The 72,089-nt window shown below is 34.5% G+C and overlaps 6 protein-coding genes across 14 annotated transcripts in view; 4 read left to right on the plus strand and 2 right to left on the minus strand.

Moving 5' to 3' along the window:
* Positions 1-4,100: 4,100 nt before the first annotated feature.
* LOC122318756 (polyubiquitin-like) lies at positions 4,101-7,370 on the plus strand. 2 transcript variants are annotated; one of them, XM_043136357.1, is made up of 3 exons: positions 4,101-4,259; positions 5,850-6,262; positions 6,491-7,370. In XM_043136357.1, exons 2-3 carry the CDS (start codon positions 5,850-5,852, stop codon positions 7,224-7,226), a joined length of 1,149 nt encoding a protein of 382 aa, XP_042992291.1. In that variant the 5' UTR covers positions 4,101-4,259; the 3' UTR covers positions 7,227-7,370. The 2 variants fall into 2 exon arrangements, with proteins under 2 accessions (XP_042992291.1, XP_042992290.1); XM_043136356.1 differs by having other exon boundaries at positions 5,850-7,370.
* A 1,027-nt stretch (positions 7,371-8,397) lies between these two features.
* LOC122319348 (RNA polymerase II-associated protein 3) lies at positions 8,398-14,741 on the plus strand. 5 transcript variants are annotated; one of them, XM_043137377.1, is made up of 12 exons: positions 8,398-8,605; positions 8,956-9,054; positions 9,900-10,025; positions 10,127-10,251; positions 10,539-10,660; positions 10,773-10,855; positions 11,079-11,234; positions 11,988-12,098; positions 13,020-13,202; positions 13,603-13,697; positions 13,796-13,893; positions 14,211-14,741. In XM_043137377.1, exons 1-12 carry the CDS (start codon positions 8,564-8,566, stop codon positions 14,312-14,314), a joined length of 1,344 nt encoding a protein of 447 aa, XP_042993311.1. In that variant the 5' UTR covers positions 8,398-8,563; the 3' UTR covers positions 14,315-14,741. The 5 variants fall into 5 exon arrangements, with proteins under 5 accessions (XP_042993311.1, XP_042993309.1, XP_042993310.1 ...); XM_043137375.1 differs by having other exon boundaries at positions 8,407-8,605; positions 8,965-9,054; positions 11,988-12,137; XM_043137376.1 differs by having other exon boundaries at positions 8,408-8,605; positions 8,986-9,054; positions 11,988-12,137.
* An 8,228-nt stretch (positions 14,742-22,969) lies between these two features.
* Positions 22,970-36,682, plus strand: LOC122318905 (protein SEMI-ROLLED LEAF 2-like). 4 transcript variants are annotated; one of them, XM_043136650.1, is made up of 20 exons: positions 22,970-23,340; positions 23,960-24,097; positions 24,853-24,927; positions 25,034-25,149; positions 25,534-25,648; positions 26,493-26,621; positions 26,816-26,863; positions 27,751-27,953; positions 28,082-28,278; positions 28,545-28,828; positions 28,911-29,057; positions 32,844-33,248; positions 33,354-33,503; positions 33,691-33,769; positions 33,852-33,976; positions 34,101-34,292; positions 34,379-34,519; positions 34,834-34,971; positions 35,459-35,665; positions 36,347-36,682. In XM_043136650.1, exons 2-20 carry the CDS (start codon positions 23,963-23,965, stop codon positions 36,473-36,475), a joined length of 3,015 nt encoding a protein of 1,004 aa, XP_042992584.1. In that variant the 5' UTR covers positions 22,970-23,340; positions 23,960-23,962; the 3' UTR covers positions 36,476-36,682. The 4 variants fall into 4 exon arrangements, with proteins under 4 accessions (XP_042992584.1, XP_042992583.1, XP_042992585.1 ...); XM_043136649.1 differs by having other exon boundaries at positions 22,970-23,337; XM_043136651.1 differs by having other exon boundaries at positions 22,970-23,298.
* Positions 36,683-38,084: 1,402 nt separating this feature from the next.
* Positions 38,085-39,532, minus strand: LOC122318255 (nicotianamine synthase-like). Its single transcript, XM_043135467.1, has one exon. It carries the CDS (start codon positions 39,462-39,464, stop codon positions 38,502-38,504), a length of 963 nt encoding a protein of 320 aa, XP_042991401.1. The 5' UTR covers positions 39,465-39,532; the 3' UTR covers positions 38,085-38,501.
* A 4,729-nt stretch (positions 39,533-44,261) lies between these two features.
* LOC122274281 lies at positions 44,262-47,272 on the minus strand. Its single transcript, XM_043083324.1, has 2 exons — positions 47,048-47,272; positions 44,262-45,281 (listed from the first exon to the last, which is right to left on the minus strand). The coding sequence occupies exons 1-2, from the start codon at positions 47,115-47,117 to the stop codon at positions 44,563-44,565; spliced, it is 789 nt and encodes a 262-aa protein (XP_042939258.1). The 5' UTR covers positions 47,118-47,272; the 3' UTR covers positions 44,262-44,562.
* Positions 47,273-71,806: 24,534 nt separating this feature from the next.
* The window catches only part of LOC122274264, a 2,176-nt gene continuing 1,893 nt past the window's right edge, over positions 71,807-72,089 (plus strand). The window contains exon 1 of the mRNA XM_043083285.1: positions 71,807-72,089. This exon is cut by the window's right edge and continues 19 nt beyond it. Within this exon, the coding sequence (XP_042939219.1) occupies positions 71,914-72,089 (176 nt within the window). The 5' untranslated portion in view covers positions 71,807-71,913.

Consider the following 72,089-nt stretch of genomic DNA (forward strand, 5'->3'; position numbering starts at 1 on the left):
TTAATAATATTTTATTCAACTTTTATATAAATTTATCTCATTTTATCTCACTATCTAAATCCCATTTTAGCGTAGCAAATATCGCCCATGTAAGTCTAGCACTTTGTGTGACGCCCCCAAATTCCGTTTGGGATCGGACGGACATTTGAAGCGTCGAGACATGCAACACAAGGTTACCTGCCCCCGTTCATGACATATAAGATGCAATATTCCTAACATGCATCTAACAATATGCAATATTCGCAGCGGATAAATTTTTTTCTTTAGCAATACTATGCACCAAATTGAAAATATCCCAAATGCTTAAAACATACTTCATACATAAAAATCCATTGAACAACTAAGATCACAACACTAGTCCAAAATGGTTATGATCCAAAAAGTAGTAGAGATGCAACTCAATCGTACAAGTAGTAATTTACGTTAATTACTATATCAACATTTATGTCGCACTGTCACTTAGTCAACTGTGTCTAGTTGATCAGCTCCTGATTCTCCTTCAGGTCCTGTAACAAGATCTACCATTCGGGGGGAATGGTAGTTGGGACTACCAAAGTGAGATTTGATTACAAATCTCAGTAAGTTAACAAAAAACTTCCACACAAGCTAATGATGCATGGATGACAGTAAAAGCATAAATGCATAATCAAATTCATAAGTAATTAAAGCATAACTTGGAGTACAACATAGCATAATTGACATAACTTAAATTGAAACATGAATTGAACTTGACTTGACATGAACTTGATCTGAAACTTGACTTAGCATGAACTTGCTTTGAAACTTGAATTAACATGAAAAATACATACTCCACAGTTGTTGTGGCCCCATGTATTTTACGTGTAAATACATACTCCACAATTGTTGTGGCCCCATGTATTCTACGCAAACTTGACTTAACATGAAAAATACATACTCCACAGTTGTTGTGGCCCCATGTATTCTACACAAACTTGACTTAACATGAAAAATACATACTCCACAGTTGTTGTGGCCCCATGTATTCTACGTGTAAATACATACTCCACAGTTGTTGTGGCCCCATGTATTCTACGCAAACTTGACTTAACATGAAAAATACATACTCCACAGTTGTTGTGGCCCCATGTATTATACGTATAAATACATACTCCACAGTTGTTGTGGCCCCATGTATTCTACACAAACTTATTCTTTAACTGCTTAAATACATACTCCACAGTTATTGTGGCCCCATGTATTCTACGTGACACAATTGCTGTGTCTCACGTAGTGTATGCGTCACAATTGCTGTGACCCCATACATAAGTAATCAAGATGAAACGTGACTGGAATACGAAAGGACTGGAGCCCTGACGTAACATAATGTGACTTAAATATAACTTGAAATACATGACCAACTTGAGATAGAAATATTTTGTAACATTGCATAACATATAATAGACAACATATTTAACATGACATACTTGCAACAGTGAATATTACATGACTTGACATACATGTAATAGATGACATACTTAGCATGACGTACTTGTAAGGTACATTAATACATAACAGAATATATTATGTAACAGATAAAAATTTATGACAGAATAAATTCTGTATAATAGACAATTACATGATAACTTGGCATTGCATGACATATATGATAACATACATACATACACTGTAGTTCCTTTACTTAGCACACATACACAGTAGACTGCTAGTAAGTTAAAAGCTAACTTACCTCGATCTCTGCGTTTCTTATAAAACTTCAAGTGCGATCACGAGGAACTGTAATTAGTGATTCTAAAAGTTAGAACTAAATCACTAAAAATTTGAAATATGAAAAAATACTAACTTAAAGAGTAAAATTTTTATTTTACTCTCTACATGTGGGAAAATGACCGTTTTACCCATAACTTAAGGATTTTGCATACTAACTCCAAAAGTTTCCAAAATTTACATTTCTCATGTAAATTTTGTCCTAAATTTAAATATCAACTCAGAAAAATTTAAAACAAAACACAACTATGAAGAACACACTATGGTCGAAACATCCATAGGCCATTTCCCTTTATTTTTGTTGCAATTCCTTCCAATTTCAAAACTCATGCTTAAACCAAAATTTTGCAACAAACATCTTCCAATCCTAAGTTCAAAACCATACTTAAAACATCCATTTAGAAAAAGCTAATAATCAACACCAAACTTTTTTGTAAAAAGATCCAAGCACTTGAATCACAAGTTTTGACCTTAAATCAAAACATCTCCAAGAATTTCAAAAATCAAATCTTACTTCTAACATATTCATAATATCATCCTAACATCAACCATGCTTTAAATCATCAAACTAAAGTCACCAAAATCACAAAATAACATTTGGAGTTTTTGGTTTTACACTTAGTCCAAAAACAGAAACTTTTTCCTCAACTAGTTTTGATAAATCTCTTGATCTATGACTTATAAATATATGATCTTCAAACCAAACCATTACATGGTTTAAAAAGATGTCCTAAAACATATACAAGCTTCTAATTCAAGATCACATGGTTAGAAATTAACCAAAACATAAATTTAGCCAAGAATATCCACACTTTAGCTTATCTGAATATCTCTTTGCATAAAATTTCATATCTTTGAAACTAACATCAAATATCTTTAAAATAATAATATAACATGTATATAAGATGTTTAGGATCCTCCAATAAAATTATCAAAGTCATTAGAATAGGTTTAGACCACCAAAGAGTTAAACTTTCTCAAAACAGAAACTGTTTTTCCTCTTCCAGTTTCTAAGTTTCTAAATCTAAGAAAATCTTTCATCAAAACCTTTAATCATGCAAAAATCCTCAACCAATAGTCATATATACATGTTAACAATACTCCATAAAAATTTCGGACCAATATCTATCCATTAGCTTGGTCAAAAACTCCAAACTATAACATATTCTCCAGTTTATCTCCCAGAATGACCTTTCTATAGTTTACACAATATTTGACTGACCAAATGATCTTCAAATGGGGCAAATAAGATATCCATGTAAACTAGACTCAAAAAGGAACAACTTATATGAAGGAGACTTTATGATAAAACACTTACAAAAGCTTCGAAATGGGTGTACAAAAGACCTCCTAAAAGCTGTCCGAGAGAGAGTGTTTGATATTCTTTTAATGGAAAGTGTAAATGAAGATAATTTCGTGGGGAGAGATGGCTGGAGATACTTATGGATGAGATATGGAAGAGATGAGGCTGGACTTGAGAGTTGAGTGTAGTTTTCTCCTACCCAAAAAAAATCTATAAATGATTATCTTATAATATTCTATCCAATAATATCTAAAAAAAAAATCAACTTAAGATATTTTTATCTAATAATATCTATCAACTCAAAATATTTTTACCCAATAATATTCACGAAATTTACCTCAAGATATTTCTTTTTATCCAATAATATCTACGGTTTTGAACAGACGTTTTGTCCGAAAATATGAAAAAATGTTATTGCGCCATAAGACTTTAAATAATCCTCCGAGTCTAATGGCACAAACCATAATACATTTTGACACTTCTAACTATCTCCAATAATCAAAAATACACTTATGATACCATAGTAAATAATAACACTAACTATATAGTTAGACAAAAACCTATACGATTAATGGATTCGTGAAAACTTATGAGGTTTTCACGAGATTCCTAAAGTTAATAGAAATTTCACAATTGAATTTCTAACGGGCTGTTACACTTTGTATATTGTAGATGGCTTTTGCTGGTAGGAATATCATTTCCTTTTTATAAAAAAAAAAATATTCTAACCATAAATATATTATATAGAAATAATCTTATAAATTAATGTAATTTATTATATTATAAATTTTTTTATTATATAATAAATTAAATAAAATTACATCAATTTATAAAAAATTATTTATATATAATTTCTTTGTGTATATATATGGCAGTACTCTTTTATAAATCATTTCCCAAATATAAAACATTCTTTGCCTCCTGCAAGCTTTTCCCATTTCGGGGCAAATTCCCAAATTCCACACATTTCTTGCCGTTTTGAAAAAGTCAGAATTCAGCGTGCACGCCAAGTTGGGCTCTCTATGTTATTCCTTCAAATTTATCTCACCTATAAAATTATAAATACCACCCCCCACAAACTCGCTTTCCGCATTCTCATTTTCCCCAAAGCCACCCTCACCCTGACCTTCCTCTCTTCTCGAAACTTCTTCTAGGTTCTCCAATTTTGTTTTCTGACTTCTCGTTGTCTCGTTGTTTTCGGATCTTCAGGGTAAGCCTTTCTTTCTCAAATATTTATACTAATCTAACGTTTCATTGATCTGATTATCGATTGGAGTTGTTAGGGTTTACTTTACCCTTTTACGGGTCGATGATGTTTTCGTTTGGTTTGTGTGGTTTATTTTGTACGAATTTGCTCATTGTTTGCTTGATTGATCTGATTTTCGATTTGGAATCGCTTTCCGGATTTAGATCTAACGCTTTTACGTTTCGATCATCTTTTTGTTTGTATCCGTGTCATACGTATGGATTTCATGTTTTACCGTTTAATTTCTCTTATTTTCATCGGAGTTCGAAATAACGTTTTGTTTGAGGGTGTGGATCACACTTTTACGGTTGGATAATCTTTCGCTTTGGTCTTATCATTTTTACCTATCAAAAAAATAATCTTTTGCTTTGGTTTCTTCTGCTTTTCGGGAATTCTGTATCTGTTTTGATTGCTCTGATTTTCTTTCCGAAACAGGATTTTAGTAACTTTATGTGATTATCATGGATTTTTCATCGCACTGATTTAGTTTTGGGATTATATAATTTGTATTTTTGGGAATATACTTTTCCTTTCAAATTGTGGTGGCTTTTAATTTTTCTTATAATTGTTGTTAGATGTTTTGTATCTGTGCATCTGTTCATTTTGTTGAATCTTGATCTTGCGCAAGTTTGTGTTCATTTTTTGTCATAATTCCAATAGTCTGACAAGCTAACCAAAGAAAGTTTTTTTTTTTTTTCCCAATAAAGAACAATTAAACCAAGAAAAGGAAAAAAAAAAAAATTAAACTTGCAAGGAAAATGGGTTTTTTCCTCTGCCCATGATGCTTTTAGCATGGGTTAAATAATTCTTATGCCCAAGTACGGGCCAAGTCTTGATTAAATAACGTAAGTAATTATCTTTTGTTTAATATGTCACTGTTAATTATGGAGAAGTTTTAATTATAAAAAAATTATGGACAATTGTGGATTCCTTGGTTTTGTGGGTATATTTTAGTTGATTTTGTTTAACCATATAAAAAAATTAGTTGATTTTGTGTAGTTTAGTTTTTTACGTTATTCATACAGTTTGTGAATTGATGGGTCGTTTTGTTTTGATTGATCTTGTCTATAACCAATTGCTAGTGGGCATAAATCTCTTTCAGAATTTTGTTTAGAAGGAAAGCTAGGGGGTGTGATTGTGAAAGAGGGCGGCTATCCAACCAAAACTTCTTGGAAGCCCTCTCTTTTTATACATTGAAATCAAAAGAAATAGAGGAGCTCATCTAATGCTGAACCCACAACCAGCATACAAATAACTCTTGATTGATTGGATTATGTTAAATTCTTTATTCATAATATTAAGCTTGGCATTAGCTTTAGGAAGTGTCAGTATCTTGTGCGATTTCTTGTGTTAAAGAATTTTACGGGTGCCTGGCATTATATTCTTCAAGTCATGCTACAGTTACGGATGGAGGTTCCATGCATGGCAGTTACAAAATTTCTGCCGTTATTTTTGTGCATTTCCTCCATCTTTCTATCATTTTTGTTTTCTTTAGGTTATGTTTTCTTTTTGCTTGCTGATTCTGATTATGTTTGCATATTTATCCATTTACAGATGCAGATCTTTGTCAAGACTCTTACTGGAAAGACCATAACTCTCGAGGTGGAGAGCTCTGATACTATTGATAATGTCAAAACAAAAATACAGGACAAGGAGGGAATTCCCCCAGACCAGCAGAGGCTTATCTTTGCTGGAAAGCAACTCGAGGATGGCCGTACCTTGGCTGATTATAACATCCAGAAAGAGTCCACCCTCCACTTGGTTCTTCGTTTGAGAGGTGGGATGCAGATTTTTGTCAAAACGCTCACCGGAAAGACTATTACTCTCGAAGTTGAGAGTTCCGACACCATTGATAATGTGAAGGCAAAAATTCAGGACAAAGAAGGAATTCCCCCAGATCAGCAGAGGCTGATTTTTGCTGGAAAGCAGCTCGAGGATGGCCGGACTTTGGCTGATTACAACATTCAGAAGGAGTCTACACTCCACCTGGTTCTCCGCCTCAGGGGTGGTATGCAGATCTTTGTTAAAACTCTTACAGGAAAGACAATCACCTTGGAAGTTGAAAGTTCAGACACAATCGATAATGTGAAAGCAAAGATACAAGACAAGGAAGGTATTCCTCCAGATCAGCAGAGATTGATATTTGCAGGAAAGCAGCTCGAGGATGGACGGACATTGGCTGACTACAACATTCAGAAAGAATCCACTTTGCACTTGGTCCTCCGCCTCCGTGGTGGAATGCAAATCTTTGTCAAGACCCTTACTGGAAAGACTATTACTCTGGAGGTTGAGAGCTCCGATACAATTGACAATGTGAAGGCAAAAATTCAGGATAAGGAAGGTATTCCTCCCGACCAGCAGAGGTTGATATTCGCTGGAAAACAACTTGAGGATGGTAGGACATTGGCTGATTACAACATCCAAAAAGAGTCTACTCTCCATTTGGTTCTCAGGCTTCGTGGTGGGATGCAGATTTTTGTAAAGACCCTCACTGGAAAGACCATCACCCTTGAGGTGGAGAGCTCTGATACGATTGATAATGTGAAAGCCAAAATACAGGACAAGGAGGGGATTCCACCGGATCAGCAGAGGCTCATCTTTGCTGGGAAGCAGCTTGAAGATGGCCGCACTCTGGCAGATTACAACATTCAGAAAGAGAGCACTCTGCATCTTGTCCTTCGACTTCGAGGTGGTATGCAAATTTTTGTGAAGACGCTGACAGGTAAGACAATCACGCTCGAGGTGGAGAGTTCTGATACCATAGACAATGTGAAAGCGAAGATTCAAGACAAGGAGGGGATCCCGCCTGATCAGCAGAGGCTCATCTTTGCAGGAAAGCAGCTTGAGGATGGTCGCACACTGGCAGACTACAATATCCAGAAGGAGAGCACCCTGCATCTTGTTCTTCGCCTTCGTGGGGGTCATGTTTAGTGCTTCATTGGGGATAGTAGGTTCAAGATGGGTCTTTTATCTTTCATGTGTTTAAGGTTTGGTTTGTTGAACAGTATTATAATCGTTTCTGTTTTTGTTATACTTTTACTCGAAATATGTTAGTAGTTATGTTTGATACGGTTATGTTTGTTTGTGGTTTCTCATGTTTAAAAATATTGAAACTAGTACCAATAAAGTTAAAAACTCATTCAAAATGTCCATAAAAATTTTCAAAGAAGGCAAAAAATAAAATAAAATAATTTTAAAAAAAAAAACTCAAGCAAAAAATGAAAAACATGAAAAGATAAAAACATTAATAGAAAACCCTAAATTTGAACGAAATTTGAACGAAAATTTCATAAAATTAGAAGAAAACAGAATTATATTAAGAACAAGAAAAATAATAAAAAGAGGTAGATCTGGGGTTGTGTATATGACATGCGTCGAACTGTTGTTGATCTTGAGCTTTTAAAGGTTTACGTAACGAATCAGTTCTACGAAAGGACCAATTTGCAAGAAATAAAAGGTACAATTAACGTAAAATTATAGAGTATTAGAAATAACATTATAATCGTATATCATGGTTCTTTTATCCCATCATCAAAACCTCTTAGAATAGCCTATATTCTAGTGCCAAGATAACTAGAGATGACACGAAAATGACAATCAACCATAAACGAGAGAGCGTAGAGAGCAGCAGCTCCCTTTTGGCATCTCGACCGCTATAGACCTTGATCAATGAAGATATCTTGTGCGCACGACATTTCACTCATAAAAGCAAGAAACTTTTTATTTTTAAGCCGATCACAAGTATAGATCTTCTACATCATTAATATAACATAATTTAATTTATTAAAAAAAATTTAACATTTAATATCTTATAAATTAAATCTTGTCATAAACAATATAAAATATTTATGTGTGGTTTAAATAGTAAATTGAGATGAGATGGATTAATATGAAAGTTGAATAAAATATTATTAGAATATTATTATCGTTTAAAAATTTTAAAAATTAAATTATTTATTATATTTTATATAAAAATTTTAAAAAATTATAATAATGAGATAAGGTAAAATAAAATATTTTCAATTTTCCAACGGGACTTTATTCTCATGCAGGGGTGATTTGGGCTTGTCCACTGGAAAAGCCCAATGCTTAGAGACCAGAAAATGCAGACCCAAAATCCCAAAAGGCCATCGTCCTCCTCCGTCTACACTCTAGTCTACAGTATTCGTAAAACCGAAGTCCTCTTCCAGAAGTTTCAGAAATAAAATTACAAAACCCAGGCGCTCACGTCCCATAGTTACCAACACAGCTGCTTCGTCTAAACGCCCATGGCTAGGGTTCCCAGCAAGCACGGTCGCGATCAAGCTCTGGTACGTTCATCTTCTTCCTCGCTCATACCTGTACGTACGTATTTTTGAACAACAACTTTACAATCTTGCTTTTCCCTCCTTGTCTCACCAGCTGAACAGTGCATTATCGAGGGCACTGACTTTAGTCTATTTTCTGTTTTCTAATTTTCGATTTGTGGAAATTGTTTCGGTTCATGTAAACTAGTTCGGGTTTTGAAGATGTTTTTTTTTAGATGGAAACAATCTGATCAATGCTTAAAATATTGCATGCTTTTTTTTTTTTTTTTTTTTTTTTATCATATCTTTTATGCAAATGGGTTTTGAATGGTTATATCTAATGCGTGTTCTTATATAGTGATGGTTGTATATAGGATTTCCAGGGATTTTTGAATGACTTGCAGGATTGGGAGCTTTCTCACAAGGACAGAGACAAGAAAATGAAACCTCAAGCTCTTCAAAAAGATAAATCGGTAAGGGTTTTAACCCATGAAAGATTTACAATGTTTCCTTGAATAAAGTTTGTACAAGTACCAATTAATGGATATGGATTGACACACGTGTTCACTAAATACACAATTATACATATTTGTCTGGGTGTCTGAAGATATTCTCTTTACTTTTATAGAAGTAATGACTATATACAGATCATCTATGCTAAATATGTTATCTTTATCGGTTGATTAGGATAAAATTGTATCCTTGGGAACCGTATAAGTACGTTCTGAGGCATACGGTTGACCAAAATCATGAAAAAAATATGTATAATAAGAGAGGGCATTTATAAAAAAAAAATAAAAAAGGGTATAAAGAACTATAATCTAACTAAATATGGTCATTTGCGACTAAAAGTGTGATTTTTTTTAATTTGTTTTAAGAATTGGTGTAGAATGGACATGTTAATTTTGTGATTGTGATGTCTTAAGGAACTGAATATGTGTTCCACATTCATTTTTATAAACATCATGTACCTGGAGAAGTTAATCGTCTCTGGTTAGAGAGGAGTTGCTAGTTTCAACATCGCATCCTCTGTATCTTTGGAAAAAATGAGTTTGCAGAAATGAAGCTTTGGCATGGAATGTTGATTTTTTTCCGTGAAGTTAAGTATGAAGAGGAAATGTGGAGAAAGTCAACTCTCTGGTGCTTCTAGATTCTGTGGTAGATGTGTTGAGTTTAAAGAATAAGGCAAAGTGTAGTTGAAATGTTTTGTTTGGACTTTAATTCCCCCATGATATAATGACATCATGTGTGTGTATCATTATATGTATAGCTTTATAGCAAAAATATGATGTGTGATATTCCTTGGGCCCTTTCATAGGTTTCTTCTTCTCGGAATACTGGAAACATTCCCAAATTTGATTACGCTAATTATGGAGTAAATCCAATATCAAGCAGTCTCACAACTGAGGAGAGTTTTCCTGATGCTACTTCAGAGAAAGAACTGGTAGGAGTTGCTCTCTTCAGTAAGTTCTGATGATTTAGGCTGTTTGTGCAACTATCTTATTGCCAATGATGCTAATCATGAAATCTGTCACAATCATAAAGGGTAATGAGCTTTTTAAGCAGAAGAAATTTAAGGAAGCTATCGAATGCTATTCAAGAAGCATTGCCTTGTCACCAACAGCAGTGGCTTACGCAAATCGGGCAATGGCCTATCTCAAAATCAGAAGGCAAGTTTTGTACAGAATACTCTATTTTGTTCTGTTTAGACATCAGATAAACGTGTTTTTTTTTTTTTTTTTTAAATGTACATCAGGTAAACATGTTTTAGAGATGCAGAAAACCGTCTCTTTTTTTGGTGTGTGCTTATATTATATACACTTTTGAGTACCAGAAAGTTTCCACTTATCTATTAACGTGCACTTTAATTTATGTTTACCCGCCTTTGTAGTGGTTGTAAGTCACGAATCCTACAACCTTGTTTCCATCTTTTGGTTTTCATATTCTCATTCATTAGATTCCAAGAGGCTGAAAATGACTGCACAGAGGCCTTGAACTTAGATGATCGATATATAAAAGCATACTCACGTCGAGCAACAGCTAGAAAGGAACTTGGGAAATATAAAGAATGCTTCGAGGGTATGCTATATCCAAAACTATATCTTGATTCATTGAGATTATTAAATATATTTTTTGTTCTGATTTTTTGGGTATCTGATCTGTCTGATATAGTGAATATAGCTACTTGCAGATGCTGAGTTTGCCCTGAGGTTGGAGCCTCAGAACCAGGAAGTTAAGAAACAATATACTGAGGCCAGATCTTTGTATGACAAAGTAAGCATTTCATCCTATCGAGTTGTTTCTAGTGTGTTTAGACCTGACCCCGCTTCTCCCCAAAAAAAAGAAAAAAAAAAAAATTTCTAGTTTTTGTCATGAAACTCTTTTTTTTCTAGATTTTCAAAAAGTTTTCCTCTTGACGTAAATTATATTACAAAAAAAGTTGGTATACCTGTAAAGGCCATAATCTTTGTAACTTTTATGTACATTTTTATCCCAGGCCATTCTTCAGAAGGTGTCTGGACCATTGAGAGGCTCCATGCAAGGAATGCAGAAAGTAGGAAGTTCAGAGAGTAAGGTTAATGGCCACAGCATTCATCCTGTCTTAAATAATATTCAAGGGTCAGAAGTGGCTACTGTTCAAGATCATGCCAAGGTATTAGCAATTAGATTCCTCTTCCCATGGCATGTGAATGAAAATATTTATTTGGTAAGGCCAAACACCAAATCCAGCACGGCCTTATTGATTTTCGTGTCTATATCATGTTTGTGTTTCCGAGCAACACCATTGATCGCATGAAGTAAGTATTGCATGGTGTTTATCAGGTTTTGTTGCAATATATTTGACCTAGTCATATGGCTTTTTGTCAAACGAATTTCTGTTCTGGTTTTTCTTGCCTTGATGTTGTCCCCCCCCCCCCTCCTCAAAAGAAAAAAAAAAAAGAAAGAAAAAAGAGAAAAAGGGTTTTTGTTGCCAGTTTATAAAAGAAACATAACACATTCAGGTGGATTAATCTCTGCTTCTTGCCAACCATTGTATAGATAGGTTGCACACAAGGTGATAAATTTAAGAAAATAGATATTCAGGTGAATTATCATAAGCAAAATAGATGAGGAGTTGCATTATTAGCCCATAATTCAATCGTCATCTACCCATCAATTGGCGATGTTTCAATCTAGCTAATATTATATTTATTTTATTGATAAAATACTTGATACGCCGCCAAGTGATGGGTAGATGATTCTAGAATCCCCCCCTTCACTTTTCTCATCATACATGGTTCGTAATTCTGTTATTATTTTCAAATGAATTAGACATGAAGCACATAGAGAACATGTAGCATTATTATCAAATTGTGATATTGGTAGCATAGTCTTATTTTCTCGGGATTTTTATGTCTGTTGGCAGGAAAATGAACGGCTAGTCCCTGCGAGGGCATCTGCATCTGTGGAGGAAATAGAAAGCAAACATGTGAAAGCTGGAAGTAGAATAGGACAAGAAGGAGTTGATGGTTCTCGGGTAGATGCAATTCAGAATTCTAGAGTGGACATTGTTAAGGTTTATGATGAACTCCTTGCTTAACTGAATGCTTCTTTATATGCTTACTTTTAATTTAGGTGCTCAGTCATGTGTATCAGTACTGCATATTGTTGGTCTGCCAGGGGTGCAACTGTGCAAGTGTTCCATAGAATAGTTGGACAATTTTCCTGTTGAGGTAGTCTTTGTTTACAGCTAGCAACGGGCTAAGGCCCTGAAGAGGAGATACATCTTGAGCTTGTTTTTCCCTACTAATTTGCTTCATAGGTCCACTGTGTTTTCATTATTGAATGATGTACTGACTCTTAATTTCAGAAAGAGAAATGCTTGGGATCCCGAATTTGGGACCCCAAAAGTCTACTGAATGTTTTTTTTTTTAAATTAGTGATTAAGTAAACTTTTTTAAGTGATGAAATTTTTAAAAAAAATTTATTTAAGAATATTAAGAAAATGAATGAAAAAAAAAAAAACACTACATTCGGTGGGTATTTAGTGGGGAGTCTTCGGTGACTCTAGCACCACTCTTTCAGAAACCCTTTGGAAATTTCTAGTCAAAGAATCACTTATATATATACATACACATATATGTATAAGTTATTCTTTGACTAGGATTTTCATGGCTGGTTTGAGGGATCCATGGTCCTTGACTAGAGAAATGATATTGAGTCTAAAGGCTATAAGATGTTTGCTTGTAGCAAAGTGTGTTAATAACCTGAAGTATGTTCTCTTTTGATTCTTTCTTCTCTATTTGCTTCTCAGCCCAAGTCCCATTTTCTTCTGAACAGGCACGAGCTCCTTTATTCATGCTCTATTTTGGAAGTTCTTTTCAGTGTTATCAGTGATTTCTGTTCTCTTCCTTTCTTTTCTTTCAGTTTGACACTGCTCGTTTGATCATTTTCTCAGAAAAATCAACGAACTGGAACCCAAGACCTGAATAAGTCAGTGCAAGAGATCGCTTCTCAAGCAGCTTCTCGAGCTATGGCTGAAGCTGCAAAAAATATCACAACACCAAATTCAGCTTATCAATTCGAGGTTTCTTGGCGGGGACTCTCGGGTGACCATGCATTACAGGCCCGTTTGTTAAAGGTGAGATATTATTTTTGAGATTTAATATTAGAGAGATTTATGTTTTTGATACCCCATTTAATATGCCTATAGCAATATGAAAATTTATGTTCATCTGGCTGCACCATCCCTCCTTATGGAAAGTACCTAACTTTATAGTGGCTTTCTTTTTGAGTCCCCAAAAGTAAACCAGCTGATGGATGGATTGGTAGCCTCTGCTGGCCTGAAATTTTCATGCTAGGGGCTGTTCTGTGAATTTTTGATTCATATGTAGTCTTAATTAATCAACCAATTCACTTTACCCTTTTAATTTGAGTTGGTACTCATGCTAATGTTCTTTTATGCTATTACACAATTTTCAGTTGATTCAATGATGTTGCCACTAATCATTGTTCCTCTTCTTTTTTTTTTTTTTTATTAGGCTGTATCGCCAACTACATTACCTCAGATATTCAAAAATGCGTTGTCAGCTTACCTACTAATGGACATTATTAAGTGTGTTGCCACCTTTTTCACGTATGTACACATCTCTGGATGTCTTTCTCAAGTGCATATAACTTTCTGCCAGTGCTCCACATGGTGCTTAATTCCCTTGCACTTGACATTTTTGGCAGTGAAGAAATGGATCTGGCTGTCAAATATGTTGAAAAGTTAACCAAAGTTTCAAGATTTGACTTGCTCGTCATGTGCCTTTCATCTTCAGACAGGGATGGTAAGTACACGTGACTAAATTGCTTCAGTTTTTACAAACATGTGCCCATCATTTACACAATGCTTTCCTAGCTTTCGGTGATAAGAACTTCCTGTGGCTTGTGGATATTTGGCTTCTCATTTCGTTGATCCACAATATTGCCACATCCATGTAAATTAGTCTTGCTACCTGGCATTGCACAAGCTACATGCAGAGACTTAAATTAGCGTGATACCTATTGATGTTGGTTGTTTTACATTTCAGTATTTAAACCATTTTATAAAGCTAATCGGATTAAGTACATTATGCTTCTAATGCCCTGATCATCTGGTGAACAGATCTCCATAAGATTTGGGATGAAGTATTTTGTAGCAAGGCAACACCAATTGAGTATGCAGAGATACTTGACAACCTTCGTTCAAAATACCATCTTAAGCGGTGACAGACAAGTCCCGAAAGGGTTCTTAGAGATGGGGTTCGAGCTATCTGAGTTTTTTTCTTATCCTAAGCAATCATTGCACACGACTTTCTGGTCTTAATCTACTGGCTAGACCTGTACAAAAACAACCTACTAATGAGTTAAATATGTTCTTTGGCATCTTGTTCTTCTATAGGATCCCTTCAGGTCAAATATATGATCCAGGGTTATGAGTTTGTGCACGTGTGTCTATATATAAATACATGATCTTGATGCTTGATGTTATAACAAGCCTCTAAATTTTGATATTGTCTTTCATTCAGCCTCCATTATGTTATGGAGTAATACAATCATTATCCCAGGAAACATGTAGAGGGATCCAAAGTATGCTGACTATTGTGGTCTTTGACACATTCAATGAATCAATTGATTATAATTTGAAGGTTCTTGATATCAAAGGAAACTAGGGTTTTCTTTTCTTGTGGCAGTCTCCTAATAGGATATGTTTTCTAATAGTTATCTTGTATTTAAATTCAACTTGTACAGATTTAGATAGGATAAAATCAGATTAGTTTAGATAGAGATAAAGATTTAGTTTGTTGAGATTAGATAGAGATAAAGATGTAGTTTGTTGAAACTACATCTTTATCTCTATCTAATCTCAACAAACTAAATCTTTATCTCTATCTAAACTAATCTGATTTTATCCTATCTAAATCTGTACAAGTTGAATTTAAATACAAGATAACTATTAGAAAACATATCCTATTAGGAGACTGCCACAAGAAAAGAAAACCCTAGTTTCCTTTGATACCCTCCCTCAAATTGATGCTAGTGAGTCAACTAGCAGCAATTTGCTAACTAGATATTGATGTTGTTGTTGAGTTAAAGCTTTGGTGAAGATATCAGCTACTTGGTGTTCAGTTGGCACATGAGGGAGAATGATAGCTTTAGACTCATAGGCATCTCGGATATAGTGACAATCAACCTCAATGTGCTTCGTATGTTCATGAAAAACTGGATTGGCTACAATTTGAATGGCACTTGTATTATCACCATGAAGAGGTGTGGGATGTGTTTGTGCAAACCCGAGTTCTGAAAGAATACCACGCAACCACATGATTTCTAAACATGCGGCAGACATTGCCCTATATTCAGCTTCTGTAGATGACTTAGATACACAATCTTGCTTCTTACACTTCCAAGAGATAAGCGAATCTTCAAGGAAGACACACCATCCAGTAGTAGAACGTCGAGAGTCTGGACAGCCAGCCCAATCTGCATCACTATAGACAGTCAAGTGAAGAGAAGAACCCTTAGGAAAAAATAGTCCACGATTAGGAGTCCCAAGTAGATAACGAATAATCCGACGAACAGCTACCAAATGGAGATGTCGAGGTGAATCCATGAACTTACTAACAGTGTGGACAGCATAAGAGATATCAGGGCGCGTGATGGTGAGATAAATCAAGCTACCAACTAACTTACGATATAAGGTAGGATCTGGGAGTAGTTCGCCTTCATCTTTTCTATACTTAACATTCACCTTCAGAGGAGTATCAACTGGAGTAGTATCTTCCAATCTTTAGTACTTGTTTTGACAGCATGACAAGAAATAAAAGAACTAGACTCAAGAAAAGCTGTACTAGGATTTATTGGAAATAGCCGACCCTCCTTAGGACCCCTCGCAATCATCCTCCCGGACACTCGATCCTGTACAACACAACCAGAAGATGAAAAAGAGACATTACAATCATTTTCAACAAGTTGTCCAACTGAAAGTAAATTGGAGGAAAGGTTAGGAGAAACCAAAACATTTCGAATGATAGTAGACACATCACCCACGGCAGAAATTGGTAGTGAACTACCACTTGCCGTGTGTATTTTGAGAGGACCATTATAGGACCGAAGATTATGTAAGGAAGTGGAAGTATTAGTCATATGATTTGAGGCACCATAATCTATAAGCCATGAATTAGGGGATGATTTTGTTTTACCTGAGAGGCCTAAAGCGGAAAAGGCAGAAATAATCATTTGTTGTACCATATCAGGAGTAAGAGTAGTAGAATTGGAACCAGCAGGCACTGAAACATGAGTGGCAGCAGCAGGAGCTGTAGAAGAGGATGCACCTGATGAATCAACCAAAGTGGAATAGGCACGTTCTTGCTTTCGAGGTGGTCGGATTGGACAATCCTTGATAATATGTCCAGATTTTTTGCAATAATTGCAAAATTTCTTCGGACAATGGGTGGCAATGTGACCAAAACCCTTGCAACTATAGCATTGTGTAGTGCTATAGTCTCGGCCTTTTGATTTCCCTTGTGCTGTAAATGCCACTTGAGCTGGAGGAGCCAGCTGCTGTTCCATTTTACTCCGAGTAAATAACCGTTGCTCCTCCCGAAGTAAATCACCCAAACAATCATCGAGAGAAGGAACTGGATCTCTATTCATTAATTGAGAACGAACAAATTCAAAATCTGGACGTAGTTTCATAAGAAACTGATCCCTCCTATATAATGAGAAGGAAGCACCTCAAATGGATTATTCAGCCAAATCTGACACTTGAAGGGCGTAGAACATAAATTGCTTTTGTGGTTAGTGTGGACCATATTGTCCAACCTCAGTTCAGTTGGATTACAGGTGGACAAATTCAGACAATGGGAGAGGTACCTATTTTCAGTAACATTATATTCTGGCATGCCCCATCGACAGGTCCAATTAGCTAGTTGAGTGACACGCTAAACATACTGTTGTAAAAGTTCTCTACATCAATTTACATTGAAAAAAGAAATATTGATATTTTAACCATTTTAATGAACATTATAGACTACACAATAAGTGGTGTTATTTGTATGAATAATGCTAAATATGATTTTAGAGTATGCAAGTTTTATTCACTTTTCACTTCATTTGAAAAAGAGAGGTTCACTATGAAAATATAGATTGTATTGTATATTTATCTATTTTTTTAAAAGAGAGTGTGCGAAGTTTGTTCTAAAACTATAAATATCATTTTGTTTAACTAATTATGTATCATTTTAATATACTTTTCTCTTATTTATTTATGAGAAATGATAGTTGAAATGATGATTGTGTAAATGTCGTATAATTATTTAAAAAAAAAATATGAGATATACATAAAAAAAAATTTAATTTTTTAATAATAGATTCTATTTTTTTTAAAACGACTGTATTATATTTACACATTTCACGATTATATATAGAATTACTCTTTATTCATATTGTCCAATGGTGCTACTCGGATTATCCAAGAGTTTTAAACATCACCACCAACAAAATTGTCGAGAGTAATGTTTGGCAGCTGGTGTCTTTTACTATACTAATCTTTTACTCTATTTTTTTAGTGTATTGTAAACCTTTTAAGTTGTGATCAGATCAACATCAGAGATGGCTCACATTTCTTTGGACATGCTGCTTTCCAACAACTCAGAGTTCCTTGAGCCATAGTTGTTTACCAACTTAATTGGCCACCAAAATTCTATACAAAACAAAAGAAAATAAATTAAATATAGAGTTGCATGTGACTTCCTTAACATGCAAAGGCCAAGTTGAGGTTAGTAGGACAAGATTTAGGAGTTGTTTTCACAAAGATAGGTATAGGATATATGGCCCTTGAGATCAATCATGATACCGCCATTCCAATCCACCTAAGCTTACCAAATATAATGATGATGATGATAATTGTGAATATTGTTGATTGGTGACATGAATTGTCATGTGCTGCACAGGTAAGTGCCTTACTGATGAATAATGATGGTGTTGGTTATTGTTGCGTAATTTCCTCATTAAGGTGGTCCTAGTCTTTACATTATTGAACCACACTGAATAAAGGAATTCGAATATAGAGACTCGGTCATATCTTTCAGACGGGAAATGTCATCATACTCTTAGGCCATGAAAATTTGTATTTTTTAATGTAAGTGAGGGGGGTTTCGAACTTATGACATGCCATCAAGCTGTCAGGCTCTTAGTTTGATCATCTTGTTATACTTTTAGTTTTCTTGAAAAACCATTTGTCTTCTCTAAAGTGGTTCACTTTATTTATCAAGTATAGGTAATTGTCCTTAAATAAATAAAATGGTTAATACTTGCTATTTTTTTATAGATGAAATAATGAGGATAGTTCAAAGGTTGTAGGAGTAATAAGTAAGGGTCTCTAATATTGTCTATATAAAGGAGCTTGTATTTTCTATTAGACTCACTCATAAAGTTTTAAGGCAAAAGACTAGAAGTTTCTTATTTATAAAAAATCTCTACTCTCTTTTGTAGGCTTTCCGGTTCGAACCCAAAATGCCCTACTAATGAATAATGATGGTATTGGTTATTGTTGCTTAATTTCCCCACATTAAGGTGGTCCTAGTCTTTACATTATTGAACTACAGTGAATAAAGGAGTACGAATTTAGAGACTTTGGTCATATCTTTCACACGGGAATGAACTAAATGACATCATACCGTTGGACCATGAAAATATGCTATATCATATGTCCTTATCATCTCACCTATACTCTCTTCAAAATATTTACATACAACTAGTCCTTTACATAATATTAATTTAAATGAGGGATATTTTTGTAAAATAACTATCTAAATATTATAAATTTAAATCATAATTATATAAAATATTATAAAAAAAAAATCGTATGTGTATCATTACATAATATTCTAATTCCATAGGATATGCAATAGTTCTTATCAGTAATAGTATTCTTCATGATATGCAATAATTCTTATTATTAACCACAACATTCGACTTGATATGTTAGTCGTGTGATCTGATTTTTTTCCAGCTTTATCGTTTTCTCTCTCCCGATAAGTTTTTATTTTTTTTTTGCTTTCAGAGACCCACTCATCCCAGCTTCTCTGTCCACATAAAAGAGCAGCTTTGATTCCTCCCTCACTCATCCTTTTCGACCAACATTGAAAATGTATATCAATTTTTATTTTTAGTTTTTTCTTAATTTTCTGTTTATAGCACCAAGATGCACTAATTTGCCACTTAGTAGCCTCCCACGATCACCACGCATCCCACTACGAGATTCTCCCACCACTAATCTATTGGATGGTAGAAGAAAATTGATCAAATGAGTGGTGCATGTGTCTGTCGCGCCGCTCACATGCGTCGTCGTGCCACAAGGAGTCTGCTACTACCATGCGGCACCATCTGGGTTAGAGGCTTTGAATTTCTTAGATCTAATTTTTACGTTCTTTTCAAGAGAGGTGCTTGTGCTACATGCACCTCCATCATCAGTGACAGTCTTATACTAGCGTATCGATCCATATTCTGGTTGCTACTTTCCTATATTTTCATTTTTCTTAACTAAAAATTAAGATAAAGTAGTTGTAAAGTCTCATACAACCAGTCCAAACTAGCAAATTGTAGCACACAACAATTTAATGCAACTTTTAATCATAATTTTATAGTTTGTTTATCAAACTATATAAAAACTGTTTCAAGTAACTTTTCCTTAGTAAGAAATGGGTTGGAACCAAAATTTTGACTTCAGATCATTTTTTTCTATTTCTCTTGTATTATATTTACTTATTTTGAAATGATTGTTAAGGATTTTCACTCTATTAAATTTAATATCTTGTAATCATTTTAGTTTATCTATGAAATATTTGCTTAGAAAAAAAAAATGTGATGCGTGTGAGACGAAAGGTTGTACTTGTGTCTAAAAAGCTTGTAGAAGAAGTATTTATGATGTCAGTGGACTTGTGAGATCAATCATCACTTTATAGGGCATTTCATGACCAGGAGTTAAAACAAAAATAAGATGAACTCTATGTTTTGTGGGAATTAAAAATAAATTATTACAACTTGATTAGGATGGAAAACCATTGCATTGAAAGCTTAGCACTCTCAAGTCTCAATGGTTTCTTTTATCTTATTTTTTAAAATATATCACTAAAATTTATTTTCTATTTTATTTTACATATTATTTTTTACAATATATTATGTATTAGTTTATCTATTTTTTCTTTATATTATTTAATATATTTTATTTATTTCAAATATTTTCTTTAACTTTCAAGTGTATCCTCATATATTTTGATATTTACAATATCTCCCATAAATGATTTGTTCTAAAATTTAATTGTAATATTTGTTTAACATGTGGAGAATTTTTTTTTTAAGAAACCTCCTTTGTATTACTTATGAATTAACCGTATACAAACATTCTTGTGTAACAACTTTTTGAACTTCTGGTGGACAATATTTCATCCATATTTGTTCCTCTATGAAAGAAAAAGAAATTTTAACAAGCAAATGTGCAACTTGATTACATTCTCTAAAAGCATGCTGAACTGCCCACCTTTGTTTGTTCTTGAGCACTCACTTCATATCTTCTACCATTTGATGACACTATTTTTAGCTTTTCTTCTCACTATTTATAGCCTTCACAACAATTAAAGCATGTCTTTCAAAAATTATGTTCTCAAAATTAAGTTTTGCACGTAACTTATAACTCTCCTTAAGGCCCGGAACTCAGCTACAACTACAACATGCGGAGAATTAAGTCGTTGGGATTAAATAAAAATATGTGACATAGTCAAGAAAAGCAAGATATATCAAATATTTCACTAGCTCACGTTGACGTCATGAGAGAAAAAATCAGACTTCAATGCTTGAAATAAGTATTAAGTTTGGGACAAACTGCTTTTCATAAATTAAGAGGTGGTTTAGATTGAGAAATTATTTAATTTTATTTAATTATTATAATTTTTATAAATTTTTACATGATATATAATAAATAATTAAATTTTTTTTAAATTTTAATTCAATTTTTTTAAATTAATTTTAAATTTTGATATAAAATTATTTTATCTCATATTACTGTTCAAACAACTCCTAATTAGAAGAATATGCAATGGTACCAAACACAGAAAAACAGGGCGACGTGGGAGAGGGGGCTGAAATGCGATGGAAATGAAATAAGGGAAAAGCCGGCAGTGGGGAAAAGTAGCCACGACGAGAGGGAAATGAACTTTAAAAAATTCATATACAACATTTTTTAACATTTGAGAGGAAACTGTATTTTACAATATTCAATTGAGCATGCATTTTAGGCCTGGTTTGTTTTAAAAAATGAGATAAAATAAGATAAAATTTTTTGAAATAAAATGAGATAAAATATGTGTTTATTTTTAGAGATGAGATGAGATTAGTTTGATTTTGTTATAGTTAGTAAAAATATTTGTAGTACTTTTTATAATATTTTATTTGTTTATTTATTTACCAATGGTGTAATTTTTTTTTTGCTGCTTTCTTTTTTTTTTTGTTTTTTTTGCTCATTTTGTTGTTTATTTATTTATCAATGTTGTAATTTTTTTTGGCTCTTTTTCTTCAACTTTTTTTTTTTTAATTTTTTACTGAGAGAAACCATTTGGTCATTTTTCTTTTGCTACTTCTTTTGTTTATTTATTTACTAATGGTGTAATTTTTATCTTTTTTTATTTAGAGAAACCATTTGGTCAATTTTTTTGCTGCTTCATTTGTTTATTTATTTACCAATAGTGCATTTTTTTATTTTTTTATTTTTTATTTTTATACTGAGAGAAACAATTTAGTCAATTTTTTGTTTTGTTTTTCTTTGTTGTTTCATTTATTTATTTACCTTATGTGTGAATATTTTTTCTTTTAATCAAATATTTTATTGTACGTTTGGTACAACTTTTATTTTTTTTTGCAATGTGTATTCATGTCAATATATTGTTTATTTAAAATATATTATTAGAGGAAACAATATTAAAATAAGGTGAGATCCGAAAAGATGAAAACTTGAGAAGAAACTTGAGATTTTTTGAGTTAAAAACTGGTAAATTAAAATGTGTGTTTGTTTTTATAAAACTTTTGACAATACGAAAACTTTGAGAAGTTTTTAAAGTTTTAATTTTCAGTCTCTCCCCATTTTGAGAATAAAGTTTAAACCAGGCAATATTCAATTTTGGCGGTAGATAAACAGGGAGTTATGCTACAAATTATTATTAAATATATATATATATATATATTTTAATCTAACTATGTGAAATATAATATATTTATTATCATGATTTTTCTTTATTTTTTATAAGAAAAATCCAAAAGGTTCATTGGTTATGCCATTTCATGATTGTAAGATAGGAATAGTATCATATTATAGTTTGTAGAAATTTTCCTGAATTTAAACATCAGTTTATAAGGAAGGAGCATAGCTGTATTGTTTATTCTTTGATAACGGGCAAAGCATAAAAACTCTGTTAAAATTAGAAATTACGCCACCTGCCTTATATTCCTGTGTTTGGGATGCTTTTATATTTCAGGGTTGTGTTGATGATAAATTGAGTTGAATTGTGAAGTATTTTGTAAATTTTATTGAAATGAGTTTAAATCTTTTTAAACTGAGATGAATTTAATTTTTTAAATTTGAAATGTATGAAATATATTTAGATGAATTTAATTTTTTTTTTATATAAAATTAAAAAGTAATGAATTATGTTAATAATTGATTTGAAATGAAATTATCTTCCGCTTAACTCATAAATGTTATTAATGAAACTTGGAAAATCCACATGAGGAAAAATGTGGGGCGGAATTTATTGCAAATCATTTTCGATGAGAAAGCCATTTGAGATGGGTGGAACTTGAGGAGGTTTGAGCCCTCAAAAAGAGTTCAAATTTGGTACTTCAAAAACCATGTCTGCCTTTTTTAAACATAGAGAGTGGCCTTCCAAAAGTTCTGAAGTTCTGACACAGACCCGTTAACCAAGCAATCGATCGTTCGTTGTTTAATCACTTTTTTCAGGATATGTGAAACTGACACTCATCACGTGATCTACCTTATGCTCTCTCCCATCTTCCTTTAATTTGTGTTGTTCCACGCGCCCTCTCTCTCTCTCTCTCTCTCTCTCTGTTGGAGTCTCTTGAGCCTTGACTCTTTGCTGTTCCTGTACCATCTTCTCGACGCTTTAATTCTCGCTCTCTCTGTTCTGAAAACCCTGCAAGAGGTGTGAGCTTCGCCCTCTTGATCTGCACTTCAGGGAAACGTAATAAGAGTAGTTCTTTGCTTTCTCTCTGTTTTTTTCCTTCTGATGGGTATATGGATTTTGTTTCATCGAGCTTTTTCTTTTATTTTCTTTTTTCCTCGCTTTTGAGGCCTATATAGCTGGGTTTCTAATGTTGACTGGTTTTATAACTCTTTTTGCTTCGCACTTGGCTCTGGGTACATTTGAAAATCTTCTGTATGCTTGTGTCTGGTTTGCATTTCTCATGTCTATTTCTTATGTCGCTTCAAATGTTTCGTTGGCCTTTTCTTTTGGGTTGGCGATTTTCCCTCCCTCTAGTTCATTTGTTTTATTTTTTCCGTTTGTTGTTTTTGGGCCGTTTGATGGAGGGTTTCGTAACTCATGTTTGTTCTTCGAAGCCTTCAATGGGGGCCAACCTTCTGTTTTCTTTTTCTCTCCTTCTGGGATTTTCCTTTTATCCTGTATCCCTACATTTTCCCCCGGAACGTGCTGTTTGTCTTTATTTTGTGTTCTGCTAAGCTCTTCTGCTGGCCTGGTGGATTCATCTTTGCTGCGCTTAGTTTTGGTTTCTTTGTTTTGGGTGCAAGTTCACCTGTTTGGTTGTGGTTTTCATTACTTTGTTCTTTTATCTAAAAACTTGCAGGAAATGGGTGTCATCTCCAGAAAGATTTTCCCAGTGTGTGGGAGCATGTGCGTTTGCTGTCCAGCTTTGCGGTCAAGTTCTCGACAACCCGTCAAGCGTTACAAAAAACTGCTGGCAGATATATTTCCTAAATCGCCTGTTAGCATCTTACTTCTTTCATATTACCTTTTCAGTAATTTTGAACGTTTAGTATCTGATGGTGTAATATAAGATGCTACGTTTATGTTTTCTTTGAGTTTAGAGGTACCCTAGCTAGCAACCATAACTAGTTTAAATGTAAAAAGTGGTCAGCAATTTGGCCATTTGATTATGTAATGTGGTGATCACTGCCAAATAATGTACTTTGCCATTATGTTTCCCATGACCAAGAGAAAACGCGCACCCTCCTTTGAAGCAAAGAATATAAATGTCTTTATCACTTTTCTGGTATGGCTGCTTTTAACAACTGGATGTGCCTTGCTACTGTTTGCTTATTTTGGAATGCTGGCCCTCCAATTGGATCATGGAGGAGGATCTGAAACGTGCTAATATGCTTGCCAGATGAAGATTATCTTTGAATTCATTTTGTGCTTTGCCTCGTCCTCTCTGGGCCTATAGATGGGCTTAAGTGTTATCCTACATTATCCTTTCACCTGATTTCCTCTGTACTTGATTGAAGAAAACTTGAGAGTCGAGCCCCACTCTGTATCACCTAGATATGGATGAAATGGGGTTTAGACCCAAAAATCCAATCAGCCAAATCTAGCATGGATTATGAGTTTTGGTTATAAGCATTTTACTAGAAGTATTTCTTAATAAGTCATTTGCTTGAACTTGGAAGATCATTTTGTAGTTTACAATTCCTATCAATAAATAACTAAATATAATGCTCAAAGTCTTGAAATATATTTCAGGATGGCCATCCAAGTGAAAGAAAAATAGCTAAGTTATGTGAATATGCTGCAAAAAACCCTTTCCGGATTCCAAAGGTATTGACCCTTACATGCTACTTACATATCTGCTGGTAAAAGTGTAATTTAGTATTGAAATGAGAAACCTTGATGTTGAATATCAATGGTACTTTCTATTTATCAGATAGCAAAGTATCTTGAAGATAGGTTCTATAAAGAACTGAAATATGAGCACATCAAGTTCATCAATATTGTTGTAGAGACGTACAATAAGCTGCTTGGCATATGTAAGGAGCAGATGTGAGTGCAAGTTTTTCCTTTTCCTTTTCTTACTTGTCATATTATTGTTGAAGTGTGTTTAGATTTGTCAGTTTCTAAGTTTGTTCTACAATGAATTCTAGATGAGCAACTCATTTCTAGCCAATGTTTGTATGTTTAGCAAGAAATCCTGTTAGGTATTGTGTTCCCCAGAATTGTTTTCTAAGAAGTCTCTAAGGCTCGTCACTTAATGCTTCTAATAGCTATTGAATACATGATATTTTACTAAAAGGTAGTTTTTTCTTTTAGTCCTTCAAGTTTTTATATCTGGTCCTGTATTTTTAAATGGAGAAGTTGAGAAATTTGTTTCTGATGATTTTTTTTCGTCTGTGTATGTGATGTAGTTTTGTAAATTTCACCGTGCAGGGCATGTTTTGCTGTTAGTCTGCTAAATGTGGTTACTGGACTTTTGGACAACTCTAAGCAAGATGCCATGAAGATAATTGGATGCCAAACCTTAACAATGTTTATATACAGTCAGGTAAGTTCAGACCTTGCTTTAGATTTCTTTTGTAACTGCTATCAAAATATGCCAAACAGGATGAAGAACTTCTTAATTATAATTATGTACTTCGATATGACTTCTTTATGCATCTTGGGAGATTTTTTTTTTTTTTTTTTTCAATTTTCTTCTCTTCAGAAGGGAAGAAACATATTCAACTACTGATTAAAAAAAAAGAACGTATTCAATTACAATTGAATGTGAGAAAAATTGATTCTTTTGGCTTTGATTCCCATACTTATAAAAAAAAAAAGGAAAATGGATTCTTCTGGTTTCCTGGGACATTTGAACATTATGTAAACAATGACCAAGGGCAAAAATTAGAAAAGAACAAAACTCCTTAAGCTAGAAAAAGTTTCTTACCCTGGTATGGTAAAATTTCCATTTCATAAGATATGCGTTGGTTATGCTATTAATAAAATCTTCTATTACTTATCAAAAAGATATACATATAGGTTATGCTCCATTAATTCGATGAATAAGTTAAAAATTTAAAGATGGGTGAGAGCATACATCAAGCTCGTGCTTCTAGAAGATCACATCAAGAAAGTAGAAATGCTTATTGTGGATGTTAGCAGAGTTGATTTTATATGGCATTCACATAACTATTTGAAGGCTGTTGGTCCTACCTCCAGAGCTCTCTTTAGGTTGTAGATCAATGGCCCCTGCAACCAATAAAAACTAAACAGAGAAAATAGTTAGCAGTATTTAAGGTTTGTGCGTAGATCAGATGCTTTCTTTCCTGTCATCCTCAAATATTAATCAGCAGTATTTTTATCACACTCAATACATAGTTTTGGCTGTTGACCTAATGTCTGAACAGGCAGATGGAACCTACACACATAACATTGAAAATTTGGTTGGTAAAGTATGTGCACTGGCTCGTGAGAAAGGGGACGAACATCAAAGGCTCTGCTTAAGGGCTTCAAGCTTGCAATGCCTATCGGCCATGGTAGTTTTATAGTTTGATTTTCTCCTTCGTTGTTTCTTATTACAAGGATCAGGAAGACAGTTTTCTATAAAATTAATTTGTGTTATCTATTTCCCATCATGACTTGTTTAATAGCTTTAAAATATATGAACCATTAATCGCCAGTTGTTTTGGAGCTGGAAGATTGGTCGTTTGATAATTTTCTCCCTTGGCAGTTGTGGTTTATGGCACAGTTCTCGCACATGTTTGTTGATTTTGACGAGGTTAGTTCTTTTGAGTTAGTTTTTTCAATGCTATTTAATGATTCTATTAGATTTTTGTTAGACTCAACAAACTCTCGCAGAATTGAGGGGTTTTATTAACATTGAAGTATCGCAATATTTTTCCAAATGTTGTCTAAACTCATAGGATTGCAACATAATGACCAAATAAAAATTGTAGTTTATACTGAAATTCATATCATGATGTTTCATTCATATTGTTTTATTTCATTTATATCGTTATATTTCAAACAAGTATTACTCAAAATGGACACATGTGGCATTTAAAATCCTAGACTTTTAACTTCCTAATGAGATAATGAACATTCAACTGGTTATTTGGATGCCTTTGAATTAAGTCCACTTAAATTGCACTGAATTTTTCGAAGGAGTGGAGAAAGAGAGATTGCTTTCTCATTATTCTTTCCTTTCATTTTAATTTTCAGTTAATTTTAGAGGCTGTTTTTGATGTCAATCCTCACCTACTAAAACTAAAGGCCAATTGGTCGAGTGATAATAATAATCTGAGAAACAGTGATGAGCTCTGTTGGTACTTCACATTTTTTTCGGACATTCTCCCCCAGGGTTATTGATTGGATCAAGATGATGTGATGCCATGTGAAAGGAAACTTTCCTGTCTTTTTGACAGTTTTAGCACTTGTCTAGTTATTGTATCGAAGTGTATACTGTACATCATTATAAGTTTTGCCTGCATTCTGCAATCTTTAGTGCTGCGTATGCTTCTTTTTGCATTTCACTTGTTTTGCCGTACTAAATTCTGCAGTCTTTTTATTTTTTGCATATTCCTTGTTCTTGTGTTTCACTTTATTGTTCCAGTTTGTTGAAGTTCTGGTGTTGAATTTTAATTTCTTGATATATCCACGCTGCAGATTGTATATGGCACTTTAGATAACTATGAGCCTGATACTCATACAGAAGGTGATGTTGGGAGAGGGGAGGCACATCATAATTGGGTGGATGAAGTAATTAGATGTGAGGGCAGAGGTGGTGCTGGTGCAAGTTGTGATACTAGCCCTAGCTGGCTGACTGTGAGGCCACGACCAGAAAAGAAGGATCCTTCTCTTTTGACAAGGTAGTAAATATTCCAGAGCCTGTGATTTTAACCATTTATGGGAATTTTCTCTTCAATTAGTCTAACTTAGACAATTTTTTTTTTTTTTAATTTTTTTCCCTTTGACCAATATCTTGCCTTTATTATAGAGAAGAGATTGAGACCCCAAAAGTATGGGCACAAATTTGTATCCAAAGAATGGTTGAATTAGCCAAGGAGAGCACAACAATGCGCAGGGTACTGGATCCAATATTTATTTATTTTGATTCTGGACAGCACTGGGTGCCTCGACAAGGTTTGGCTGTGATGGTTTTGTCCGACATGGCGTACTTCATGGAGAGTTCAGGTATCTTGATCCTCCTTTGGCTTCTTCCTCAATATGTGTTATTTATATTATATTAGTCTTTTATTTATTGTATTTAGGTTTGAAATTCAAACTATCTAACATTTTGTGGATTTCTTTTTTTTTTCTCTCTTCCCCTCTCTTCAAAAGAGTAGGCTGAAAAAATGTTTATTGGTGGAATATGTATATATATATATGTATAGGCATTTAGTTTAATCCCTCTACAGTACGAGTATTTTGCTAATGTGTTTTTTTATTTTTATTTTAAGGGAACCAGCAGCTGATTTTAGCTTCTTTGATACGGCATCTGGATCACAAAAATGTTGCACATGACCCCCAACTCAAATCTTATGTCATTCAAGTCGCTACTGCTTTAGCTAGGCAAATTAGATCAGGAACTTCACTGGCAGAAATTGGATTTGTCTGTGACCTGTGCAGGCATTCAAGGAAAAGTCTTCAAGCCACAGCTGAATCAGTTGGTGAGCAAGAGTCCAACAAAAATATCTTACTGCAGAATTCCATTGAAGACTGTTTACTTGAAATTGCTAAAGGGGTAAGTTTGATGCTTTGCTGTACATAGTTGCTGCTTTCCACTGTCTGTCCAGTTTAACAAAATGTGATGTTGTCTTTTGCAGATTGGTGATGCACGACCACTATTTGATCTGATGGCAATAACGCTGGAGAAGTTGCCATCTGGAGTTGGTTCCAGAGCAACCATTGGATCATTGATGATTCTTGCTCATGTCATCTCTGTAGCATCGGCCTCTTCACGCTCTCAACAGGTGAGAGGAGGGAAATCATTTAATATCCTCTCCAGAGGTTTTCCATTTGCTTATGTTCAATTTAATGACCTCTGATTACATATTTTGACTATCATACTTAAGGTTTTCTATACTTAGGTAGAAAAATTGATGGAGAGGATAGTGATTGGATGTAACTTGCATGCATAAATTTTGTTATGGTTACTTATAAAGAAATTATGTTCTGTTATTGTTTCATTCGGGCTGTTCTTGGGAAATGGTTGTGGGGGTATAATATGGAAAGGAAAGCTTTATGGAAGTTGGTGATTGACTTCAAGTATGGGTGGGGGGGTGGGGGGTGGGTTGAGCACTAGGGAGGCACAAGGGGTTTATGGAGTGGGAGTCTTGAAGCATGTAAGACGAGGTTGGGGTTTTTGCTCGACACACTAGAATTGTAATGGGATACGGATCTAGAATAAAATTCTGGTATGACTTATGGTGGGATAGAGCCCTTAAGGACACATTCCTTACAGTTTTCAGGATTGCGCATGAAAAAGAAGCATCAGTGGCTGACCTCATGGAGATGTCTGGTGGCTTTGTCTAATGGAATGTGAGTTTTATTAGGGCGGCCCATGATTGGGAAGTTGCAGCTTTTCGAATTTTTTCAAACTCTTGTACTCCATGAGATCGAGTGCTCAGGGGACTGACAGTTTGTGGTTGGTACCCACTAGAAAAGTTGCATTTTCTGTTTTTTCCTTCTATAAGTCCCTCACACATCCACAGAACAATCACTTTCCATAGAGAAGGATTTGGTGAAATAAGGCACCTCCCAAGGCCAGTATTTTATGCTTGGATGGCTTCTTTGGGTAAGATTTTGACAACGGATAATTTATGGAAACACAGAGTGATTATAGTGGACTGGTGCTGTATGTGCTGAAAAATTTGTGAGACTGCAGATCATCTTTTATTGCATCGTGAGGTTGCAGAGCGTTATGGGATGATGTCTTTAGAAGGTTAGAGCTAGCCTGGGTTATACTTGCTATTGTGGTCGAGCTTCTGGCTAGTTGGACAAACCTGGGCGGTTTTCCACAAATCACAGATTCACAGCTGTGTGGAAGATAGTTCCTATGTGTATTCTATGGTGCCTATGGAAGGAATGGAATGATCATACTTTTGAAGACAAGGAAAGCTAGTTGGAGGAGATTGGATTACTCTTTGTTAAAACTTTATTCCTATGGGCTAAAGCTGTAGATTTCAATGGCCTAGACGTTCATGACTTTCTTGTTTTCATTTCTTCCTCCTAACTAGGTGTTATCTCTTATTCATAAAAAAAAAAATAGGTGTTATCTCTTGTATACCCTCTGTGTACTTGGGCTATGCCTATTCTCATTAATACAATCGTTTACCTATAAAAAAAACTTGTCTGAAGATTCTGAAGTGGAATGTTATATGGTCGAAGATGTATTATTAGTTTTTAGAGAGAGAAACTCTCTAAAATGTAGGCTGGTGTGTTGGTTTGATTATTATCAAGGTCTGATTATCTGGTTAAAGTTCAGTAGATTAGTGGTATTGTGAGTTGGTTTCAATGGGATTTTTTAGAGAAGTTGGAATAGATTCAAAATTGTTCACTCTTGTAAAAGAGGGAGCCCAGCTTCGCATCGTAGAAAGAAGTTGGAAGAGGCAACAGGAACTCTTAGTGAAGCAGAACATTTTACAGTGGCTGTGTAAGGCTTTAGAGAGTTGCTTCAGCAGGGAGAAGGATGAGTTCTACAGCTCCATTTGAGAGGGATCCTCCAGCTATTTAGCTCAAAAACGTTACAACAGTAGGGGTAGATTTCTGGAGGTGGCAGAATACAAAGAGGGTGGAGGAAGGAGGCTTATCATTTTCCCGGAAGGGGATGGGGGGAAAGGATGGAAGAGACTGAAGGAGGCCTTTGGGGAGCTGCTGAAGGAGGAGAGGACACAGGGAGGACTTCACGGTGAAAAGCCTCCGGCGGGGAAGACACGGACGTATAGGGAGGTGCTGGGAAGTAGAGGGTGGCAGGGACCAAGTGATGGAGTAAGGCTTTCTGACAAGCAGTTGCCTCGAGCTCCTCAAGGAGTACATTACTCAGAAGGTGGCAGGGGGGAAGACTGGGTTGCGTGTGGGAAAATGGAAGAGCTACAGGAGCAAGTATGGAAGTTGCAGAGGGAGATGGAGACTTTGAAGATTTTTGTTTGGCGAAATAAGGAAGGCTGTGTTTGTAGCCGTAGGGATGCTGAGTTTGAAGGGCTGGGCTTGTTTAAAGACAAGGCCCAAGTGAAAAAAGGAAGAGTTGAGGTCTGGAAGGAAGTGAGTGGGCCGAAAAGAGTGGGTTGGGAGAAGGGCCCACGGATACATGAGGCAGGGCAGTCGGGTGGGGCAGTTGTGGTTAAAAATAAAGCTTGTGGGCTGCCGGGCCCCAGCAAAAGGCCTAATATGGGTGTAGGAGATTTGGGCCGGGACAAAGGCCCATTACTGGCAGACCCAGTCTCGTCGAACATGGGTGGGGTACGGCCCGTGGACCCGGTAAGAAAGGTTCAGCCTTTAACGGGTTCTAAAAAACCCGAATCCCAGCCACCAACGCCGGCCGTGTTGCTGCCGGAAGGGGAGACGTCGGAGGAGCAACAGACTGTGCCGGCGATGAGAGTGGACCACATGATACTAAAGAAGTTAGAGGAGCTGATGGAGTGGGGTTGTGGAAACATATCAGGAAAGGTTGGACAGTCTTATGTCGGCATGCCCGTTTTCAGATGGGGAATGGTACCAGGATCAAATTTTGGAAAGATATTTGGTGTGGTGATATGACGTTACATGAGTTGTTCCCCTCTCTTTATCAATTTGCCAGCAATAAAGAGGCTTCAGTAGCGGAGGTTATGGGTTTGTCGGGGGGACATTTTCATTGGAACATAAGTTTTAGCAGGGCGGCGCAAGATTGGGAGATGAATAGCTTAGTGGATTTTTATAGTCTCTTGTACTCTATGAGGCCGAGCAATCAACAAGAAGACTGGTTATGGTGGGTCCCACACAAGAAAGGTAGGTTCTCAGTTCGCTCCTTCTATATTGCTCTCGAGCAAAATCCTAACTGTCAGATCCCTTGGAGAAGGATATGGAAACATAAGGCGCCCCTTAAGGTGGCTTTCTTTGTGTGGACTGCTGCTTTGGGTAAGATCCTCACAACTGATAATTTGAGAAAAAGGAGGATTATTGTGGCAGATTGGTGCTGTATGTGTAAAGGAGGGGGCGAGTCGGTAGACCATCTTTTACTACACTGCAAGATTGCAAGGGTTTTGTGGGATGAGGTGCTAAGTAGAGTGGAGTTGGGCTGGGCTATGCCGGGGACAGTGGCGGCAGCTTTGGCCTGCTGGCCCAATATAGGTGGCCAGCCCCAGATTTCAGCGGTTTGGAGGATGATACCACTTTGTATCATGTGGTCTTTATGGCAGGAGAGGAATGCAAGGACTTTCGAAGACATGGAGTGAACAGTAGAGGAGCTGCTGACTTTGTTTTTTAGTACGCTTTGTAATTGGGCCATTGCTATTGATTTCAATGGAATGGTCCTCCATGATTTTCTTGTCTCTCTTGCCCCTGCTTAAAGGGGTAGTTTCTTGTACATACTGGGCTAGGCCTTTTCTTTAATTAATACAATTTTGATTACTTATCAAAAAAAAAAAAATGTTATATGGTCGAGGTGTTAGAAAGCTATATCATCCAGGGGTTGTGAGGTTGACTGTTATACTTATTGAGGTACAATTTTTCTTTTTTCTTTGGGGCTCACCCTGTTAAATTACTTTAAATTTTTCATGTAGGTCTTTCCAGAAGGCCTTCTTGTTCAGCTGTTGAAGGTGATGCTACACCCAGACACAGAGGCACGGGTTGGAGCGCACCAGATATTTTCTGCTCTTTTAATTCCAATCTCTAACCATCAACAACATGAAGTTGCTTCTCTTGCAAGTGGTTTTCTACACCAACCGAGGAGATGGCACTCAAATCCTGCATCTGCATCGATTAAAGCTTTACTTGAAAAGCTTCGGAGAGAAAAAGATGGCATCAAAGTGGAAAAAATTGGAAGTGATTTTCATGATGATCTTAAAGAAAGGGACATTGTTGAAGATGACTGGAAACAGGGGCGCGTCCGCAAGAATTCCCCCAATGTTTACAAAATTAGCTGTATTATTGACAGAACTGTTGGGTCAACCACCTTGTTGGATGCTGTAAGCATAATTTTCACTTCCATAAATCGGTTGTTTTTGGGTGGCATTATAGATCTTTTCGATTTATACAATATTCTTAACAAATTTGGTCTATGTTTGGCGCAGGAACCGCATATTATGAAGTTTAGTGAGGAGCAAATAGGGCAGTTGTTGTCTGCCTTCTGGATGCAGGCCAGTCTTCCGGATAATTTACCTTCAAATATTGAAGCTATAGCTCATTCTTTCGTATTAACACTTATTTCTTCAGGCTTAAAGGTAAAGTTCATAATTAAATACAGTACTTGCTTGGTTATTTTTTCGTCAATTCTTTTCTCCTATCTCCTGCTTCTTATTTTCCCATTCACTCTGGCTCGTCAGAGAGACCATGCTAATTGTTAATTGAATGAGGGCATGACCTAGATAATTTAGTTTAGTGACCATATCTCAAATAAATGATGTGCAGAACTCAAATGACAACCTTGTGGTCCGATTCTTTCAGCTTCCCCTGTCTCTCAGGAATACATCCATGGATCCTAACAATGGTATGACAGTAGAGTTTCATGAGTAGGCTTTTCATTTTGGTATGTTAAAATGACATATTGATATGTGTTTCTGTTTTGGTAGGTATGTTGTCTCCAGCATGCCAAAGATCTATCTTTGTATTATCGACAGGCATGTTGATGTTTGCAGCTAAAATATATCATATTCCTGATCTGAATGATTTCCTCAAGTCATCAGTTCCATATGATGTGAGTTATGATTGTTTCATGCTTTCTGGGTGGGTGGTTGCATTAGGGCTTGGGGTGGTCTCTGTGCTTAAAACTGCTGATATTGATTGTTATCTAATAAAAAATTTGTCTTCTACAAGTTCAGGTTGATCCTTATCTGGGTATTAATGATGACCTGCAAGTATATGTAAAGCCTCAGGCAGATATCAGAGAGTATGGATCTGTTGCTGATAATCAACTCGCTGCATCATTGCTCTCTGAATTACGGAGCAAGGTATACAAATCTGACAATGTCATAATGGACATTTTAGTTCAGAGTCTGTCTAGCATTATCGAGGTATGACATTTTATCCAGAACCCCCTCCCCCTCCTCTCTCTCTCTCTCTCTCTCTCTCTCTGATCTGTCTGTTTCTGCTCGTTAAGCTGGAGGCAGATGCCCTGACTGAGCAACTGTCAGAATTATTCACACCCGATGATGCATTCATGTTTGGCCCACAGTCAATACTTGAATTTGACCACAATCAAATGGTTCCCCATTCCAAGAAATCGTTGTCGTTTGATGGGGTATGCTCTTTATGATCATTTTAATACTATTTTAAGCGATGACCTTGCAAGGAGCTCATTGCTTTCTGACAACTCTCCTCAGCTTTAGTTGGAAAAAAAAATTGATAGGTGAGTGTGTGGTATTGTTTAGATGCTATGTAAATATGTGGAAGTGATGAAGTTATATTCAGACATTAGCTCATCCTTGGAGAGGAAAGTAAACAAAGATGTTGCAGTACACCAACCCTACCATCTGCTTCTCATCGCAGTCAAATGGCCACTTCCAAGAAATCACTATTGTCACTATCTATTGTTTTTGTTTGCTTATGGTGTAGGATTTTCCAATGAATTCATTAGTTGAGGATGACGCAAGAAGTGAAGCATCTGTTGCTGACCTATCTCGGTTTATACCCAAAATGCCATCTTCACCATCTATGCCTCATGTCATCAGCATTGGACAGCTTCTGGAATCGGTAACCTCCCCTTCTCTGTGTCTGCGAAAAGTGTATTTACAAGATGTTAAAACAAGGTTGTATTAACTTCCTGAATTTCCATAATATTATTTATGGAAAGACTAGTCTGAAAAAGGATCTATCAAATAAAAAATATTGGAAGTATCAAGACTGACTGACCTATCTGCTAAAATATTATGTATTGCAAATTGTTCAATGTGCGTTTGTTTATTAGGCAATTTGTGTGATGATTCCTATATATCCTATGTGTAAAAGAGTTGGAAGTAATTTTTGTTGTTGGTTAGAAATAGTGTATCTTCATTTTAGTAATTGATGTGCAAGATTGAAACTCTAGTTAGGTATTTCTCAAGTATACTCCGTGTACTTGGGATTTGCCTACTATTATGAATAAAACTACTTGATTACCGATCAAAAAAAGTAATTGATGTGCAAGACACCTAGATCCGTCCATGAAAATTATTTGCCTACTAATTGATGGTGCTTTCAGGCACTTGAAGTAGCTGGGCAAGTGGCAGGAACATCGGTGACTACATCTCCCCTCTCGTACAACACCATGGCTAGCCAGTGTGAAGCCCTTGGCACGGGCACAAGGAAGAAACTCTCCAATTGGTTGGCTCATGAAAATCACCAAAGTAGGGTGGTTGACAAATCGTTTCCTGCATTTCTTGCAGATGGACACTTGGCACTCAAAAAGGTTAGCCTTCTACACAACATGTTAACTCGCTTTGGACTTTCCACATAAATCCCAGAATGTATTATTATAAAGGGAAATTCATATAGAAACATCTTGTGTTTATCTTCAATTTGATATTAAGGCCCAAGTTTTGACTTGATGCTCTCCAGACTCAATTTATGATCAGTTTTTTCTTAAAATTTTCTTTTCTTAATTTTCTTTCATTTTTTTTAATCTTTTGGATTTACCAAAATTTACAGGTCCATGTTTTCTTTCTTTGTTTTTTCTTTTATCTTTGTTATTTTTGGTTTTTGCTATTTTTTACAAGTTAGACTCCACGAATACCTGATGGTTTTTTTACCTTTTTTTTTTTTTTTTTTTTTAAATATTTTGGTTTAGCTATTTTTATACCTTAGTGGTTTCTTATATACTTTAAGTTCTACTCATTAATGCTTTCTTTCCTTACCCTTTCATTTTTTATTTTTAGTCGTTATAGTTGATGGAATGCTTGACGAAGACAAGGTTACGAGAATCTTGAATTTAGTAATTTGGAAGGTTAAATAGTTGCAAATAACTTTCTTGACACCTATTAAAAAATAGTTGCAAATAACTTGGTATTAATCATTTGAACTTTGCGACAACAGTTTCTAGGTTGTCAGTTATTTTCTGTTAATACCGTTCTTTATCAATTTTATCATGTAGATAACAAGTAGCATTGGCTCCCCTGCTCAGGGAAATGTGTTGCCACAGGACCCATGGTTGGCAATGAGGCTGCCTCCTGCCAGCCCATTTGACAACTTCCTCAAGGCAGCTGGATCAGCTGGGTGTTAGAAGAGAAGCCACACATTCTTTCTGGTGCTAGTTATCTTGTAAAAGTCTTAGGCAGCAATTAGGATTAGTATCTTAACCTTTGATTTAAACTCAGATCATTTGTGGGCTTCCATGTCAGTTCATTAATTCTTGTATGCACAATGTACTCTTTGTTCTTAAAATGTGTTAGTGCAGCATAGCTTGTGAGCTTCCATGTCAGTTTATTAATCCTTGTTTGTGTCATTTCTCCTTGTACTCGCTTTGTTTGCGCAGCATAGTTTGTGGTATTTAGTTTCTTATTGGATTTAGATTTCCAACAATTTTCTGATCCAAACACCTCAAAAACTTGGGGAGAGAGAGAGAGACAGACATAGCAAGTGGACTGCTGTATTAAACGTCAGCAATATAGTAGAGTTTACATATTGTCTATATCGAATTGTAGAAAGTATTTATGTTAAAAAATTATAGGAGATCTCGATGCTTCTCTTTCCCTAATTGTGTATAATCTCATGTGTGGTGTAGGGATGATAAGTAGAATTTTTCTATGCTAAATTACTAATAGCAGTATCTTGGTGGGGGCAAGAAGCAATTGATAGCCTAGGCATTTTCGCTCGACTTGCATAGATCGGGTGATATAACCGGAGAACCATACAATCGAGGGCTAGTAGTACTGTTCATCCAGACCAAATTCAAAACTTCTGACCTGACCGTAAACTGTTCCGTTTCCAAAATAAGGATTTCCGACCTGATTTTATTTAAGAGTGCAATTCTATTTTAATAGAGAAATTTTATTTGCAGTATTCACTTGAAGTATGTGCAGGCTATTTATTAAAGGAGAAAAAAATATTATTTTAAGAAGGATATTTTAGTCATTTTAAAAAATATTAAAGATAAAATTGCTTATGTCTTTATTGCAGTCGTAACATTGCTCATATATATATATATACTAGTTCAGAAGTACTTGCAAAGTACGTTTGTTTAGTTGGGTTAAACATGTTTTTAGAAAAAATAATATAATTTTTTATATATAAAAAAAAGCTTGATTAATGAATAATTTAATGTAGAGACAAAAAGAAAAAAAAAAAAACTTTGTAAATATCTTTATCATTAGATAATGGTACGTCAGTAAGTATAATAATTATATATTTAGATACATTAAAAAATAAAAAGATTAATTCAAAATTAAAGTTAAGATATATTAAAATAAAATAGACAAATATTATGAAAGGGAAACGTGTGAGAGGGTAGATTTGAGAGGGGTAGGTAGAGAGGCAGACATCGGAGAGTGAGAGAGAGGTTCGAGATGAGAGGAGAGAGAGAATCTGAAATGTGAGAGAGGTAAAAAAAGACAATTATATCCTTAAAACAAAAAATTAATGGACTTAATTACAATACAAACATACTTGATAGAAAAACAAGAAAAGTTAACAGAAAAAAAGTATTGTAGCAGTTAGATAGCTACTTATTATTATAATAATATATATATATATATTTTCATGTTTTTTGTGAAGATGAAGATTATAAAGGAAGGATATCATCAACTAAATTAAATTTTTATAGCCAATTGTCAGCAGATGCAGACCGTTTCTTATTGAACTGATTTGAGTTAAAGAGTTGAAGTGAAAATAAGTAGCGTGCAAAGGCGGCACTCCTATATATTTGCCAATGTTGTTGTCAAGCCTCAGTGAACCTGTTCAAAGCTTTCACAGAAGCCTTTCCTTTTAGGTCCAGGAACTATGAAAATGTAAAACTTAACTAAGCAAGAAGATAAAAGAATGTAATAACACTAGTTCTTGCAATATATATATTGCTAGCCTCCATAGCATGTGAACCTTTTCTAGTAACTGGAGGAAAATTCAGAAACACATGGAACTTATTTTTTCTAAATTTAAAGATGCAACAACACGAAATAAAAACATGCTTAAAGAGGGTAAACTTGTTAGACATGCACGAAACATGTGAGAAAAGCCATTACAGGACTCAATACCCATGTATGTAGATGGAGGGTATTGTAGACACACATCTTGGAGAAAGAAAGATAACTAGTCTAGGAGAGTTGCTCCTCAAGGGCTAGATCCTCAATCATGTTCCCATGGTTGAAAGGATTGAATGCTTGGATTTCAGAACACTTGCTAGGCAGTACTATGGGGCCAAGACCCTTCTTCTGCTCAAGTGAGTGTGTAGTCATGGGATATTTACGTGCAATCACAACCGAATTAATAACCTCATCAGTTGGATGAAACACTGAAAGAACCTCAAATCCACGAAGATCGGACGGATCAACCACCGGATAGAGAAAAGCCCTAGCACCATGTGCACTCCTTAGCATCAAAAGAGCTCCTGGCGCCATGTACTTGGCTAAATGATCTATGACTCGGACCTTGTCCTCCTTGTCCATGCCCACTAGAGCTGCCAAGAAAACAACGTCAAAATCTTTCAAAGCAGTTGTTACATTCATTATATCAGTCGTATGGAAGAACATTCTTTTTGACAAGTCAGGATCGGATGAAACTAAACTAACAGCCTTTGAATTGGCTAAGGGGTCAATATCATAATTGTGAAAGGTGGAGGAGGTGAGGTGATTAGATGCCAAGATAATAGATGTAAGGGGAAGGGAACCAGAGCCCACAAAGGCAATTTTGCTAGGGACATTTTGAGTGCAGTGTTGGGAAAGGATGTTGAACTCAAGGAGGCTAAGCTTGAGGTAATTAGAATGGTAAGGAAAGATATCAAGATGGTCAAGTGGTTTCTGATATGAGCCCAAAATGGTAGAGTAATGGCTCTCCAAAAGTCCCTCAGCCTCCCCACAAAGCTTAATCAGCTTTGACCTGATTTCTTGCACCCTTTTGCACAGCTTGGTTACATCAATTGGAGTTGGTGGCATGCATGTGAACACTAGTTGTGTGAAGAGCATGTTGACATCTTTGGCGGGTTTGAGACTCTCGAGGTTTGAGATTTGCTCAAATAAATTGCAGACTTGTTGAACCAAAGGCTCTCCCTGGCAACCCATGTCGACACCACGAGGTAATAGCAGAGGCTGCAATCCAAGAAGGATAATTGAGTTATGATAAAAACTAGAGAACCAGTTACAACATCTTGTCCTCTGAGGGAGTCATTATTTATGGGCGGTGGTTGGGCCCACATGGCACAGAGGATTTGCCTTGATATTTACATTCTCTGATGAGATAACGTTTACTAGAATTATGTTAAAATTCCTGTTACGTAAATTTATTTTTGCATATATTTTATGGGTTCGATTGATGTGATTGGTTAAAATAATTATTTTATATTAAAAAATTGATAAATTTAATTATATTAATAAAATATATAAAAAATATATAAAAAGAACTGTACAGAATTTTTGTTATATTCTTCATCAATTATTAAAGAAACTATTATCAATTAAAATAACAAATTAAGTGTTAATATATAATGTCATGTCAACACAATAAGACGAGAAAAGAAACGAACGCATAGTATATAAGATGTCATTATAACTTTACGTGTCTATATTTCTTAAAAAACTTATTCTCAAACTGATATATAGAATACATCTATTAAAATGATTATGTGACATAATTTAATTTTAAAGATAAATTTTAAAATTTTAATTTTACAAATTAAATTTTATCATTTAAATTATTTGAACGGTATACTCTACATATCAACTTAAAAATAATATAAGTCATATATATATATATATTTTATTTTAAAAATATATTTTAAAATTTAAATTTTACGAATCAAATCTTCCTATTTAAATTATTTAAACAGTATTTTCTACGCATCAACTTAAAAATAATATAATTCCTATTTTTTTCAATCCTTAGTTTTAAATAAAAATTTGATAGAATATCGTTCATAATTATCAGCATCACTCCGTTCACACTAGCTGGCCAAGAGCCAATTGAATTAAAATACCAAGACCCCCACGTCCGCCGGATTAGCTAATGATTGTCATGAAAACTTGTTCAAACATAAATTTACGCAGTTTACGTACACTCTAATTGCTCTTCCTTGGCTCACAAGTCACATGTCTCGAATCCTTTCATATTACCTTCGTTTATATGTACATGGTGCTAATTGGTTTATTAGTGTTTAGAGCAACTAAGGCCTAGTTTGAATAGTAAGATGAGATGTAATTATTTTATATGAAAGTTAAAAGTCGTATAAAATATTATTAGAATATTAATTTTTAATATTATTATTATTTTGAAATATGAAAAAGTTGAATTATTTATTATATTTTGTATCAAAATTTGAAAAAATTGTAATGATAAGATGAGATGAGTTGAAACCATTTTTATATCCAAACTAAGCCTAAATTCTCAACGACTACGTTCTTATTTTTTCAAAAAAATAAGAAAGTAGGTATTGTGAGTTAAATTTTACTACATACAAGCAAAATCGCGTACTAATCTGCGTACCAATACTGATTCTTTAATACTTAAAAATTAAATTAGCACTGTTTTTAATAAAATTTACTTTTTGACCAATCACAATAAATTGGTGCACATATTAGTGCATAAGTATGCTTGCAACTAAACTTTTCCTTGTGAATTTTTTTTATCAAAACGCTAAGGTCCAGAATAGAATATATAAACACATAAAATTGATCTTATAACATTTAATACTATGATTTGTAAAATCCACGTAAATAACAATAATTATTAATTATATGATAAATTTTGAGCATGTATCCCTTTTTCACATAATCTAGGTAATAAAACTTAGGACAAAAACTTCAAGAGATTCTAATCTATATCTAAATAAAAACCCTAAACAAGTGCGTCGTGATAGAATGCAAATACTAAATGTATACCATCTTTTACTTTAACACTAGGGTTTTATTTTTCCTTATATTTTTCTTTTTTAGGGCTTCTTTGATTGTACTATGAATCATAGAGGGTGGACACTTTTCAAAAGCTAAAAAGGTCGATGGCCTCCATAATGTTGACACTTCCACGTCTTGAAACTTTTTATTTTTATTTTTTTAACTTAAGATTTATGCTATGTTTAGATGTTGAAATAAATTGAATTGAATTTACTTAAGTTGTGAATAATAGAATTTTGTGAGTCTCATTGAGATGTGTTGAACTTTTTTATATTGAGATGTATTTAACTTTTTAGGTTGAAACAATAAAATGTATGAAGTAAGTTGATACGAGTTTAACCTATTTATGGAAAGTTAAAAAAAGTAATGGGTCCTATCAATAATTGATTTGAAATAAGTTGAATTTGATTTAACAACCAAACACAACCTTAGAATGTCAAATTTCTCCCTTCTTTAATTCGATATTGCAATTATAGTTTTATTTCTTTTTATTTATTTTTTTGAGACTTTTCCCTCAACTTCAACAGCATAACCGAAATACATAATTCCTTGTGGGTAGTGCGAAATACAATTGGATACTTTCACCCTACGTTTGAATATTAATGTGATTTTAGATGATTTATGAATAATAATAATAAAAAAAATAACGAATAATTTATAAATAATAATAAATTATTTGTGAATAATAATAAAATAATCTAGGTGAGACTACTTCACTAACCAAACACAGCCTAAACACAGCCTATGCAATCTTTGGAGTGAACTATTGATTTGGGAATTGTGGGGGTAGACTAGTATTCAACATGTTATATATTTTCTTTTCAAGAGCTAGGACTCGAAGAAGAAGCCATACAAGTTATATCTATTTATCGTTCTTTTAATCATTATCCTCTTATATCTACTAATATTATATCATATGATTTTTCATTTTGAAACTGTCATTTCATTTATCTTTTGATCAATAGTTAACACCATATTATCCTTAAAATAACGATTAAAACGATGATGAATAACATTTTTCAAATGTCAAATACAAGTTATAATAGATATATTGATGCTTTTCCCAAGATTCCATAATAGCATACGTCTATTGTTTTCCCAAATAGCACCCACTGAGGGATATAAACAGGATAGATGTTGACATTACGGTACATTTTATTAGGTCATGGTATTACATATTTTTGTTCCATCTCTCTTGTGGCCGGAAAAAAGGGATGATACATATATAATATGATAATTAATATTACAAGTACCTTTTGACAAATTTGGCCAACTCCCACTTCCAACAAGAGGACTAACGCGAGAACTCGACATTGAAGTTGGGTTTTCTTTGATCCATGCATTGTCAAACTTCAAGAGGTGGGGCTATATATGAAGGAAAATGACTTTGTGTGAAAAGAAGGAAAATGAATCATTTCGGTTCACATTATTTTAAAGAGAGTTTATAAGTATTTGATAGTTGTAAGTGTCGTGTAATTATTTTGAAAAAAATAAATAATTATAGGACACATATGAAAAGAAATTAATTTTTTAATAATAAATTTTATTATTTTTTAAAATAATTACACAGTATTTATATGAGAAATAATATTTGCAGTCGTGGTTGTGTAAGTGCAGCGTAATTTTTTTGAAAAAAATGAATTAATATGGAACCCACATGAAAAAAAAAAAACTAACTTTTTAATCATAAACCCTATTCTTTTTCAAAATAATTACACAATATTTACATATTCTACTATTGTAAATAATATTACTCATATTTATATATTCTATAATTATATATATCATCACTCAAATACTTTATATGTATAGCAAAAACAAAAAGAAAAGGAGAAAAAGATAGGGGGTTTGTACTTAGTAGGGGCACCCTAATCAAACCTGATGGTGGGACCATAGAAGTATGGCACATTCGTTGGCTATCAGTAAAGTCATATTAACAGTAGCCATTTTGAAAATGGGGAGTGTGGCAACCACACGACACCGTGTGCCTCACACCTGCCACTGAAAGTGATGGCCCATCTCTTCTGTACGCTAGTCTATCACACCACCATTCATCTTTTACCTTGGGGCCCGAATTGGTCCCTCTTCCCTTTTATCTTCTATTTATGTGGGATAAGGACCTTACCATTATTTTCTCTTTCCTACGTATTCTAATCTCCAAAGAAATCAGACACCCAATGTGAACGTTTAAGATTCTTTTGCCTTCTTGTCTAAATTTAGAATTTCACGTAAAGAAGAGATAGGTAGATGATGTAACTTAATATATAAGAATAATAATCCACTTAATGTGTACATCTTTCATACTTAGAAAGATCTTTTACGAGAGGGTGGTTACGCACACTTTAACACAACCATTCAACCTAATGAGTAGTACTATTTAAAAATTCTTACACCAAACATTATTTACGTTGCATAATTTGATTTTTAAGTTTAAATTTTAAAATTTATTTTTCAAATCAAAATATATCACGTAGATTATGTGTATTGTAAAATCTCAAATTAATTTATTCCACCCTATAATCCAAGAAATTGGACTTCCATGCCCGCTTGTTAAAACAACTAGGCCCAGTGTCAGTGGTCCTTGTTATGCCGCCTTTATCAAAATTCATTGGGCCTGCGTGTGTTACTGGAGCATCATAAAACTGAACCATTGGCTACCCAAAAGTGAGTGGATTCGGCATACATCTGACTAGTTTGATCCAGGATGATCCTCCTCCTCTATCTCTTCTAACCAATAAAAATAATGTAGAATGGCCTAAAATTGGGCAATCGCAGCTGCAATCACAGCTCAAAGTTTCAAATCATGCCCCGATTCTTGGCTGTGAAGCTTCACTCATCACCTACATTCTGCAAGCTCTCCTGCACCATCAATCCACGTAACTAAATGAATGTTACTTTTCCCCTTCCTTCAATTAAACCCAAAAACTAGGGGAGACATATGGGAGGGAAGACACCCCTCCTAAAACCAGCACGTCATAAAGGATCAATGAATCCGCATTTCACTATATAAAAAGTTACCATATACCAAAGCTCCATCATTTTTCAAGAGGCTCAGTGCATAAACAAACATCTTTTGGATAGACAACTCCCAAGTGTTAATTACGAGATGCAAACTAAGCATGTTCAGCTAAACGACTTCCCATAGAATTACAAGACAGTTGCAGGACAAGATTACACATGGGGTTTATGCACAGATTTTGAACAAGTCGCAAAAAGTATGGATTATAATGAAACTATAGGCAATAGACTTCGAAGAAAAGAATGGTAAATGATCCTACAGTTCCGAATCTTCATATGCTTCAGAGCTCTCATAAGCAGGAGTTTCATAAGCATTGAAGTTTTCAGACTCTTCAGTACTCATGTACGATGGAGCCTCATAAGCAGGAGTTTCAACAGCTTCGGAATTTTCGTAAGCTGGCATTTCACGAACTACATTTTCTTCACTCTGAACAAATTGAAGCAAGTAATGAACTCCATTAACCACATCATATACCATAATTCCTATCCTACCTCCAACCCAACTGCCCAATTCACTTCCCGCAAGATAGCCAATCTTCCCTAGTCTTTGCTCTCCTAGGAAACCACCTGCATAGGTCCCAAACAATGTTCCAGTGCCTCTGAGGAACCCTTCTGTAAGTGTACCACCATAATATATTGCTTCAAAAAAGTCCCATCCAGAAGAGATAATGGGGCCTATTATGCGTTTGGCTTGCCGGGTCACCAACTTTGCCGCCTTTGCACCTTCTTTCTGTGCTTGTTTGGCAGCATCTTTAGCAGACATTCCCTGTGACAATGCATCAACTAAAGCAGCCTCAATTGCAGAATGCCTCGCCTTTTCAACATGAGCAGCTCTGATGTTGTAGAAGTACAGCTTCACACCCTCCTTCACAGCACAAGCTACAGATCCAGAGCCCATGTCAAAACAGTTCAAGAACGTAAACTTTCCACTCTGAGATGACGCTTCTTCCCCAACCAGCTGCCGACATTTTTCAGCTATAAAAAGTAAAAGCAAGGTAAACTTTCTATATCTCTATTGGAACAAGATGCATAGAACAGGAAAACTAAGTGAAGATAAGTAAAAATACACAATTAAAAATTACAGAAGCAATTTAAAGTTAAAATCAAACACCATTTCTATATTTTTTTAATAAGTAATCAAAGTTTATTGATCCTCATAATTAGGCAAGGCCCAAATACACAGGTAGTGTACAAGAGAGATATAGCTAATTACAGCCTACTAGGAAAGAAGGAAGCATACATTTCTATATTTGGGTATTCGTAAATATTGTTTAAACACCCTTGGGTTGAAAGCTCAGCTCTCTTTTCAAGGAAAAAAAATAATAGGGAAAATCAAAAACTTCAAATCTATCTCAAAAGTGTCACCAAAAACAAAATGTAAGAGATTATTTTAAAATTTTATCTCTCTCTCTCTCTCTCTCTCTCTCTCTCTCTCTGTGTCTAGAATCTAAACATTATTATCACTAATTCTTTCTAATGGGTAGACGGTATGTGCAGAATAAATAAAATTTATCTGATTTTGGCAAGAACTGTGCTACTTAATTCAGAAACAAATGCAAACCGAAACTAGTCAGACCCAAAAGTTGATAAAACTGAAAGAGCTAATCAAAATTCAAGTTCAGAAAAGTTATAGTAGGAAGGAAGATGAGAAGGTATGGAATAGAAGCAACAAAGTAGATGATCAAGAATCACATGTCTCTACAATGATGATAAAATTGCTAGGACAATCAATATAAGTACACACCAGATTGTTCCACCAAATAAAGCATAAAAACATATATTAGTTTAATGTACAGTGCCACAACATATCCATTTTATGCAGAAAAGTTGGAAAAGCACCAGAAGAGTGATGAAATGAGAAAATCCAGTGTGCAGTTATGAGGATGAATGATTGATAAAATGCTGCAAAGGAGAACAGATACAGGTAACGTTTAAGACCTTACGCGCAAACTGTAATTCCGGTCTCAAAAACTTAGCTCACTACAACTGTTCTATTCACGAACATAAAATCATTCCAAGCATACCCAGTCAATGCAAAGCAATAGAGGCCAGAACCAAACTAACATAAAAAATCAAGATACAAACCTTTTTTAAATTCCTTTCACGTATCTTCATTGACCTATATGGCCGTATGTCCCCTCTCCCATACTTACCAACAGAAGAAAATATTACTTAACAATTTTGATTAGCTCATAATCATTGAGCAAAGCTTGAATTATCAGCATACTCTGTGATCAACCTTTGACCATTTCTTTCTGGTATTGTATATATACAAAACGGCCAACATTATTGAGCTTAACTTCCTTCACTCAAACCAAACCTTTTACTCCATTTTCCACAACTTAGGACAATGGATCACAAGCAGCATTAATAACTGAAGCTTTGGTGGGGGAAAAAAAGCTTCAGGAAAAAAAAAAAAGACCTATGAACGAAAACAACTTATAATTGTGAATCTTGGGAAAATCTTGAATTTATAACCCGGAATAGCTTATGATGTTGAATCTTAGAACTTAAATTAATAAATAATACTTGTGATCTCACAGTTTTTGTAAAATATGTAACACTAGATTCCAATTTCCTTGAAAATTCAATATGACAATTATTTTCTTTCATTTCCTGCATTTTCTCAGCAACCGAACTCGAGACTTCAATAAAACAAAGAAGCAAACACCATATGATCACAAGACAGCCGGATAACGTAAAATCGATTCGAATTCCACCATTATATTAAATTTGAGTACCTGCGAAACTGAGAGCGACGATACCGGCGATTAAGAGCAGAAGCTGAATCCGCTTCTTCTGAAAATCCATGCACTCCAAAGAAAACCCAAACACAAATTCAAAATCTATTTTTCGCTACACATACATGAATAGTACAGATACAGACATATATAAGCATTTTTAATCTTTGAGATCTGAGAGAGAGAGAGATGGGTGTCAATCAGCTACTATTAGCTTTCACGAAGAGCGAAAGAATCTATTCCAAGCCGTACGGTGAAATGAATGCACGCGGCTTGTGGGACCGCGTTAAACGCTGCGTTTTGAGACTGGCCTTTATTAACGCCACAACTGAGCTGCCTCAACAAATGACCAAAGAAAATATTTTAAAAGGCACTAAAGGTGCCTCTGGACGTGGTCATGCGGCCTAGGCCAGTTAGGCCTGAAAACCGATATTTTCGGTTTGGTACTGTACAGAACCGATCGCCGACCGACCATCATTTTTTTTTAATTTTGCCGATTGAGAACCGATTCTGGTCAGTTCACGGTCGATTCATCGGTTTGGATCAATGTTTTGGGCCTCTTTTGGACCCATTTTTAGAAGGCTTTTTTTGTTCATTTCAAAAATTTTGAGCTTTTTCTATTCAATTTAGTGAATTTATTAATCAATATTCACAATATTTTAAATTTTTCTTCTTGTATTTTTAAAATTCATTACTAGTTTTAAACAATAAAAATAATATTGTTTTAGAAACTAATAATAGTAACTAGTAAGTAGTAATTACTAAATAATACTTTAAAATCTAATAAGTTAGTTAATAACTAACTACTAAGTAATCAATAAAAGTATCTACTAAATGAGTAGATGTTTAATACAAATACAAATACAAACCAATACAAATTGTTTTAAGTAATAAACAAGCAACTAACACAAATTAAACATTAAAATCTTGGATCTTTAATTCTTCATTCCATATTCGAAAAGTCTTCAATCTTCAATAGTTGTGACGCCTAATTGTGCTCCCGTTTCTATATAAATATGAAAAAAAAAATTAAGATTAAATATCAAATATTAATAAATTTGGATAATCAATAAATAAATGAAATTAACTTATAAAAATAAATTAATATTGAATGAATACATTACCAGATTCTACTACAAAACTCTCCACATTATCTATGGTCTCTCGAAGATCAATTGGCGTCGACGGATGTCGTAACCAATTCTGAGTATAAATAAGTGCCTCAACTATTTTCGGAGCCAATGAACTCCGAAACTGATCAAGTACACACCCTCCTGTACTAAATGCTAATTCTGAACCAACAGTGGAAACATGCATGGTTAACAAATCTCGTGCAATCTTTGCAAGTATAGGATAATTAACCTCATTCTGTCTCCACCAGATCAACAAATCAAAAGATGAATTGAGTTCCTCACAACCATCTGATAAATATCGATCCACCTCTGTTTTAGCAGCAGCTGATTCAATCTCGTTATCTGGCTCATACCAATCCATATACAATTATGACTCTTCTTCACTTTCTACTGAGGGTATAAATGTCGAAGTGGGCACATGTTCTCGACTACTCGAAGTAGAACTAAATGTAGCATTATACTCATCGTATAAGTTGAATAGTAACTGTCTCACACTAGACACCAAATGTAATCCTTGAGTCTCATCATAAATTTTTCTCAAGTTGCGGGTGAGAAGGCCTAACTTATTTTGAGGATCAAGTACAACGGTAACCAACAACAACAAGTTCAGCTTATCTAATGAATCCCAATACTTTCATATTTCGTTCTCATGCTTATGGCCATGTTCATCAAACAACTGTTAGAACTCTGACTCAGCCTAACCAATTATTTTTGGAGCATGCAAATCTCTACAAAACTTGTATTCGCTGTGACATGAAGGGACCCAGAAAAGCGACAAGTGGCATCATAGAACATCTTAAAAAATTTCACAAAAACCCGCACTGTCTCCCACTCATCAGCTCTAGGAGGCCCTATGTGTCCCTCATTAAAGTAAGATAGAAAATTGTAATCCCAACTCTCCATCCGCCTAAAAGCCTTTTCAAATTTCTCAGCCGCATCCAACATCATGTAAGTTGAATTCCATTGGGTTTGCACATCAAGACACAACAATTTTTTTACAATCAATTTTTTCTTTTTCTGCACACTTCTTAAACTTGTCTAATCTAGCAGGGGAGGAGCGCACATATCTAACTGTATTTCTAACCATTGTGATGACGTCATTACACTCTTTCAAACCCTCATTCACGACAAGATTTAAAATGTGAGCACAACATTTCAAATGCATGTACTTCCCACCTAACACATTCCCCGTCAAAAAATGCTTCAAGTAAGAAATTGCAGTATCATTTGAGCTAACATTATCAACAGTCACAGTAAATATCTTATAAATACCCCAATCAAGAAGGCACGATTCGATATATTTTCCAATTGTATCCCCTCGATGATTAGGGATTAAACAAAAATTAATGATTTTTTTCTTCAACTTCCAATCATTATCAATGAAATGGGCAGTTAGGCACATATAATTCAAATTTTGTATCGATGTCCATGTATCAGTAGTCAATGAAAATCTCATCTCCCTGTCTTTAAACAACTTTCTAAGCTTGGTCTTTTCAGATGTAAACAATTTCATACAGTCTCTTGCAACTGTAACACGGCATGTCACTTTAAATTTTGGTTCAAGTAACCAAACCAACTTCTTAAATCCTTGTCCTTCAACAATTCTAAATGGCAATTCATCAATAATTACCATTTCCGCAATGGCCAACCTCACTGCATCTTCACTATATTTGTGGGTTACAAAATTTCTTACCACGCTACTATCACTCTCTCCAACTTTCTCATCCGGCAATGTTTGTTGATATCTATCTAGAGGCCCGCATTTATGAGGATTTCTTAGACATGCAGATAAGTGGTTTTGCATAGTTGAAGTCTTATTTCTCTTTGAGTGGCAATCATAAATCTTGCCACAATAGTTACACTTAGCCTTCGGATCATTTACGGGACAACCCTCAAATTTCGTAAAATGATCCCAAACAACTGACGGGTCCTTCCCCTTCCGTTTCCTAGGAAGTTAGGGGCACTTGAAGGTTTTGGTGTTTGGATCTCTCCCAAATTTACGGTTTGTTCATCATTATCAAGATCAATTGAAGTTGATGAGGAATCCATCTAACATATGAAACATTAATTTCAAAATTAATTAAGAAACATATATAATAATATATCATTCACGGTACCAACAAAATAATATATAAATTCCCCCAAATGACAAGAAGTCACTTATTGAGAATGATGATAAGAAAAATATACAGGTTCATGCAATTAGCGATAACTGAGAGAAACTAATTATTTAGTTCTCTTGATCTGCATCATATAGTTTTTCTTTTCCTTTTATCCATCTTTTTGTTTTGTTTTTATCAATGTTAAAAAATTTGTCTGCAGCGCACATTTTTGTTAATTGTTTCATTTTAATTATGCTTCATGATTATTTGGTAGGATGAGTATGTCAAGGCTTAGTGGCTTACTAATTACTATGCTGCTTTACTCAAGAAACAAAAAGAGATAGAAGAAGCTGCTAAGAAACATGATTTCTCAAATGCACAGTCCTTAAATGGTCTCTCTAGCATGTCCGATGCAAAATAAACACTTATTGATCTTCGAGATTGAACAAAATTTGGAACACTAAAAATATATATTAATGTCCGATACAAAATAGACACTAATTGATCTTCGAGATTGAACAAAAGTTGGAACACTAAAAATATATATTAATGTCCGATGCAAAATAAACACTAAAAATAAACATTAATCTAAACATTAATCCAACATTCCAACTTAGTAAAATGTAAATAGCAAGATCCTATCAAAAAAAAAGAAAAAAGAAACTTACATTACTTACACCGATAGAGGAAGCCGGAAGGTGCGTCGTGTCGTCGAGCAGAGGCTGGGAAACCGAGAGAGGGCCAGACGCAGGGAGCTGAGCAGTGACCGGGAGAGGGCCAGACGCAGGGAGAACGGGAGAAGCCGAGAAGCGATCGGCGGCCGTATGGAGGGTGGGGGGTTTCTATTTTCAGAAACTCGGAAGGCCAGACGGAAATGGAAAGCTGAAGGGGAAGAGGGGTATTTTACCCTAATACCAAACGGCGCCAGCCAAACGGTGCCGTTTATATTTAAACGTAATAATTTAAGACGTTAGAAAACGATGCCGTTTCAATTATTTAAGTGAAACGACATCGTTTTATATGTATAAAAATGAAAAATAAAATATAACTGAACGGTCGGTCGGTTTAGCGGTTTATTTATCCCTAAACTGCACACCGAACCGACCGATGTCGGTTCATGATAATTTCCCTCGACTGCCGACCGGTTCTTGGTCGGTTCCGGCGTCCTGAGGTCGATTCCGATCGGTCTGGGGCGGTTTATCGGTTTTCTGTACACCTCTACTCATGCCTAATAAAATAGAGTGTTCCAGTTTGTTATCAAAATTTACATGAAATTCTCTTCAAATGAAATGATAAATGCACTGATTGAGTTGTATAAATAGGGCCTTAGGCTCTTGTAACTATTTATGGAAAATATTTTACGTTTAGAAATGTCAAGCCCTTTGAGGCAATTCTTCATATACTTGCTGTGCTCCTCTTAGTCTCTTTTTGGTATCTAGAGCCTCTTAGGACAAACGTCCAATTTTTTTATTTTTTATTTTATTTTATTTTATTTTTTTACAACATGACCTCCAAAACAACCACCGATTATATCCCTCCCTCCATTGTTTCTTCTGCTACCCATTTCATAATTATCAAGTTATCTGCTTACAATTACCTTCTATGGTGTGCACAGGTCATTGCCTTCCTCAAAGCTCATCAGTTTTATTCCCATATTAATAGCTCGGTTCCACCCCCACCCCTCATTGTTAATGATGCTCCTAATCCCCATCATGCTCGTTGGCTCCACCACGATCAGCTTATAATTTCAGCCCTTTACTCTTCCCTTACAGGCTCTGTTCTCTCCCATGTGCTTGATTGCACTTCCTCTCGTCATATTTGGCTCACTCTCCAGGATCTCTATGTTGTCCAGCCCTTTGCCCATGTGATCCAAACCCAATTTCAATTAGCTACTCTTAAGAAGGGCTCCGAATCCATTGTTGATTATTATAATCGAGCTAAATCTATAGTTGCTTCTCTTGCAGCGGCTGGTCACTCCTTTTCTCCCTCTCAATTTTCTTTATATCTTTTAGCAGGACTTGGCTCTGATTATGAGTCTGTAGTTTCTGCTATAACCACTCGAGCAGACCCCTTTTCTCCATAACAAATATAAAGCTATCTTCTGAACCATGAAGCCTGTTTGACTCATCAAAACAATACTCTACTTTCTGGTTCCTCTATTTCTGCTAATGCTACATCCTTTCGTTCCTCTAACCATGGACGAAATTATGCTTCCAATAGAGGTGGTCGACGAGGTCGAGGGCAGAATGGTCACTTTTTCAATTCCTCACGCCCAACATGTCAAGTCTGTTACAAGCAGGGCCATACTGCTACCACATGCTATCATCGGTATGAAGGAAATGTCCCGCCATCCTCCACTTATACAGCCAACCTCACCACCACTTCTCTCAACCCGTCACCCTCCATAAATTCTTGGTTCCTAGATACGGCTGCAACCAACCATTTCACCTCTGATTTTGCTAATCTCTCCCTGGAATCGACTCCATACAGTGGTCCAGACAGTGTCAGCATCGGGGATGGCTCATCACTTCCGATTTATAACACTGGTTCTAGTCAATTTCTTACTTCTTATGGCACTTATTTTCTCAATAAAATACTTCATATTCCCTCTATTACTAAAAATCTTCTCTCCATGCGTCAATTATGTCTTGACAATCTTGTTTACTTTGAATTTCATGCTCATTTTTTTGTTGTGAAGGACTCTCGTACTTGGGTGGAACTTCTTCAGGGCAACATGGATAATGGACTTTATGTTCTACCAGTGCCGTCGCCCAAATTGGAAGTCACTTCTTCTCCTATGGCCTACTTGGGTGAACGAACCACCTCCTCCATTTGGCACGCTCGTCTCGGACATCCTAATTACAAGACTACTCAGTAGACCTTGAGTCACTTTCATCTTCCTTTTACTCACAGCTCCCTCATCTCCCCTTGCCCTTCATGTATTCAAGCTAAGAGTCAAAATCTTCCTCATCCCCCTTCACCCTCTGTTTCTACTAAGCCTTTTGAATTATTGTTCTTAGATTTGTGGGGACCAGCTCCTGTGCTTTCCTTCTTAGGATGTCGCTTTTATTTTTCAATAGTGGATGACTTTAGCAAATATATTTGGATGTTTCCTCTTCAAACCAAATCTAGTGTTCCCTCTATTTTTCTTGCTTTTCTCAAGTATGTTACTAATATTTTCTCTACTAATATCTGTGCTGTCCAATCAGACTGGGGGAGCAAATTTCGCCCTCTCAAATCTGTCCTTCATTCTCTTTGAATTTTGCATAGGGTCACTTGTCCCTACTCTCATGCTCAAAATGACACTGTTGAGAGACGCCACTGTCATATTGTTGAGACGGGATTATCTCTAATGGCTCATGCTTCTATTCCACAAAAATTTTGGGTCGAAGCATTTCAAACAGCAGTCTATTTAATTAATCGCATGCCATCATCTATTCTTAATCACTCATCCTCTTTTCAAAAATTTTTTCAAAAAAGTCCAGATTATACCTTTTTACAAGTCTTTGGTGTGGCATGCTGGCCCAATCTCCGACCCTTCAATAAACTTAAAATGGACCTTTGCTCTCAACGTTGAGTCTTCATGGGCTATAGCCCAGATCATAAAGGGTATATTTGTCTTCACTTGCCTACAGGCTGGACCTATATATCTCGTGATGTTGTGTTTTCTAAAATTAAATTTCCTTTCGCAACACTTAGTTCATAATCGGCCCCCTCTACGTCTAGCCCACCTGCTCCCTCATCTCTTTTTATTTTACCTGATCACTCTCATTCGGACCCAACCTCAAACACACGCCCAGACCCTTCTCTAGATATTAGTCCATCCCAATCCCTCTCAGACTCCTCCACTCTAGATTCCCCCTTAAGCCCATCCCACTCAGACTCGGACTCAGCCTCACCCACTAGCCCAGATTACCCTACCCGAACACTAGACCCATTGCCCATACTTCAGCCTCCACTTAGTGCCTCCTCCTCGTCTCCTTCGATTCCCAACCCTAACATACTTAATTCTCCCATGCCGCCTCTCTATTCCACGCTACATCCCTCCGAAAATGTTTCTTCAATCCCAATCCTTTCTGAATCTTCTTCTCACTGTTCAAACTCATCCCTGCATCCTATGGTTCCCTGGCCGCCCAAAAAGCCATCGGCTTCTCTCACTCTGTCCTCATCTCCAGTGGTTCCTGAAGAACCTTCCTCATATACTAAAGCTTCCAAATATCCTGAATGTTCCTAAATCTTCCTCTACAAATGTCTTTGGCTCTAAATGGGTCTTAAAGACCAAACAAAGAGCTGATGGAACCCTAGAATGACGAAAGGCTCATTTGGTGGCCAAGGGCTTCCATCAGCAACCTGGAATTGATTACTTGGAGACCTTCAGTCCCATAGTAAAGTCTGTCACGATTCGGTTAATCCTTTCTCTGACCGTGACTTCCAATTGGGTGCTGCATCAACTGGACATTCAGAATGCATTTTTGCACGGTGACCTCGAAGAAGATATTTACATGCAACAGCCATCCGGGTTCATGAATCCAGACCTCTGCACTCATATCTGTAAGTTAACCAAATCTATTTATGGTTGAAACAAGCCCCTTGGGCTTGATTCTCTAAGCTCACTGATCGTTTGTTTTCACTTAGTTTTCACTGTTTGAAATCTGACTCTTAATTGTTCATACGGTGTGCTGCCTCTGTTTCCATGTATATCTTAATCTACGTAGATGACATTGTAGTCACCTGTTCTCATGCGCATTTGATCACTAAATTTATCTCTGAACTTGGTACTACGTTTCCTGTTAAAGACCTTGGACCGTTGCATTATTTTTTGGGCATAGAAGTCACCCGAAAGCCATCTGGCTTATATCTCTCTCAATCTAAATATATTGCTGATCTCCTTGTCTGAACTAATATGCATCAAGCTAAAGTCGTGTGTACCCCTATGTGTTCATCGACTAAACTCAATTCACTGGATGGTTCTTCTTTTGAGGATTCTCATCTTTATCACAGTGTGGTAGGCAGTCTTCAATATCTTATCTTTACTAGGCCAGATATCTCTTTTGCTGTCAATAGGGTCTGCTAATATATGCATTATCCACGAACTGGCAAGCCGTTAAAATAATTTTGCGTTATCTTAATCATACTCAGCACTATGGTCTTCATTTTAGTCCGCAGTCTTCCTTCCACTTAAATGCTTTATCTAATGCTGACTGGGCTGGTTACCCTGATGATCATCGATCTACGGGAGGTTTTTGCATTTTCTTTGGTACCCGCCTCCTTTCTTGGAGCTCTAAGAAACAACCAACAATTGCACGTTCCTCAACTGAGGTCGAATACAAAGCTATTGCCAATACTGCATTTGAACTCATTTGGCTACAATCTCTTTTCAAAGAGCTTGGTGTGAGCCTTAAGGCTGCCCCCACACTCTGGTGTGATAATTTAGGGGCCACATATCTTTCTCATAATCCAGTTCTTCATGCTAGAACTAAACACATTGAACTTGATTATCATTTTATTCGAGAACGTGTGGCTAACAAATCTCTTCAAGTCTCCTTTGTCTCCTCTAAAGATCAGGTTGCATATGTGTTTACCAAGCCCCTCTCTTCCTCTCGGTTTGCTCAACTTCGATCTAGTCTCATAATCGTTCCACTGATGCTTGGATTGCGGGGGAGTATTAAGGCCACAACTGAGTTGCCTCAACAAATGACCAAAGAGAATATTCCAGAAGGCACTGAAGGTGCCTCTGGACGTGCTCATGCCTAATCAAATAGAGTGGTCCCAGTTGTTATCAAATTCACATGAAATCCTCTTCAAATGTGATGATAAATGCATTGATTAAGTCGTATAAATAGGGCCTCAGACTCTTGTAACTATTCATGGAAAATATTTTACGTTTAGAAATGTCAAGCCCTTTGAGGCAATTCTTCATACACTTGCTGTCCTCCTCTTAGTCTCTTTAGCCTTCAACATTGTCATTTTGATACGTGAAGCTAAAAACAAATCGACACAGAAAATTGTGCATTGATACCGTTGCTCAAATCACATGAATTTGTAATTTTTTTTAAACAATTCTCTTTAGTCTAAAAGTGAATAAAAATTACAAAACTCAATAAAAACTGAACGTGCAAACTTTTGTATTGTAAATAGTATGTTTGTAGGAAAATACTCTAAAGTCTAACTACAAAAGTAATCTAACGAATTGATGTGGTATGATATATATGATTCATTAGATTGTAAAATTATTTTTATTATAAAGTAGATCTAACGAACTATATGAAGTCACATCAGTTTGTGAGATTACTTTTATATAATCTATTGGTGATTGTAGCAGTACTGATGTTTGTAATGTTTCTTTTAATCAATGTTGTTAAGTGTGGCTACTTTCATTTCACAAGTTACACAAGTCTAACTGGATCTCCCATGTTTAGATTGTTGCAGTTCAAGACCAAGTACACATCATTCGTGTTCCTTAAAAGGAAGGAATATCTTTCCTCACTGTTAAAAGTATTTAGAGGTTGTCATCCCTTTCCAATTCACTTGCATTGTCATTTTCGAATGCTTAGTGGATATGCCTGTGTAGTGTGGATGAACTAGAGAAAGACGTTCGTGCATGGTTTAAAGGGAAAAGAATAGTTTGATCGTCTTCATGAAATTGGTACACTTGCCCGGGTACCTTTTTTTCAGAACTTGTGTAATTGCCTAAAAATTTCAGATTTCGAGCATCCAAGGACCAAGGAGACCAAGTTATCCTTATTGGTCATAGATGAATTCAAATCACAATAATGGTGAGTATGAACAAACCAAAAGCACTACAATAATTCTTGGATGAAGTCACCTTATCATTCATAAGCTTATTTTTAAAACCATATAATTCATCCATATATTATATTATATATATTTTTATCTTATTTAAATGGCTTGTATTTTCTACTATCAATATAAACTATATAATAAGGATGATGATGCCATAAAGGCAACATCATTTGAGGTTATATCAACCCTAAGAGATGTTTTGAATAGCAGTTCCCTTTGGAGAAATCATGTTCAAACTTACACTCAAGTGTATCCCTTTTTTTTTTTTTTTTTTTCGCTATTTTTTTGGCCTTCCATAGGCTTTTCTATTTTGTTGTATGCTTGGAAGCTTCATCATAAATATTTTCCTTGCCATTACTGGTTGTACCATTTTAGTTTGTGCTGGTTATCATGGTTCCATACAGTTGTGTGGAGCCTTTATAGTAGCATTGTTACATTTACAAGGTTTACATCTTCTCATCTTTTCCATGCAAATGTTCCCGTGTTCAGGGACTTGCTCTGATATGGATCATGCTCTCTCTCTCTCTCTCTCTCTCTCTCTCTCTCTAATGCAGTAATCTTGAAAGGCACATAATTTTTCTACCTTGATTAGCCTGCATAAAGATTTTGCTGATAACACATACCAAAGAAGCATGTCTCCATCATTAAAAAAGCCTGTTTATTCATTGTCAATCCAAAAAGTTTATGGTTTGTGTTGAGTTTGGCTTGATTTCCTTCTGAAAATGTGTTTTTTGAGGCTTGGCTTGATTATTGCTTGATCTTGGCTCAAGCAACCTGAGCTCAACACTTCTCTTGAGCAAATCTTAAGTCAGAGAGTTCGCTCGACATCCGCTTGACAGTCAGCTCGAGTAGGAGGCCAACCTGTGAGTTCGCTCGACACTCGCTCAATAGTCAGCTAGAGTGAGTGCTTGAGCTAAATGTCTGCTCGACCCTTCACTCAAGCGAATGTTCTGTTTTTAGGGCAATTGCACCGTTTTGTATAAATGCATTTTTTTCTTGATATGTTATGGCATTTTAAAGACTTAGGGAGAGGCCAGAACCCAGGGAGAACGCCAACAAGAGAGAGGCCTTTTTGTGAGTTCCATTTGTGAGCTTGAGAGCTCATTTGGGTGTACTGGGGTTTTGAGATTAAGGAGTGATTTGTTATATCTCTCTTTTACTCCATCTTTGATAGTGAATTTCTTTGAAAATTGACTCTGCTAGTGGGACATAGGCTATGTTCTAAGCCAAACCACTTAAATCTTGGTGTCTTTGTGTGCTTGCTTTTGGTTTACCTGTTTTGATCTTTGTTTTGCTTCTGCTATTGCTTTCTTTAGCATCTAGCTTGTCTCTTGATCTCCAGTTGGATCCCAACACTTTGAAACCAACTTTAATATGAATACATTAACTAAATGCAGTACTAGTTATCTGTGTTCATGTAATCACTTTCTTGAATAATGTTTTGGTTTGAATTTCTCCCCTCATTAGTCGATGGCTAGTAACAATTGAGTTTTCCAAGATTTTCTGACTCTTAATCCAAACATGTTTACATCACATCAATCTTAAAAATCATTTTCATCAAAGCATCTTACCTAAACTTTCATAAAAACCAGAAAAAAGTTTAGCAAAACTGAAAAAATCTCAGCAAAACTGAAAAAATCTCTAACACAAGTTTTTTCCTCACCACCACTTTTTCAAAATCAAATGTAAACATCTCTCTAAAACATTTCTCAATCCAAACATGTTTTTAATCGGTCCCACCACTTTACACAAAACTCCATAAAAACCCATCTTTAAAAAGTTTTCTCATAGGAAATCTTACATTCGAATATCCCCTAAGACCTGCGAATTTAAGTTCTCACTTGGATCCATAGTCTTTTTCCCTAATAAATAGGAAGTGGAGCCGTGGAGGATGGGCTGACAGGGTCCAGTTTAAATCCATTAGGGTGCTTGAGTTCTGTTTGCCTATTGAAAAGGCAAAAAAATAAAAACAGAAAAAGAAAGAAAGAAAGAAAGATATGAAAGAAAAATAAGTTGTGATAATTGAACTGTACCTTCTAGTAACCCTCTGATCGCACAAAAGTGTGGAAAATGGTCCCAATTTGTCTATGGTGGTGTATTTGGAGGGAGAGGAATGCAAGAAGTTTTGAAGATCGAGAGTGGTCAATGGAAGCGCTTAGAAGTTTATTTTTCAATACCTTACTCTATTGGTCAATTGTAATTGATTCTAAAAGAATATATTTTCATGACTTTCTTGTATTGCTAAACTCACATATATAGGCGACGCTCTTGGATATGTCCTGTATACTCAGGCCTTTGTCTATTTTATTATCAATAAAATTTTGTTTATGGATAAAAAAAAAAAAAGGAAAAAGAAAACTGTACCTTCTAGTAAGGCCTGTTATAAGGAAAAGTATAGTTGCATGACTCTGCCTATAATATGCTGTATGCGGAAGAATGTAATATATGTCGGCATGTTGAAATTATGTCAATCAAAGAACCTCAAAATTAAATACTTAAACATGACAAATGGTTGCTTGGTCTAAATGTGTGTTTTCCTCCTTTGGTTTAGGATGTAAAAAGATTATTTGGGGCATTTCACCTATCAAGTTCATTTAAGATGAATCTGTGAGTAATAATTTACATATGTTGGTAATGGGGATAGTTTTCACAACCTGCATGTATCTCTTTCTAGTCCTAGACGATGCTAGGTGTATTCCGTGTATACTTTCTGTGTACTTGAGCTATGCCTCTTTCCTATGATCTATCATTAAACCTTTAATCGTACTCATAAAAAAAAAAGAAAAGAATTTATGTATGTAGGAGAAGTTCTGTTTTGCTATAATTGGGGCAACCTCGTCAGGTTCTAGTTTCTCATTATCTTGGCATTGTGATAATCATGTACGCAGAAGATGACTACTTAGCTTTCTATTTTTGAATCAATCAGTTCCAAAAGGAAGTGGGGAATGTTTCTGTATAATTACACTAAAATATTTCTGTAGAATTACTTAAATATTTGTACCAAGGAAACAGCTCTTGTTTTGTCGTGCCCAATAATGGGATTTCTATTACGATTCATATAAGCTTTTACTTGAGTGATGGGAAAAGATTGTGTTTCTTTTCCTTTCTTTTCCTTTGCTTTGACCAAGAATGGTTTGAGTTAGTGATATTTTTACAGCAATGACTGAAGTGGCAGAAAATGTTTTATGCATATTTCAATTACTGATATCATTTATCACTGCACTTTGTGATCAACTCATTGCTTTGCAATTTCTTTGTATTAACTTTTCCCTTTTTCTCTTGAAATCTTTAGCATATAGGTGATTTCAGTTTTCCTTGGCTAGCAGATTCTGGAGCTGCAATATCTGGTGCAAACAAATTGCAGTGCTAGCAAGTGCTTGAAGAGTTTAGATGTATGAAACAATATTTGACACGTTTTAGTTTCGTGGTTGTTCTTGAAGAGCTTGGTTTTTATGTGGAATATTCTGCTATCTAATGTCTAAAACATGCGCATCTATATTTCAGATTGATACATCCAAACTGCTTTTGAATCAATTGCCAAAGCCATTGAAGAAAAGATAAGCAGTGAGCGGCGACTTCACTTGTTGAATGAACAGCTTAAGCCCATAAAGAAGGTATTTAACTCGATTTCCATTTATGTACACACACACACAAGCACATGTATATGGATTTGATTTCTTATTTTTGTTATCCTGTCATTCCACCATCTTTATGGGGTGTTACTTTTTTAAACCTTGGTCCATCTTGTAATTTTCATGGATTGTTTTGATACAGGAATAAGGATTACAGACAGATGACAAAACCACATTTTCTGGTTAGTTCTTTTCTTACCTCTGCTCTGAAATAGTACTAAGTTGCTTCCCTATCGAAAAGGTACACTTAATAATATGGGCAGAAGGTTCATTTGTAGCTGAAATCTATATTATCAAGGTTTAGCATGACTGGTTTCCAAGCTAAAATTTCTAGAGAATTGAAGCCATACTTTTGACCTAATTGGTTGATTCTAACTGTAATGACCAATGAATGAATTGTGTGGTGGTATAATGTAATAGAGTAATGATATATACAGCCATGAGTTATGCAAGCGGCGCGTACTCTTTTTAAAAAAAAGTGGGATCTACCAAAGAAAGAGTATGGCTTACACGTGAGAGAAGTTGTTAAGATATAAAATAAATAAAAAATAAATAATAAAATTTATATCTTTTTACCTAATATTTGTAACTGTAAATTGTGCAACTACTACATAATCACTTTAAAAAAAATGAATAAAATATAAGACTCACATAAAAAAAATTAATTTTTTAAAATAATTACATGGCACTTACGTACTTAACAATTATAAGTAAAATTACTCTTTTAACTCATTTTCTTTTCTGGATAAGTTAGTAACCAATTCATTGCTCCGAAATCTGTGAAGAGCAGGGGCGATTGCCCATGAGGAAAATTGGGAGTGGGGCAAGGGCCCCTTATCAAAAATTTTGGAGCAACGAATTGCTTACTCGACTAACAAGGGCAGATGGCCCATTTATACTGCAACATATTTTCATGAGCTGATGATTCTCATCATCTAATTTTCATGTTAAAAAATTAGAGGAATGTTACGTACGATTGTGAAGTATATAAGAGTTGTCCAGTCATTTAAAAAAAAAGTAAAGTTTATTATTAAAAAATTAATTTTATTTTCACGTAATCTTATCTACCATATAAATCTGCTTAGTCCGTTGGCTAGTTAGAAGGCAATTTATTTAGAATGTACTATTTCTGCCGATCAACAATAGAACATAATTCTTTATTTTCAGATATGCCTGACCTTTTTCCTCTTCGACCTCTACACACCATATTTTTTTATATTTTTCAATTTTTTTATTTTTTTAATTTATTTTTGAGTTTATTCTTCTTAAACTAATTGAATTCTTTTATTCATTATTTATATATTAAATATTTGTTAAAAGAAAAAAAAATTAAAAAAATATAGTGTGTAGAGGTTGTGTGAATAGGAAATATGTTGGATAACTTTTTTTCCCTTTTTAAGGGGGCCTGCATGGGTCTTGTACATCCTAGACCTTGCATAAATCATTTTCCTGTTTGCAAAGATCTTGATTCATATGAGGCAGTCACGGAACTTTCATTCTTGTGGTCAGAATCAGGTTAAGGAAAAACATTAGCAGCAAGGAGGAGCAAAGTAAAGACCATCATATTCCCTGTAATTCCCTCTTGAATTATGCAATTATGCAGTCTGACATCTGTTATGTTTATGATTAATTAATGTGGCAAATGGGATTAAGGTGTTATTGTTTGAGATGAGGAATGTATATTTTTATTCCAGCTTTTTTCTCATAGGGTTGATGTGACCATTTTATTTTTGAAAAAACAAGAATAAATGAGTTACACCACGTTTAGATATTGAGATGAGAAAAGATGAAAGTATCTTTCTACTCAAACTAAGCTTAAAGGTGATTTTTATACTTGAATATGACCGAAGAAACACTTTATCCTCTAAAAATGGGACATGAAAGATCTAAAAAACCGGTTCAACAAGAGATGATTATTCATTACTTATAAAAATGTCCAAGACCTTATCTACAAGTAATATGAGATTTATTCTTTAACATATATGATAACAGGTAGCATTTAAAATTGTCACATGGCGAGTTTATTCATCTTGATCATTAAAATTGGACAAAGAGTAGTGCTATTGAAGAAGCGTGATAGATGGAGTGCAGTATCTTATAAATTTCAACAGCCTAATACTACATGACAAATCGAATATCAATTTAAAGGTCAGAAGTATATTTGCTCTAGAAACGTGGTAGAAGTCAGTAGAAGAAAGTTGCTTACTCAGCATTGAACCCACGCTGCCACTTGCAGATCTCAATGTCACTAATAATTCAATTCCTGGCCGGCCGGGTGCTTCACTTAAAACTATCATGAGAGTGGGTTGGTCACTTTCTTTTCTTTTTCAGAGTGTTTTGACTCTTTTGGAAAGAAAATCTTTGTGGGCGGTTGGATCATGTGTCCCGCTGATTGAGACTAGACCTAAGAGGATCTGGACTCACACAAATGTCCTCAAATCTCACTTCAAAGCATGCATTTCACTTATGATTATAGTCTCTCTTTTCTTTTTCAAAATTGATTGGAGTTTTAGGTGGGAAAGTAAGAAAATTGGTCTCACAAATATTTGTTTGTATTTAAAATGATATACACTAAAATCATGTTTCTCTTTGATACCTTTCTCTGTGCTTGCATTTTAATGGCACCTCTATAAGATCTTGCAACAATTAGTAAGAATTTTTACCTTCTAATTATGAGATTATTTACATGTTTTTGTGTCACGCAGCAATCCGTGAGGATCAGTTAGACACAAAGAAGCATGATTAATGGATAAGACTCATTATCATGGAATCATTGTCACTAACTAGTCAAGACTATGACAAGTATATATGAAGTAATATCTTTGGAGGGTCTTCATGTAGACCCCTAGCATGAATGACTAAACAGATTGTCAAGAAAGGAAAGCCTTGGTAATAATAAGATCTTCAAAGACTTTATCGTGTATTAGAAAGAACCAATTATAGTGGACCCTCAAAGATCTCATGCATGAACCTCACACACGGGGAGAGGGAGAGAGAGAGAGAGAGAGAGAGAGAGAGAGAGAGAGAGAGAGAGAGAGAGAGAGAGAGAGATTGGAGGTAATGATGTTGGGTCATACTTCCACCAAGATTGAGAGAGATTGAGAGAGATTGTTTGTTCTTGCAGGCCAGCTATGGATTCTGAGGCCATTTTACATGGTTGAAACCATCACAATCAAAGCTAGTGATTGCTCCTCTAAAAGGAGGATGATCATCATCTTCTGTGACGTGAAAATTTATATTCAAAAGTTGGATAATTTTTTTAAAATTTATTTTCCTTTCTATTAGATGAATGGAAAGTGTGGTTGAATTAAATTAGCAACATGCACGAGCTTTGCTTTTGCTCTCTGAAATAGTAGGCGCCTAACTACCATTATCCACTTCAACAGCTTTCTTAAATCTCACGAGGGATATTTGACGGATTTATCTCCAAATCACAATAAATATTTTTTAAACAAAGTTAGAATCTTTGGATACTAACTTTCCTTATTGAATCTATATATTATATACAAGTATTAAACGATGATGATCTCATATTTCAGTTATTTTTATATAATTTTTACGTGTTTTATTGATATAATTGATTAAAATAATTATTTTATATTAAAAAAATGATGTAGCCAATTATATTAATAAAGTAAATAAAAAATTCGTAAAAATAACTGTGCATGCAATTCTTATTTTTTTATATATGATTCTAATCTTTATACATATAACGCGGGGGCTACCTTCTTTAAGGATATAAAAGTTGACTACAGACGCTTGCAGGGAGGATTAGGTGAAGATCATATGTCATGATTATTTTCGTAGAGCTACAGTTAGTGTGCAAAATCCATGATTGTGATAAAAGAATGAGGTTTAGATGGCCTAGAGTTCGAACTTTATGCCTTAGATGAAGTAGACCACATACCATTTGTAATTCTAGAAGAACTTTGTTTAAAAAAATACCATATCCATCCTTCCACAACCAATGGCAACAAAATTAAATGAACTTACAAAATAAAAAGAAGGTAAAAATGGATGCTTCCTTCATAAGGTGCATCCATTATTCTTTATAGCAAGAACAAAGCCAATCAAATAAATAAGTAGATGTCTACTCATTGTCTAACTAGATAAGCATGAACTCTAATGGGAGGTTTGGATAATGAGATGAGATGAGATAGTTTTAGATGAAAGTTAAAAAGTTGAATAAAATATTATTAGAATATTATTTTTTAATATTATTATTATTTTAGAATTTGAAAAAATTGAATTATTTAATATATTTTGTGTGAAAATTTGAAAAAGTTATAATGATGAGATGTGATGAATTGAGATGAGTTGAAACCATCTTTATATCCGGACCTAGTTTAAATGAATTATGCTTACCACAAACTAGGGTTTAGAACCGCGATACTATATTTTTTAGTCATTCTATTTATAAGCTGGTATGAGAATACATTATTGATGTATCGCAATTTGATTTGCAATTTTTCATATAAATCAAATCATGTCATATTAAGAGTATAGAATACATTATTGTGATATTGTTAAATAAGACTAATCAAAACAATATAAGACAACCCACTAATTGTTGTAAAACGTTTTTTTATTTTTTTATAAAATTCATTTAAGAGTAGAGTAGACTATACGTATACGTATACGTATGAATGGTAAACTGGTAAGTTACTTGTTAAGTGACAAGTCAATTGCAACTTAAATTTGCGTTGTGTATGTACACTTCGATTTTTATTAGATCAAACGATCAAAGGGGCTGTTTATAATTCGAAGATTTTTGGGGTATTCTTGAGACTAGTTTTTTAACATCCAAAGATAATAAACTTCTTAATAATAAAAAAAAATCTTAATACATATAACTTGAACCCTATAATATATATATATATATATATATCTTGAATTGAAAGTTTTCTAAAAAATTCAATAATATCTCATTCGGATATTAGTGCACAGTTGTGCTTGCAACTAGATTTTTCTTTATAACTTAGGTTCAACTGAAATCAATTCAGTCCAGTCTAATTTTAAATTGAGTCAACATCTAAACACTAATTACTCTCAAATTATTAAACTCATCTCAACTTAAAACCTATCTACACATGATACCTATAATTTTTTTCAACTCAACTTTTTTACTCGTGAGATCCACAAACTTTTTTAACTTTCCATAAATATATCTAAACTTATCTTAATAACCAAACATATTTAAATTCATTTTAGGTGAGCTCTACAAAACTCACTCTACTATCTTAACTTATTAATATTCATAAAAAACTCAATTCATCTCAACTCAGCTCAACATCCAAACGGGGTCTAAAAGGCTATGCTTTATAACACCATTAATTTTATATATTCTCAGATTACTTCACTATTATTTACAGATATTCTTAGTATCCAAATAGTGACAGATTTATGAGTAATATAATTCTTCATTCTGATTTTTTTTTTTTTACTCCCCAGTTAAATCAATTGATATGATGATATACGTACAGTTGATATGTGAATCATTTAAATAAAAAGATTAAAAAAAAAAAGAAAAAAAAAAAGAACTCAAAATACGTACGTTACATCATCTGATCATATAAATGAGGAACAACATTTTCTCTTTGAATTATATATATTTTTGTCCTCATGAATTCTTGTAAGGATTTAATTATTTGTCAAAACATGCAGCGAAATTAATGAAATATTAAGAAGTGGATGCATGTCTGGAGGGAGACTTGGAGTTATAAACTTATCGATTGCTTGTCGTTACTCTAAAAAAATATGTTATGTACAAGTAGTACCATCCATTTGCATGCGTACGTATGAATATATTCATAAAGGCCCTCCACCATGAGCACAATGATGAATTGATTCCTACTCAGTGTGACATCTCATTCTTATCCACAGTCTATGTGAACATACATGCTCCCCTAATATATATGATCATCATCCTCTTAAAAATAATTAATTATTACTTAATTCCAATTATAATACACAACATGATACCCTCTCTTTTTACAACAGCTTCCACGTTACAAACATTATTTACCCACTACCACTTATTTATTTCTTTAATTTATAGGATTAAAAAATAAATAAAAAATTGAAATTAAAATCAGATTTTTAATGTTCGTCGATCGTAAAATAGATTGTAAAATAATTATATTATAAATAGTCATTTCTTAATTATTTATGTAAAGGCAAGAGTTAAAAGCTAGCTAGCTAGCAGCCTCCAAGTCATGTTCCCATTTTATTCTCATGTCTTAAAAGCATTAAACAATTAGGAAAAACCTCTGATTACGACCTAAAAGCAGATCAGTCAAGTTGATCATGAGTGTCATGATATCATAAAATAAGTAGTTATAATGATATCTTCCCAACCATTTCTCAACCATTTCTCAACCATTCACAACTTTATTAAACAAGATTGCTATATTTTTATCAAACAACACTAACATAATATGCCAAGAGCCTGATGATCTAATGGTATATGACCCAATTATTCAAATGGAAAATCTAGGTTCAAAACCCTCCACCCTTTTATATATATATATATATATATATATATATATGTAAAGAAGAAGCAAACAAACATAAATGAAAAGAATCCCCATGAACTTCCCTAGCTTATAACAGTCACAACTCCATGCTTATCACCAACTAATTAATAGTCTAATACTAATTAGTGCTAATCAAGTGTATTGGAGCAATAAGCCAATCTTATGATTTTGTTATTTTTAAATTAACCAAGTTGGGCATTTCTAAAAATATAATCACAACTATTTTAATACCATTAAATGAAACAAATATCCACACACAAATTCACCATTTCCTATGTATTATTAGGATATTATTGCATTATGCTGATAGTTTGGATCATTGGCAAATAGATCATAAACTAGTATATTTTCTAATACAAGCACTTTAGTTATAAATTAAGAGATTTCATAAAAATAAATTTACAAATTGATGTAGATTTAAGTGAAATATTCGATTTAGTTTATAATAAAAATAACTTTATAATTTGACATATTATAACAACTTACATCAATTTATAAATATACTTTTATGAAATTAATAGTAAAAATTATTAGATACAAATTAGGTGAAAGACAACGTACCAAGAAAATCAGATTCTTGGAGATACTTGACACCTTGACCACGGATGCGTCCAACAGCATCTTCAATATTTGTCCCTTCTCAGTACAATGATTACATGGTCATGGCATTTTGAAACCATCAATTTTATAGTTTGCCATGTCTTATGAAGAAAAGTACCATACAGCACTCTCATTCAACTTTAGAATTAATGTGAAAATAAAGAGAAATTTTTTACCTATAAAGAGTACAAGAATAAATAATAAATTGACGTGATTTGATATAATATATTAAATTATAAAATTATTTTTATTATAAATTAAATATAATGCATCATATGAAATCTTATCATTTTTTTTTTTTAAAAATAGACTTCAATTCAATCTTGAATTTATTATTTTATGAGTTTACTTTTATAAGACATTTTTATGACTGTATCACTTCTTATATGATACAATTTTGATAGTTGTATTAACGAATAGTGCTCATTATAATTTTTTTAATATTTAGATCGACAACCATATATTAGTTCTGAAATAATGTTAGATACAGTCTTAAGATGTATAAGTCTCGTTATACTCATTTTCAAAAAGGGTGAAGTTTACTATTAAAAAAATAATTTTTTCATATAGATTTCATACATATTTAACCATTTTTTTAAAGGAATAGTACGAAACATGCATATCCTAATATTATAAATATCAATTCTTTTAATTATGACACTTAGACGAAAAGAGTATTATACTTATAAAAAAAAAGTCTTATATGTGAAGATTGCTTAAAAAATTATACTTTCCACTCTTTATACCATCATAATTTTATACTTTTAGGTCCTATATGAATGTTGAGTTGAATTGAGATAAGTTAAATTTTTTTATGAATAGTAATGAGTTAAAATAGTGGAATAAGTTTTATGGGGTCTATCTAAAATGAGTTTATATATATTTAGATGTTAAGATGAATTTAAAAATATTTATAAAAAGTTGAATAAGGTTGTGGATCCCACGTATAAATAGGTGTTAGGTTGAAGAAAGTTATGGGTTTCATATATAAAGATGTTTTGAATTGAGATAAATTTAATAATTTGAAAATTGAATATTTAGATGTTAGATTTAATTTAAAATTAAACTGAATTAAGTTATTTTTAGTTAAATCTAACAATCAAACGGGGTCTTAATTTCAAATATTAAGACAGATAAAAAATAATAAATAATTTTGACAATCATATCTTAACAAAGAGTGAGAATTTTTTTTTTTGGGATAATTTAAGTATAAGGTATATTAATATTTATAAACTAGAAATTAAAATATAGAATTCTTAACAGTTAAAGTTACAAGACGTATTCTCCCTCCTCCCTTCCTCATTTTAACGAGAATTCGAGATGAATTTAACAAGTAGAATCCTATCAGCACTGAAGTGAGGATATGCCCGACCCACAAGCCTGCGTGATGCTGTAGTGGCGCCTAATAGGACACTTTAGTTAGACAGTAGAAGACTGCTTCCAAGTGGAGGGAGACACGTAGATTGTGAATTTTTTAAAACAAACTTATTTTAATTAGTATAAAGAGACTGGTAAAAAGAGGAGAACAAATTTTGAATTTGAATTTCTCTTTCAATTAAGAGAAGTAATTCCTGCGACTATCAAAGGACATAAAAATAAATTAGAAAATATTTTTATAAGAAAATATCACAAATAAAATTACCCTAAAATAATCATCATATTCAGCCATGGTGCATTGTTAATGATGAGCAATGTTACGTACAGTTTCCGTTTAAGAACTGTACAGTTTCCATTTAGATGTTAGATTCAACTTAAAATTAAACTGAACTGAGTTATTTTTAGTTGAATCTAACAATCAAACGGGGTCTTTATTTCAAATATTAAGACAGATAAAAAATAATAAATAATTTTGACAATCATATCTTAACAAAGAGTGATAATTTTTTTTTTTGGGATAATTTAAGTATAAGTTATATTAATATTTATAAACTAGAAATTAAAATATAGAATTCTTAACACGAGACGTATTCTCCCTTCTCCCTCCCTCCTTTTAACGAGAATTCGGGATGAATTTGACAAGTGGAATCCTATCAGCACTGAAGTGAGGATATGCCGGACCCACAAGCGTGCGTGACGATGTGGTGGCGCCTAATAGGACACTTTAGTTACACAATAAAAGACTGCTTCCAATTGGAGGGAGACACGTAGATTGTGAATTTTTTAAAACAAACTTATTTTAATTAGTATAAAGAAACTGGTAAAAAGAGGAGAACGAATTTTGAATTTGAATTTCTCTTTCAATTAAGGGAAGTAATTCCTACGACTATCCAAAAGACATAAAATTAAATTGAAAAATATTTTTTTAAGAAAATATCACAAATAAAATTACCCTAAAATAATCATCATATTCAGCCATGGTGCACTGTTAATGATGAGCAATGTTACGTACAGTTTCTATTTAAGAACTGCAATACAGGCATAAGTAATTTTATTTTTAAATTTTTTTAAAATTACTAAAATATCTTTCATAAAATAATATTTTTTCTCTTTTAATAAAGAACCTGCACATGCAATTCTCACTTGAAGACTGTCAATATAATTTCTCCTATTTGATAACTTTTTAATGAGTTTTTATTAAAAATTTGATGATCATATTAAATCATTTCAAATTTTAAATTTTCGTTATATAATTTTTAAATAAATAAATATATATATATAAATGAATCCAAAAGGTAAATTTCTTTTTATTTTGGGTCTGGTTGTAATATCCGTTTTTTTCGAAATAATTTTAGGGTTGGCTAATTGGTTAATCAGTCTGTCGGAATGACTCTAAATCGGATCGGGTCGGGAGAGCTCTTTTTTTTTTTTTTTTTTTTCGTGTCCTCTTTTTCTGCTCTCAACTAAAAAATCTGTTTTATTTTCAGATCGCATCTGACAACTAATCTAAGAGCCCTAAGTATTAGGCGTTTGCGTTGGAACCCAACTTAATTTGTTTTTACAAGTTTTCGTTAATTAGTTTGAAAGAAAGAGTTCCGTCGTCAGTCCTGCCTCACAAAGACTTCTTTCTCATCCAACTCATCATTAACACACTCTGCTTTCCCCTGTTTCTTCGATTCCTACCTAACTACACGCGCCATCTGTTCCTATTGGCGCCCAATTTCTCTCTCCCTCTCTCTCTACCTACATATATATATATATATATATATATATATATGTTATATCCTCCAACTGAAGGATTTCCGAATTCATTTGAAAGTGGGTGTGCGTTATTCTCTCAAATAGTTTGCTTAAAAGACGAGAAAAAACGAAGACATGGCTCATGATTGGAAGTTTGTCTCGTTGAAGGAGAAGCATTGTGAGTTCTTTGAGTCTCATGATCAGGTAAAGAACCCGCCGTTTGAGTCTAGCAATAACAATAGAAGCTCTGTTTGTGTGCTTCAAATCCAAGAAGCAGCAAATCAGAGGCTGATGCAAACACCAGCAGACACTGAGAAAAAGGTGTCTTGAAGCACTCTTTTCTTTCTCCCAAGATTCATTGTTTTTCAATTGACTTCTGGCTTTCTTGATCTTTTTCTTGCTGAGTTTATGGCTGTTTATCCGCGGTTTATGCATGGGGTTCAAACAGTCATGTCTGTGGTTGCCTCAGGGGTGTTGTTCTGGTTTGAGGTTTTGGAAAGGTTTTGTGTATCTGCATGGGGGTTTTGGTATCTGCATGCAGCATCTGTACTACCCATTGCAGGGGCCTATATATAGTGTATGCATATATGGATATATATTTATATTAAACTCTATCCATCTCAAGTTCGGTTTCTGTTCAAAAGATTTAATCTTTTTATTCTTTTCGCCATTTTTGGAAGTGAACAATGTAGATTTCTGTTCTTTGCGCATGCATTGATATAAATTAATTAATTAATTAGGTTGGTTTCTGTTGTTCTGATATTATTCGGTTCCGATATTATTCATGAATTACACGCTTAAGTTCTGAACTTCTTCTCTCCTCTCTTCTGCTTCTTCTTCTTCTTTTTTATTTTTTATTTTTTGCCACTTAAACATAATTTGTAGGTTAAGTTGACTGAAGCTCTTCTGTGCTTGCCTCCTATTGGTTTGGCACTCTCGAACATGGCCCCTTTCTTGGGCTTGGATGAGATGGGCGTTTCCCATGCAGAAAACACTACTATATGTACTGATGCTGTTGCTGGGACTAGTAGTCATAGCTCATGCCATTCTGGGGTTCAAGGAAAGGCCTGTACCGATAATAAGAAGTGGAAGGCTTCAAACTTCTGCGCATCATTTAT

The sequence above is a fragment of the Carya illinoinensis genome, chromosome 8 (assembly GCF_018687715.1).
Source record: "Carya illinoinensis cultivar Pawnee chromosome 8, C.illinoinensisPawnee_v1, whole genome shotgun sequence".
NCBI lineage: Eukaryota > Viridiplantae > Streptophyta > Magnoliopsida > Fagales > Juglandaceae > Carya > Carya illinoinensis.

Coding starts and splice junctions, on each gene's coding strand:
- LOC122318756 (XM_043136356.1), top strand. CDS start 5,850: ATGCAGATCTTTGTCAAGACTCTTACTGGAAAGACCATAACTCTCGAG.
- LOC122319348 (XM_043137374.1), top strand. CDS start 8,564: ATGGCTAGGGTTCCCAGCAAGCACGGTCGCGATCAAGCTCTG. Junction 11,235..11,987: donor CTGTTCAAGATCATGCCAAG/GTATTAGCAATT, acceptor GTCTGTTGGCAG/GAAAATGAACGGCTAGTCCC. Junction 13,203..13,602: donor TACAGGCCCGTTTGTTAAAG/GTGAGATATTAT, acceptor TTTTTTTATTAG/GCTGTATCGCCAACTACATT.
- LOC122318905 (XM_043136650.1), top strand. CDS start 23,963: ATGGGTGTCATCTCCAGAAAGATTTTCCCAGTGTGTGGGAGCATGTGC. Junction 27,954..28,081: donor GATCCTTCTCTTTTGACAAG/GTAGTAAATATT, acceptor CCTTTATTATAG/AGAAGAGATTGAGACCCCAA. Junction 33,770..33,851: donor ATCCATGGATCCTAACAATG/GTATGACAGTAG, acceptor CTGTTTTGGTAG/GTATGTTGTCTCCAGCATGC.
- LOC122318255 (XM_043135467.1), bottom strand. CDS start 39,464: ATGGGTTGCCAGGGAGAGCCTTTGGTTCAACAAGTCTGCAATTTATTT.
- LOC122274281 (XM_043083324.1), bottom strand. CDS start 47,117: ATGGATTTTCAGAAGAAGCGGATTCAGCTTCTGCTCTTAATCGCCGGT. Junction 45,282..47,047: donor CGTCGCTCTCAGTTTCGCAG/GTACTCAAATTT, acceptor TACTTTTTATAG/CTGAAAAATGTCGGCAGCTG.